The sequence below is a fragment of the Urtica dioica genome, chromosome 5 (assembly GCF_054948205.1).
Source record: "Urtica dioica subsp. dioica isolate 48M chromosome 5, U.dioica_male_clone48M_v1_H2, whole genome shotgun sequence".
Classification (NCBI taxonomy): Eukaryota; Viridiplantae; Streptophyta; class Magnoliopsida; order Rosales; family Urticaceae; genus Urtica; species Urtica dioica.
This window is the reverse complement of record NC_142760.1, coordinates 33323692-33395780: the sequence shown is the minus strand read 5'-3', so window position 1 is coordinate 33395780 and position 72089 is coordinate 33323692. Positions and strand designations below refer to the sequence as shown.

The window sequence follows — 72089 nt, the reverse complement described above, 5'->3', positions numbered from 1 at the left end:
ACCTGCAAAGAGACCGAGTGAGATGACGATAAAGGTGAGAGAGAGAGAGAGAGAGATGTACCGGGGAGCAGCGGGCGGCGGTGGCTGGACGTGGGGCAGGGACGGCGGGGCTGGACGTGGGGCAATGGCGGCGGGGCTGGACGTGGGGCAGGGGCTGGTCACGGCGGCGGGGCGACGGGCTAGTCACGGCGGGCTGGTCGGAAATGGAGAGAGATGAGTGATCGAAAGAGAGAAGGGGAGAGAGAGAGAAAGACATACCTTGGACGTGGGTCACGGCGGCGGTGGCTGGACGTGCGGCAGCGGGCGGCGGTGGCTGGACGTGCGGCAGCGGGCGGCGGTGGCTGGACGTGGGTCACGGCGGCGGGGGAGGTCACGGCGGCGGGGGAGATCACGGCGGAGGAAGATGAACGAACGTTGGAGAGAGAGACAGTTAGATAGAGAGAAAGAAAGGCTGTGGGCGAGGAAGAAGACGCTCGGGTATTTAAAATACCCTAAAACTATTAGGTGCGACAATGTCGCACCTAAAAACATATTCGGTGCGACATGTCGCACCCAATGTCGCACCGAATATGTTTTTAGGAAACCAAAAATATTCGGGGAGAATTTCTGACCGTTTCAATTTTTAAACTCATTAGGTGCGACAGGTGTCACACCCAATAGTATCCGGTGCGACAGATTTGTATTAGGTGCGACAAAGTCGTACCTGATAGCACTAATCATCAACGAAATTTTTAGTTGCTTGGAGGACTATCTGGTGCGACATGTCGCACCTAATATGTGGTTAGGTGCGACTTTTAGGTGCGACATGTCGCACCTAATACCCTTCCGCACCCAATATGTTAAATTGTAGTAGTGATAGTTATTGAATATTTTTTAGTATCCTAGTAATTATTGTTTATGTTAAAGATCAGCAATTGTTCGTGTATTCTTCTATTCTGCACTAGTAAACTTATTGTAAGGGTTAAAAGATTGGTTACCCAATAAGAAGTATTGAAACAATTGTTCGTGTTCAATCAATACTAAAAAAAAGAGTTTTAGAAGCGACGCTTGGAATTAGAAGTGACATTTGTGAATTAGAATCGACTAGTCGCTTTTAACCTATTCCATGGAAAGACAAAGATTTTGCCTTGAAAAAGTCATACTTATGAGATTAGAAGCGACTTGTCGCTTCTAATATTTTCCCGCCGATTAGAAGCGACATGTCGCTTCTAATATAGAAGAAAGCTTCTAATATCTCAAAATTTTAATTTTCTTCTTGTCTCCGCCAAAAATTTCATATGTTAACAAAAACGACGATGTTTTGTGGTATGCTAACAATTAGAAGCGACTTGTCACCTCTAAATGTCGCTTCTAATGTACTGAAATTTTTGGCTTGTTGTTTTCTCCGCCAATATTTTTAAGTTATTCACAAAACGACGTCGTTTTATCTTACCTAGACATTAGAAGCGACTAGTCGCTTCTAATCTAGGTCAGATGTAATAAATCGCGCGTTGCTTATTCTTCTAAAATTTCTCTCTCTCTCAGACTTTCTTCTATATTTCTCCGACCACGCATCACCACGCCTTCCACCGCCATCACGCCACCGAAGACCACGCCGACCACCGCGACCAACGACCGCACGTGACCACCCGCCGCCCGACGTGCCCCATCCGACCACCGCGAGAGCCAACTCGGCAGAAGCTCCACCCGCCGACCGACCACAGCGACTCCGCATACCGACCACCACGACCTAACTCGGCCCGCCACCGCCCGACGAGCCCGATTCTGTCCCCGACCCCAGCATTGTCGACGCCCGACGTACCCCCTCTATCCCTCCATACCCGACCCCAGCCCCTCCGCCTCCACCGGCACCACCAGATTCCACATCGTCGCCGCCCCGCCTCTCCTGGCACCGTCGACGCCTCCAGGTACGCTAGTGAGCTCTGCAGTCGCCGCCAGCGCAGCCCTCGGCCGTGTCGAGTTCCACGTCCCTGTCGTCGACCTCGCATTATCAGTACCGAGTGAAAACTCTTTATAGTTATTAATTTCAAATTATATGTTCATGCACTTTATCTAGGTAGTAAAATCGTTTTACGTGTTTAAAAGAAATTTTTTATATTCCGCCGCTTGCTAGAAGCGATAAATTATTCTTAATCCTAGATCTATTCCAACATGCAAGAGGGTCAAGAAGGGCGAGAAGATTGACACGTTTGCCAACAGTTGGGGGGGTCTGGTACGAGTGCATATTTCTCACGCCACTCTATCGTGGAATGATGTTACGCCGCAACAATAAACGGCGATTTTGTCTGGTCTTCACGTAGAGTTCGACTTTGTGTCTGAGGACATGGAGATTGGGGAGCTTCGACCAGCTGATTGCCATCGCGCTCTCATCAATAAGACTATCGTCCACGACGCGAAGAAGCGTTTTCGTGACGGAAAGGCAAAATAAAATTCCCGATTCAAGAATTTGTGTGGCGTTGGCTAACAAGCCGAAGGCGTTGACTGTCGATGAGTAGACGGCTTGCATTGATAGGATGGAGACCGAGGACTTCAAGGTAACAAAATAATATTATTATAAGCTAGAAAACTGACTAAGTGGAGGTATGCGCTTGGATTTCTCGGATGCTCTTGCTCAATATACACGTCTTTGATAAAAAAAAAAGTCTTATCAAAGACGTGTCATATTGACTATAGAGGATCCGAGAAATCCAAGCGCATACCTCCACTTGGTCAGTTTCTAACTTGTAATAATATTATTTTGCAAAAAAAGTCTCGACAAAACAGAGCCAACCAAGCAAAAAAGACCACACAAAGTCGACAAGGGAAAATATCATTTGCTCACTATCGATGGATGAACGTAAATTTTAATTAATGTATAACTCATTCAACTTATTTAACAAGTATACTACTTCATTATCTACTTTAGCAGAGGCATGCTAATGGTTTGATGCTCGGTCCGCTCGTTGCGTGGGAGAGACTCCATCAAACCACTCACGGGGAATAGACGACGCATGTTGCTGGACAACACTACGTAAGTTTAATTTAATTTTCAGTAATGCTTCATATTTTCAATTAATGTAATTAATTAATTTTGTAAACATTGTATGCAAGCCCAGATCGTAGGTCAAGTAGCTGATATACGACGACAAGTTTAGGCGCCAGGGGAATCTCCGAGCCAAGACGCTATTGAGGAGGGTGCCATGGCTATTGTTCTTAGCACGTGACGTGATTGGGCTACAGGGATAGGTCCATTGATCCCTCGTTCGGATCTGCTAAAAGCCCAGGCTCATGATATCAAGGGTGGACCTTCATCAACTCAAGTCCAGTGGGAAGAGATGTCTATGCTCCGGAAAGTAGTGAGAGACTTAGCTGGTGCATATGACGCATTGTCTAGAGGAGCGTTCGACCCAGAGATTGCTTCAAGGATGAGTCAGATTGCGAGCCGTTACAGGTCGCCGGCATGGAGCTCCCCGCGTACATCCGAGCGCACCCCAGAGGTACGACATCGAGGATCACCTGAGGATCCTCCATTGTCATCAGCTCGAGCAAGTAGAGGAAGTCATGGCCCTGACCCTGATGAGCCCGGATATGGACCAGGTGGTAGACGCGCCTTAGGCGGACGACGTTGAGCGCATTTATTTTTTATTTAGACATTTTATAATGTTCAGACTATTTTTTATTTCGTTTTTATTTTTTTAAAACTTTTAATTAGTTATATTACTACGTATTTTGGTGTAAATGAAACTTTTAATTTTATGTTTCTAAAAATAAAATTAAATTAAATTAAATTAAAATAAAATAAAAAGCACTTTTAGAAGCGACAATACGCTTCTAAATATTTCACGTGAAATGGTGGGAAAGATTTAGAAGTGACAATCCGCTTCAAATGTCGCTTCTAAACGCTTCCCGTCATTTCGAGGGAGCCATTTCCGACGCCAATTTTTGTTTTAGAAGCGGCTTTAAAGGCGATATGTCGCTTCTAAAAGTATCGCTTCTAATTTTTAGAAGCAACTTTAGAAGCGACTGACCCTTAGAAGCGATTTTTTTATCTTTAGAAGCGACAAAAGTCGCTTCTAAAGTCTTTTTTGTAGTAGTGAATACATGAGAACCGTAATTAACCCTAAGAAAGTAATTTACCCATCAAATGACAACGGAGCGATCGTTCGTGTCTGATACAAACAACCTTCATTTTCCCAACAATTGGTATTGGAGCGATTGTTCGTGTCCGTCACCAACTTGTGACTTTCCAATAATGGCTATTAGAGCGATTGCTCGTGTCTGATACCACCTTATTTCTGAACACCATGGACTTTGGTAGTTTGTCTTTGAATAGGTGATCAAGCATGCAAGATCAGGAGCTATCAAGCTTCCCATTGGCTATCCATCTCTTCTTTGTGGTATGATCCTTCATTAGCATCCCAAGGCAGTAAAAGAAGAGGAGCTAAAGTCATCTCCCATTGCTCCTGAAAATATCTCTTTTAGCTACAAGCTCTTTCAGCCTCATCATGATGCTGACATCATCAAGCCCGCTTCAGTTCATATGCCTCAGTCCTTTGCCATGTTCACAGAGGCTCCTAAAGTTCCTTCTATGTCTGCTGAGCTCAGGTCTTGTGCTGCTTGGACCTTGATCAGTGAGCTGAAGCATCTAGGATCCTCATACAGAAAAAGTGAGATTGAGGATGTTTTGAAAATGATGGTTCCTACTTCCTATGCTTCACGTACAACTGTTGTACGTGACGATGTCCATTAGGATCCTGCCACCACCTACTGAAGTCTAAGTTATTTCTCCTTTATTACCTTATGAACAATATTATATTTTATTGTTCTTAATATTTTCTTTAGCTTCTCTATAAGTTTTAGTTTGAGACTTACCTTTTAGTTTGGTACTACAATGTTGTTTTTCTCTCCCTAGCTTTACTTTGTTTTTCTTGAGGCAAATAGGAGGAGTAATTTGCGGTGTATGAAACTCTCTATATCTTTTGTTGATGAAGACTTTTATGAGTGCATCTCTGCCTTTGCTTCCCTCTCTGTCAGTCACTGTTACTCGAGCCATTGTCTGTGGATGCGCATCTTCTTGTGAAAATCTGCTTGTATGTTTGCTGTGGTCTTTGTCAGTCAATGTGACATGAAGATCAAGTTGGGATTTCTTAAGTTTTCTTCAGGTATGCTTCTGGTTGATTGGTGAGTTTCAGTGCTCATTGGCCTTGGTGTGTTTTGCCTACAAAAGCCAAGGAGGGAGTTTGTTTTTTCTTTGGTGTTGCTTGTTTTTGTCATGGAAAAACTGGTGTTCTCTCTGATGTTGGAAACATCTTCCTAAAACATGAGGTGTATGCTTTACATGTCAGCTCAATGACGTGAATTTTTGCAGACAGACTTTTTGTTTTATACGTTTTCGCGCTATTTTCAATCGTCCAATGAGCGTTCTCCAAGTGCATTGGAAAACCCTAGCCAAGGACACTCAGCTATGTTGTGTCATATATAAATGAATGTTTCCTCTCTTGGTAGGGTTACGCATATAGGTTTTTTTTTTTGCAATCATCACCAGCGCCGAAATAATGTCTTAGATGTGCATTTAAACTCTGTGAGATTGACAACCATTGTTTGAACTTTGTCACATAGTTTTGTTTGGTTTTTGTTCAGTTTATTGTAAAAAGATATTGTAATAAACGTTGTTTAAACATTGGAAGAGTGAGTGGAAAGTGAGGGGAGGTCAAATACAAGGGGAGCCTGGGTTAGAATTCTCTAGGGTAGTTTGAAGTTTAGAAAACCAAAGAATGTGATCATTCATGGTTGTTCAACGTTGTACTTACTCGACCGTTTAGTGAAGTTATTTTTCATCGAGAGTATCATCTCTGCAGAAGTAGGCACGATTGGTCAAACTAGATTACCAACTCTTATGTTTTGTTACTTTCAGTTTATTTGCTTTTGATAAATTACTAAATTGATAAATTGTCTCGTCACGTGTTAGAACATCTTTAGTAACATCACGATAAACGGTAGATCTACTTTTTCACTGTTTAAATTTTTATTATAGCTGATGATGTATTGTATAATGCAACATTATAAATATTTAAAATAAAAAGTCCACCAGTGTGGTATGCAACTTTTTTTCACCCTTAAGTATACTAGCAATCATATTAAAAATTATGCACAAATTATGAGAAATTAACTCTAAGCCTTATTATACAATAATATTTATATTTCGTAAGGGTTTAATCATTGCCTTCACGTAGAAAATTACTCTTACAGGCATTACAGGAACTGAAGGTCTTGCTACATGGGTAATCCATTAGGGGTTACAAGCTACAACGTGTAATTAATATATCGTTGTACAAATAAACATTAAAAAGCGATAAGTTTATAGAAACACATGATTCAAAAAATCAACGCCACTCAATTGATCAAATGAGAGGCAGTGGTAGGTTTGATTTTATTGGTGGCAAAAGTTGTGGGCAACAAGTCGATAGCTGACTAAGATTTTGATAGAGCGGACACGGATTCTATGGTGATTTTATTCCATATCTCTCACTAATTTATGTTCTATACCCATCCAAGCATTAGTTGTCCTCACATTTCATAGACATAAACTAAAGAGCTGATAATAGATATAGATATAATGAATGTCTACATCTCAGAGTATAAACAGACTGTCTCTATCGGTCTCTTATATATGTATCTATAGCAAAAGAGTTTAGGGTTTGGTAGTACTGTAATCATGCCTTTCTCTCTTTTCTCTTCAAACTTTGTTCATCCTGAACTCAAGCCTATTGTGGCCAGAATGAATCTTCTCGACACATTTTTGTTCTATGTAAGCTCTTTCTCTCTCTCGAAACTCACTCACTCTCTTGATCATAATTCATTAGGTTTTTTTTGGTATATATGAAAAGGTTGTGCACTTTTTGGACAAGTTGGGGATGTGGCACAGACTGCCGGTAATATTAGGGGCGGCGTATTTGGGGATGAGGAGACACCTCCACCAGCGTTACAACTTATTGCACGTCGGAGTAGTCAACGGAGAAAAATACGATCACAAAGAGTTTTGGTATCGTACGGCCGATGGAAAGTGTAATCATCCTCACAACGACGTCATTGGCAGCCAAGGCACCTTTTTCGGCCGCAATATGCCACCATCCACATCGGATTATGGGGTAACACATACTCATTTGTATTTTAATATAATTCAATTTTTGCTTTATCTCTTCATTTTGGGGGCTACAATATTTACTTGTTATACTCATTATTGTTATTCTATTGAATACACCCTTATTTCAGTTATTCTTTTGATGATATTATTATTATTATTATTATTATATTGTAATTAAAAATGCTAAAACTAGTTTAAGGGATTTTATTTTAGTTATATAGGTGTTATTAGAGGGATTTGGTGCTTGTATGGGTTTTTTTATATTTTTTTTTACTAATAATTTAATTAGAAATTTATTAATAGCTCATAAATTATTATTAAAAATCTTTTCAATTTGAATACTGTTACGATTACTCCTTAATTTTAAAATTCAAAATTATTATTATTATAGTATTTGAGGAATTGTATTATAGTATACTAGTAAGAAAAATACTTTGATACCAACAAGTCTAAAATTTAATGATAAAAATAAATAGTTAAAATAAATTAAATAATAATTTATCCAATAAGTAAATAACTTATTGAGTTGCCGTAAAAAAAATCCTTTTAAAATGAGTAAGAAATTTCAAAGTAACGACAACTCACAAACTGTACGAGTTGACCAAAATAAACACAGATTCTTGTCTATTCTCAATTTATTACGTGTTACAAATACTTAAAAATAAAATGCTCATAGAAAATTAATAAAAATAAAGGAGTTATATACCACTATGACTATTAAACTTTTTTTATTATTAAAATTCGTAAATTGTTTCTAATTCTAAAGCTTGGACCAAGTTGTCAATAAAATACATACTTGTTAATATGTTTGTAGAAATGTTTGTCTATACAGTTTTGAACTATATATATAGGACCAAGTTGTCAATAAAATACATATTTTGTTAATATGTTTTTAGAAATGTTTGTCTATACAATTTTGTACTATATATATATATATATATATATATATATATATATATATATATATATATATATATATATATATATATATGAGAAAGGACTTATATTATATATATTTATATACACGTATTACAGTTGCTAGAGCCTCATCCAATGATCGTGGCCTCCAAACTGTTAGAAAGGAAAACGTACATAGATTGTGGAAAGCAATTCAACATGATAGCTTGCTCATGGATTCAGTTCATGATTCATGACTGGGTTGACCATTTAGAAGACACAGAGCAGGTATGATAATAACTCATGTTTATGTGTAAACACGAATTGTGTACAAATATAATACTTTATTTTCCTTGAGTAATAAAATAAAACTGATTTAGCCGCGACATCCAAGCTTCATCAGTCGCAACGAATGTCAAGCTGAAACCATAATTTGTTCTAGTGAATACACTAGCTAGCTACTACAATTACTAACCATGCATTAACATATGGTTGATTTACGACAAAGTGGGATAGCTCACGTGCATTTTCACCCACACTATGTTAAGGTCGTAGATTTTAGTCACAATTGGACAAAGTCTCCTAAAAATAACCCCATGCTCATTGAAACTCTTTCCAAAAAATAAAATAAAATAATGAAAAAATAAAAGATTAGTGGCATTATATATAGTTAATCTAAGTCGTTTAAGAATTCTATTGTATAAGTCCAATATTAAAATTATAGATCATCTATAATTAATTTTGCTCCTTAATGACATGTATAGCTCACCATTACTTTTCTTTTCAGTACTTATAATGCTTACGTATACAGGTGGAAATTATTAGTGCTCCTGAAGAAATTGCTAGTGGGTGTCCTTTGAAGACATTCAAGTTTTTGAAGACCAAGACATCTCCCACACCTTCACCTCACATAAAATCTGGGTCTTTGAACACAAGAACACCTTGGTGGTAATAATTACTTAATGCAAAAAAAAAAAAATAAATAAATAAAAAATTGTAAATTACACATTAATACCCTCACATTTTATTTTTTTTGCATAATAATATCCTCACTTTTCGATTGTGCTAAATAATACGCTGACATATAAAGTGAACTAGAATAAGGTATAAATTTATAGTATTAATTGTCATATAATAAATTAGAATAGGGTGTAAATTTTCATAAATTTAAAAAGTGGGAGTAAAATTTGTAGAATTGAAACGTGAGGATATTATTTGCAGAAAAATGAAGTATCGCTACTGCAAAACTGGGATTTTACAATGGTACAGAACCGTTGTAGAAGCTTCTAAAAAATCAAGATAAAGTCAACTTTCTACAACAGTTATCCGTTGTATAATCCACAGTTTGTAGTAGTGTGGGAGGGTATTAATGTGTAGGTTACTCTAAAAAAACTTGTCGTCAATTGATAATAATTTATTTAGTGACATCATTGGGCAGGGATGGGAGTGTTATCTATGGGAATGACAAGGATGGTATGGGAAGAATAAGGGAGTTCAGAGACGGGAAAGTAAAGATATCGGAGGACATGCTTCTCCAACACAACGAGAGAGGCGTCCCCGTCTCTGGCGACGTTCGCAATTGCTGGGCCGGCTTTTCTCTCCTTCAAGCCTTGTTCGTCAAGGAACACAACGCTGTTTGTGACATGCTCAAAGTACCTACAACTATAATCTTTCCCTTTATTTCTTTCCACTTCCTACATATTAGTTTTTTTTTTTTTTTTTTTTTTTTTTTTTTTTTTTTGGGTAATGATAATAATGAGTTTCGTTTTGCAGGAAAAGTATCCTGATTTTGATGATGAGAAGCTGTTTAGGCACGCGAGACTAGTGACGTCAGCTGTGATTGCTAAAATCCACACGATAGATTGGACTTTGGAGCTCTTGAAAACGGACACTCTTGTCGCCGGAATGAGGATCAATTGGTAAGAATATGTACTGTATGTTTTTTCATTTCACGTTACAACTTTTTCAATTTTTGTTTGTGTTTTGGTCCCTTCAATTTATTTTCTGTAAATATTTAATTTATTTGAGCAGGTATGGGTTACTGGGGAAGAGATTTAAGGACATGTTTGGGTGTATTTTGGGACCAGTTCTGAGTGGATTGGCTGGGCTTAAGAAACCCAGAGACCATGGAGTTCCGTTTTCACTCACTGAAGAGTTTGTGAGTGTTTATAGAATGCACGCTCTTCTACCCGATAATTTCATCCTCCGAGACATCAGATCTCCTCCTTCAAACGACAAATCTCCCCCAATACTAACTGAGTAAGCCTTCTTTTAATTTCCTATTCTCGTGATCTTCATAACCTATCTAATTAATTTGCTCTCATGTTGTCTTTGACCACAGAATTCCGATGCAAGAAATGATTGGGAAAGACGGAGAGATTCGGTTATCGAGGATCGGAATGGAACAAATGCTTGTATCGATGGGCCATCAATCTTGTGGAGCGCTCTCGCTGTGGAATTACCCTTCGTGGATGAGGAATCTCGTCGCCCACGACATCGATGGTGATGATCGACCAGACCCCATTGACATGGCTGCCTTGGAAAGTAAGTTATTTAACTCCCATGGGAATACTCAAATCGGCTACTCATTTTCCGAAAACTTGCTGCTAGCTATAGTTAACATTGTGAGTTGGATTGCATAGCTCGACGCGATTTGCATGGCATTAGCATGCAGTGAAATTTTTCATAAAATTGTTACGTGATTCAAATTTTACTATAAGAACATATCATATCAAGGATTCATTAGGTAAATAGTCACATTTACATTTTGACATTGTTAAATAGTCAACGTTTCGTAAATTTTAGGTAAATAGCTACTTCCATTTATTTACAGACGTAAATCTTAGGTAAATAGTCACTTTCATTTATATGATCACGTCGTTTTTATGACTATTTACTTAAGATTTACGAAACGTTGAGTATATAGCAATTTCAAATGTTTTAATTGGCTATTTATCTAAATTTTTGTTATATCAAATATAGGTAAAATTTAATCTCTCCATGATTAACAATGCAACCCTATACATTTAGTTTACAGGGATAGAGAGAGAGGAGTTGCACGATACAATGAGTTTAGAAGAAATTTGCTAATGATTCCCATCACCAAGTGGGAAGATCTGACGAGCGACGAGGAAGTTGTGAGCACTCTTCGCGACGTGTATGGAGACGATGTTGAGAAACTTGATTTGATCGTCGGATTACACGCAGAAGAGAAGATCAAGGGCTTTGCCATCAGTGAAACGGCTTTCTTTATCTTTTTGCTTATTGCATCAAGGTACCCCTCTATATATTTTCCTTCTCAAATTTAAAATGTATTAATTTTTTAGTATTAATTTTTATATATCTATAATTTTATACAAATTTTAATATTTTTGGCTAAAATGTATGTGATATTTTCGAACATGTCATTCTTAAATTTGTTTTCTTACACACCCCCCTAAAAAATTAGTTTTTTGTTTTATATTTTATCTTTTTAATTATACATGCCCACCCTAAATTAAATTTATATATGATTTCTTAGGAGGTTAGAAGCGGATCGTTTCTTCACCACCAACTTTAATGCAAAATCATATACCGAAGAAGGGTTTAAATGGGTGAACACAACAGAGAGCTTGAAGGATGTGATTGATAGGCATTTTCCTGATATGACAAGTAAATGGATGAGATGTTCAAGCGCCTTCTCGGTGTGGGACTCCGAACCAAATCCTTCACACTTCTTGCCATTATATCTCCGTCCAGCTACTACCTGAGTTGAACATGTTTGATTTATTTGCTTTTATCTTTTCGGGGACAATAAATTGTGTGTGGTTACATATGTTTAACTTATTACTACCCACGTATGATAATGGCGAAGAGAAAAAAGTTTGAATGAATGGAATGCAAATGAGAACAACGTTTTGAGTACGTATGTACGTTAACTATTTAGCAACGTACAATGTGTAATGTGTAGATAGAGAATGTGTCTGACAATATATAATGTTACCAATATATTATTGTTATGCGTGAGAGAAAGTAAAAATTTTGAAGAAAATAAGCAGATTTTATGATATTCAAAGTAGAAATATATATCTTAAAACCCTTATTCCCGTTTTTTTTTTTCTTTTTGGACATAGCTAATTTACCTTCGTTAAGGCCAGTTGGGACATGGTCATGCAGACTTTTCTCGCATGCACCACGTACTACTGGAAAAGGTCGGTTTCCTGGCGATCCTACATTTGGGCGAGAGGATTCTCGCAACTCCTAGGTCAACGCTCGCTACATGCGGTAGAAGGTAGCGTTTTACTAGGAGATCACTGGCACAAAACCATACCGTCGTGGGGAGGGTTTAGCTGGCCAAGACTCTGAGGTAAGGGAAGGAGCCAGAGAAGGTCACAAGGGGGGACTACTTAAAAAAAAAATCTGGGGGAGCTAATTTGTAAATTTTCATGATAAAAAAATGTAAATATTATAAAAAAAATGACCAGAAGTGTAACAAAAAATTTTGAGGGGGGCTTGAGCCCTCCCCTCGTCCTACTGTAGCTCCGTATGCATGCGTGGAGGGAAGCGATCGGGCGCAGGTTTTGAGACGAGCTCCACAAAATGCCAAAAACACACAGTTTTTGAAAGTCATGGTGTGACGACGTCTACTACTTTGGTCTTCGTGGTTTCCGGAAATGGCAATGAAAGGGCTGGCGACGTTTTGAAGGATGTTATGGCTGGTGCTCCAAGTGCCGATTTGGGTAGGCAAAAATTGGATTATATATGTATACCAAGGAGAATAAATGTCCTTTAATTTGAGGATATAAGTTTAAACAGCTATGCTGGAACTAGGAAAGAGTCTAGAGGTGTAAGAGTTTCTATAGGGATTGGGCAGGTTCAAAAGCCCAATTTAAAATTGCCTTCACTGCAAGAGTCTGGGCCAAACCAGGATGGGCCTTGCTTTTGGTGGCTATGAGCCTAGGTGTGAACAACGTACATGCTGAATTTTTGAGATTTTTTTCATGTTCTAAAGCACTCGCTCGACTCCTTTTGTGGTTAGGAATTCAAAGTCCACCCCCCATAGGAAGAGAAAGAAGACTTCACAAGGCAATAGACGTGTCTCGACAAGAGATCACGGTGGATATATCATCGAGACATGGACATATAGGAGAAGTTTGACCGTGATCTATTCTAGGCCATGGACGGTCAAATTGTAGTGGTTAGGTTTTGGTATGCAAATAATGATGTTGGCTCGGCGCTGGTTTTTTCTTTGAAAGGAGATGTCACACTGACAATTAAAAACAAAAGTTTTTTGGCACCCTCTTTAGAGAAAAAAATACTACAACACCGGTACTTGATTTGATAAAGATTCAAAAGATGAAGACAATGACAACAATTTTCTGATTTTCACTCCCCATAATTTTCAAGACAATCTCAAGCCTTATTCATGTTGGAGTTATTGAGATGTCATATATATATGGAATTCATAAACAAGATTACTAAAATACAATGTACATCACCTCATGATAAATCAACTAGACCTAGCATTCATTGATTGATGTCATTGAATCAAGAATTTTGACATATGTTAGCTACATCTTTCTAAGAATGTTTGTGCTTATTCACAAACAACAAAAGAGTTTAAGGAAATAATAACTAGAAGGGTAAAATTGTAATTTTATAATTTTCACTTTGTTAATGATATTCATGAAGCGTAAACATCGAAATATTTTCTATGGATCCAATCTATAAAAGAAGTATTCATATAGTACAAAACTTAGAGCATATGATTGAGAGATTTGCAATGTTGATTTTTTAGTGGAGTCAATTGACATTAGGGATGAAGGTTGAAAATGTTATCGAACTTTTGAGTCCAATGCGTCAGTCTTAAGGAATTTTTTCATAAGGCCACTCCATCTAAACAAGGAGTTAGGATAAGTTGAATTAGATAAATTGGAATAAAAGTCAAAATGTTGAAGATAATTTTTTATTATTATTTAGAAATCATATTAGAAAGGTAACTTAGTGCAAAAACTAATTTTTCTCTAAAATTGACAAAATAAAAAATACGATTTTGAGTTACTCCTTCACTAACTAATCTTTTAAATCTAAAAATGGATATATGGTTTAACTCTGGTGCGACAATAAAGAGAAAGTTCATTCATCACACAATGTTTAACCTATCAACAACATTTATGGAGTTATAAACGATATTATTTTGTAATGTAATTGAATAAACACCATCATATAATTTACCATAACCAATAATTTCATATTTATTATATAATTTAAAATCATTATCCAAAACCAAAGGTCACAATTCTTGTCAATGAAATTAGATTCCAAGAAAAACTGCGAACATAAAAAGCATTTTCCAAATGCAAAATAAATCCACCACTTGACACGAGTCTAGAAGAACCAATAGCCTCCACATGCGAGCTCATCCCCACTCTTGAATACGACTATTGCTCACTCCCCACTGGTTTTCTAATATTTTACATACACTGTAAGGTATTTAAGACATAAATTGTAATCAATCTATCAAGTACTATGACCAACATGTGTTTGATTAGATCATAATTTACAAACTAAAGTTCAATATATATTTTTTTTTCAAATCCAATTTTTGAATGTAGAGCATTCTTTCTTCATGTGTCATTTCTTCTAAAAAAAAACACCTTGACTCTTTCTTAATGTCGGATTTGACAGGTATCTTTCTTTTTCTTTAGCACGATCTTTCTTCTTTGTCTCAGAAAAAAATCAAATACACTTTCTCACCCTCTTCCATATTTCGTTTTTTCCCACTTCTTGAACATAGTTCCTTAATCTTCCATTTATCCTCATGTGTGTTATAAAAAAAATCTTATATAAGCCATATTGCTAGGGCAGAGTGAACTAAATAGAGTGAATCAAAAGGGTTCTGACATATCAACTTCCAAGGCCTTCCATTGAGCCACGCGGTCTCTCATGCGTATGATATGATCACGCAACACCTCCTACCCTGATGAACTGCATGGATGAAAATTGCATAATAAGGATACTTTCCAAAGCCTCATATGAAGTGACGAATTGTTACGTTGGTCTTTATGAACATAAAGCAGAGGCGATTACATCGCTCCCATTTTTCATAAATATTAATCTGATATGGGGTACTCACTTCATATGACAAGTGGTTCTGGCTTTGTGATGGCATACTCATTGTCTATCCATCCAAAATGAAGAGAACTCTCTCCTTCTATACCTTAAAATTACCACTCTTGAGTCAACGAACATCATACTTCATATCCAAAAAACTAACACATTGACTAAATGCAATATATATATATAATAAAATAAAATAATTAAACACGCTTATTAAATTTTTCTTCGAAGATAATAACTATATCATGTTTTACTAATGTAAAATCATGCTTTAATTTATGAATTCAGGGAAATAAAACTCGCTTGTGGACTAAAATTCTAATTCCAGTACACTCACAATAAAATGATAAAACTATCAAAGTATGCTCATTTTCCTATTAAATGTGGGTTAGTAGGACATAGGATATAGAATTTAATATTTTATCCTAATTAAACATACAAATATTACGAAATTAATATGGGTAGATTTCATAATATTTCATATGACTAAAGTCAACTATTATTTTATTTGATCTTATTTCCGAACATATAATCAAAATTAATTATTGATGTTGTGGTTACGATCAATAATTAAATAAGATTATATAGATCACTAAACCTCAAATAATTAAGTTTAGTTCTCAATTATTCTAGTAAAGGTCTAAACAATATAATCATTTCTTAATTTTTTTTGTTTAGTTATTGTAACTATTCTACTAAATGTTATATGTAAATTAGTAATAGAAAAATAATAACAATTCTATATATAAGTTATACATCACTATAACACAATAAAGTTTGCATAAAATATCAATAATGTAAAAAATATGCATTAATAATTATTCAACTTTTTTATCAATTAATAATTGTTTGTCGATGAAAATCGGACAACGTCGAAGACTTCGGGCGGTTCGACACAACGCCAGATCAAGTGGCAGTTCGACACAACGCCAGATCAAGTGACCGCGCCCGAGCTAAGTTTGTAGAAATTCGAAAGTAACGAGTTCACTCCCCTAGCTCAAGAACATTCTTCGTTCGTCGCGGAGACCTGAGAGTAAGAAGAAGAAGAAGAAAATAAGCTTAGAGAGGCGCACAAGCGGTCGTTCTAGCGCGCACTTCGACTCTCAATGTTAGTCTGATTGCTTGAATGAGGTCGGGCTACCGTTATTCTTTGTGAATATTTGAGAGAATCGGCCTTGATCAGAGTGAAATCTAGTGCCGAGAGAGTCTTAGGCAACGTTTCACGACTATGGAATCGAGTGATTGTGTTGAGAGAGAATTGTATACTTTGCCCTCTTCGAGAAGGCGTATTTATAATGCTTGGGAGACTAGAGGAAAGCCTCTGATCGTTTGGCATGGAGTGCGCGGCGTGAATCGGCTAGCGTGGGCACAGAAGGCTGCGCGTGCGCCTGTGCACTGGCGCGTCTCGCCAGGTGATGGATGTGACACGCCGAGGTAAGTCTGCGTGGTGTGTTTTTGGAGGACCACGTGAGGGGTAGTCCTCAGTGCACTTGGCAGAGCTTGTTGAAGGGATGGCGTGTCGCGCCAAAGCCATTGCACGCCGCACACCTCTTTGCGCGGTGCGCGCATGCGCTCTGATGGGCTTGAGCTTGGTCTTTGGGCTGTTTTTAGTGAGCTTTGGCTCTTTTTGTGGGCTTTTTACTGGCCCGGTCGATTGAGCTTTGACATAAAATTTCTCGTAAGTTACAAATAATTAAATATTTTCGAAAACGACCTATAACAATAATTATTTAATCAATAAACGCAAACCAACATACATTGAAAAAAGTTTGAAAAGGGATAAGCTGAAAAAAGTCTTTGTAAAAATGGTTTAATTTGTCAGTATTTTGATAATGTTAGATATTTAGGCCTCTATATACTTTCTTCTGTCTCATTTAAAATAGTATGGATTTGGAAACAAACTTGAAATATGAAAAAGAATGACAACATTGTCGATTTCTCAAAAAAAAAAAAAAATTGTCCATTAGGTATATAGCCAACTTAAACGTTTGCTTTTGCAAAATAGCCAACGTTTCATAAATCTTAGCTAAATAGTCACTGCATTTTATTTACAAGCGTATATTTACAAAAATACTCATAAATACCCAAAAACAAATTGAACTTATTTACGGATATTTTTTTGTAAAAATACACTTGTAAATAAAATGCAATGACTATATATCTAAGATTTACGAAACGTTAACTATTTTGCTAAACCTAAATGTTAAGTTGGCTATTTTGCTATTTTTTTCCTTCCCATAAACGTCAATCATTTAGCTGCTTATAAAAACCATAGAGCAAAACTACATGTCGTTTTCTTATTGTCTGTCCTCAACAACTAATATTCGTTTACAAGTGTATTTTTATGGTCCTTATGTATTTGACCTTGGTTTTCAATGTCATAAACGTCAATCATTTAGCTGCTTGTAAAAAGCATAGAGCAAAACTATATGTCGTTTTCTAGTTGTCTGTCCTCAACAACTAATATGCGTTAAAAAGTTAGTCGCAGACCCAACAACAGTAAAAAGAAAACTAATATGGTTCCTTACTATATATTTGACCTTGGTTTTCCATATCTCAAAAAGACCTAAGGGATAGAAATTTTTTTTCATGAATATACATAGTCTCCCACTTCTTATATATATATATATATATATATATATATATATATATATATATATATATATATATAGATATTTTAAATAAATAGTGGGAAAATAAAAATGTCTTAAGCACATGAACAAAATAACGTTGTGTATAATATGAAGTAAGGGATAGAAAAACAATTTCATGAATATACATATATGTATTTGTGCTTTTAAACTTCTTCTATGTATATAGATATGCTAAAAAATAATAAACTTGAGAATTCATGAACAACTCCTATATATATATATATGAAAACTCAAATTTTACATATAACCAAATTTTAGTAAATTTTAAGTAAATAATCACAAGATTTACTAACAAATCCAAAATGATATTAGTAATTGTAAATATTCGTTAATAATTGTAATTAATCATCAAAAAGAATATGTAGTCCGGAATCATACCTGTTATCAATGGCACAAATAGAATGTTAATAACGTTCAAACAATGTCATATCACCATAATGACTATTTATTTAAAATTTACGAAAATTTAATTATTTAACAAATTTTAAATTTTGGTGTACGAGATTTGTGATAGTGCGATGTGCAAGCTCTTTTGCTGAGATTATAGCAGCAACTATTTTGGAAAACACTGCTTTTCGTACAACGCGTTACTTGTGTTGTAAACGTGTTGTTTGTAAAACGGTCATGTTTCTTGGAGTTTAGAATTAGACATATCACCGTTATGACTTGTGAATATTATCTTCATAAACAATCACACGTTCTATGAGATTAATTATATATCCTAGTAAAAGCGCGCATATATATTCGCACTCCCGCTACCTCTAAAATATAAACTCAAAACAATCATTTGACCAAGGAGTTCAAAATGCCCTAAGAGCTAAAATATAATAGTCCGATGAGAAAGGTACCAAAAAATTTATGATCTCAAAGTATTTTGATTACAAGATGGCTATGAATAATCCATTATGATGTTTGAGTGTGAGTGTGTGTAGCCAATAGTGCTTTGTGAACGAACTGCGAGAGCTAGAGCAAAAAGTGTTTTCATAGGAGCATTAGTGACAATTTATTTGTGAATATTTTTAGGGCACTTACAAATGTCGTTCATATTGAGTTGTGACTCTTGATCGTGTATTCTAATAAATAAACTATATATATATATATATATAAATATATCCCTTAATGTAATAAATATGGACTATGATTTTTACTATAATTTTTTTTTTTGAACCTGCAGAGAACAATCTTTCATTACTGTAAGCAATTTAGCTGCTATTTGATGATATATACAAGGAGAAGGAGTGGGGCTAATTCCTTTTTTTGGACTTTTTAAAATTTAGTTATAAGTATTACCTTAATTGTTGATGAAATTGCAAGAATAGTGGGATTTTAAAATTATATTACAAGAATAGTGTATTTAAAGTTTTTATCACGGAAATAATGTATATTAAGGTGTAAATAATAATTTTTTTAGTGTTTACAGATTTATATATATATATATATATATATATATATATATATATATATATATATTATATATATATATATATATATTATATATATATATATATATATTGTAATTTTGGGCTGTATTCAATTTTGTTATTGTTTACGCTTTTGTTTGTAAGGAAAATGGTCTCAGATAACTGTTAAATAGTTAGTGGCTATTTTAAATTCTTTCAAAAATAATATTTTTTCTAATCGTAACAGTTATTTTTTTCTCATACATAAAATGGAAAGACTATAATAATCTCAAAACAATTAAGAAAAACGACGGTTTACAATTCAAGAAACGTTAGTTTTGCAATATAAACATTAAACAAGTTATTCTTGAGATAAAGTAAAACAAACAGCTACAACAAGAAGTACTAACGACTTTGCTATTCTAACCAGCCCATGCCTATTTATCATTCGGGGTATGCCAACATAAAATGGGCGTCCATTTTCTTTACTAAAACAGCACAAGCCAACCCGTTTCTTACGGTTTTAACTTTGAAACCTTTGTGTCAATTTCAAAGGGTATGACAAAACAAATAGCCTTTTTTTTAATTATTTTAATAATTTATTATATTTAACTTATCTCTTTTATATCCAATCATATTATTGTATCTTATACTCCTTTAACATGAATTTAAAATAATTAGTAGACTCTCAAATAAACGTGAACTCATATTAAATATTTGTTTAAATAAGCATACATTATATATAATATTCAAATACTGCATGTACAAATTATAAAATACGATACTAACATCTAGTACATATCCCAACAAAAACAACATATTACATAGAATAATAAAAATGTAATCCTGATGACACAAAATCAACTTCAAATGATTAAAATAATTTTAAAAGTATGAAGATTATTTTGTTATTAATAATTTAATTCGAGATAAAAATGTATAATTTAATATAATTTTGAGTTATTTGAAATTAATAAACTGATACAGTATTATAAATTGTTAACTCTATTATAGAATTTTGTAAACAATAGAACTTTATATTTGGAGTTCCAATATTCACTTACTTTTATATAAAGAGAGAAATACATTTGATTAGAGACAATTTAACTTTAATTTTTCAATCTCACTCTACTATAGAGTTTGTTGTTAGTTTTTATAATTTGGCAAATTTGCACCCAAGATGTCCCTTCATCGTGTTCTTAACATCTTTGTGTGGCACTTGTTGTTTGGAAAAGATCGCGTCAGATATAGCGCAAGTCTGTTTAATTGTTTGATCACTTTTGATTTTCTCTCCACCGAATCAAAACAATGCGATCATAGGTTTAGACTCGTACAAAAGATAAAGTCTGCTTTTAGGAGTTTGGTCACATACTTTGAGTTTTTGTGAGACTAATTGAGCGAAAACGCTATTGTTGTATGTATGTTTAATTATGTCTTGTTCGTGCAATCAACATAATTGAGTTTAGATTCGTTGTATAGTAGATTTAAATACATAAATGTGGAGTGAATGTAGGAAAGTAATTATTTTTCATACTAGATATTATGTGTATATATATGCTATCTTTTTTTAATTATATAATCAATTATTAATTTTTATAGTCCATTAAAGGAAAATTGCCAAAAGTATGACTAAATTAAGACTCATTTCCAATTTCCTACTATTTTCAAAGATTTACCAAACTAGGACTAGTAAAAAAAAGTCAAATGAGAGATACACAAAATTCTACGTATTATACCCTCATACTAATTATCAACTTACCATCTTCCCCAATAAAATCTCTTCTTTTTTCTCTTTCTTTCTCTTTTTCCCGCTCAGCCCATCAAGTAAAATAATTTTTTTTTTACTAGTCCTAGTTTGGTAAATTTTTAGAAAAAGTAGGAAATCGGAAATGAGTCTTAATTTAGTCCTTAATAGTCAATCAACACCAGCCACATCATCAGTTACACTAAGGGAGCTCTCAGCCAATGAGCAAGGAGAAACAAGTGACACGTTGGCGCAATAGAGAGTCGGTTTAGTGAGCTGTTGATGAGCTGGAATTCTGTTAGAGCTGTTAGGTAGTTAGAGATCTGTTGAAGATTCTGGAATGTATTTATATATACCAAACTCTGTAATACTGAATCAATCAATGAAAACAGACGAGAAGAGCTTTATCTCTCTCGATCACCAAATCTCTTTGTGTCTCATCTTCTCCAAACTTATCTTGGTATCAGAGCACTTCAATGGCGAATGAAGGTCTTTCTTCTCCGTCATCATGTCAGATCAACAGCGATTTGAGACCTGTGATCAATCCGCATTTCACAGGAACGCTCAACAACGCCGTCATTGTGAAGCTCGATCGCGAGAACTACTCTGTTTGGAGGTCTCAAGTTCTTCCTGCGATTCTAGGTCACAACCTTCAAGGTCTGATCTATGGAACCAGAGCTCAACCACCTCAATTCATTTAGTCAGTCGACGAGCGAGGAGCGAAAGTTTCAGTTCCGAGTGTTGAGTTTGAGATCTGGACTCGTGAAGATCAACTTCTCCTGAGTTGGATGTTGTCTTCGCTATCAACAATAATCCTACGATCCGTCACAAGGATCAGAACAGCTCAAGCTTTGTGGATCGCACTAGAGCAGCGATTTGCTGTTAACTTGAGAGCTCGAGTGATGCCATTGAAACTGCAGTTACAGACCACAAAGAAAGGCTCGCTTTCTATCTCCGACTATTTTTCAAAAATGGAAGGCATTGCAGATTCTCTTTTTCTTGCTGAATATGAGATCTCTGATGGTGAACTGGTCTTAGCTATTCTGATGAGATTGCCAAGTGAATATGATGTTCTTGTGGCTATGATCAACGAAAAATTGCATAATCAAGAACTCAGCGGTGTTGAGATTTCTGTACAGGAAGTCTTAGCTATGGCGATTTCTCAGGAGTCGAGGATCGAACACCTTGCAAGCAGCATTGATAATCAGATCCACACAGCAATGGACAACTATGTTGAGGTTCGAGGAAGAGGACGTGGCCGTAGCAGAGGTGGACGAGGAAGGTTCTCCGGTGCTAGAGGTTCGAACAACTTAAGACCGACGTGCCAAATCTGCAACAAGCAGGAACACATTGCGACAGCGTGCTGGTACAGACTCGATGAATCTTACTAGGCCACTCATCCCACCACTGCTCAACCACAGTCAGCTCCTCAGGCACAAAAAGATCCAAAAACCGCCATGTCAGCGTTCTTTGCAGGACCTGATACTGTCTTTGATCCGACCTGGTATGCAGACTCTGGTGCGACAAATCATGTCACATCGGAAATGGAAAATCTGCAAGTGAGTACCAACTACAAGGGAAAAGAGAAGATCATGGTGGGAAATGGTAAATTCCTGACTATTACTCACCTTGGACAGTCAAATCTTGTTGATAAGAATATGAGAAATACTGAAAATAGAGGAGTAAAGTTGAGAAATATTTTGAGAGTTCCAGACATAAAGAAAAACTTAATAAGTGTTTCTCAATTGACATCAGAGAATGATGTTTTTCTTGAATTTCATGCTGATTATTGTGTTGTAAAGGACAAGAGAACAGGGAAAGTTCTTCTTCGAGGAACAACTGAGAATGGCTTGTATTCGCTCGGAAGTTCTACAACAAGCTGAAGACCGAAGTCATCCCATCTCAGTCTAAATGTGTCACTCCCTATAGCGTTGGATCAGTCAGTACAAGCTCACGGCGCTGCACAAAACTCTCAATCATCCTCTGTACATGAGAATAGTCAAAATGGCTTTCTCCACAAGTCTAGTGGTCTGTTGAACACTTGTTTCACAGCTTGTAATAGTAGTGATCAATGGAAATTATGGCACAATAGACTTGGCCATGCTACAAAAAAAATTGTACACGATATTCTGAATAAGTGCAAAGTGACTTGTCCAAAGAAAACTGTACAGGATTTTTGTTCTGCTTGTCAATATGGGAAAAGCCATTCATTACCTTTTACCCTGTCACAAACAAAGTCCACGCGTATTTTGCAGCTCATCCATACAGACTTATGGGGACCATCGCCCATAGTCTCGAGTCAAGGCTATCGGTACTATATCCACTTTATCGACGAATTTACAAGGTTCACGTGGATTTATCCATTGAGAGTGAAGTCTGAGACACTTGGCGTCTTCAAGAGTTTCAAAAAGTTTATTGAGAAGTCTCTAAATACACATATATGTGGTGTTCAATGCGACTGGGGTGGAGAATATCGACCGCTAGCTCCCTTTCTTGCTGACCAAGGCATTGCAATGAGGCATCCATGTCCACATGTCCATGGCCAGAACGGGCGAGCTGAAAGAAAACATCGCCATATCGTCGAGTTGGGACTGGCCATGTTAGCTCAAGCACAAATACCTCTACACTATTGGTGGGATTCTTTTACCTCTGCTGTGTTTACAATCAATGTTTTACCCACACAAGTCTTAGATGGTCTTAGCCCGTTTCAAAAGATGTACAATAGATTGCCAGATTATACCTTCCTTAGGGTGTTTGGATGTAGTGTTTATCCACACCTCAGACCTTATAATAACCACAAAATAGAGGTCATGTCTTCAAAATGCGTCTTTTTAGGTTATAGCCCTATACACAAAGGTTACAAGTTTCTTCATCCTTCGGGTAGAGTGTACATCACTAGGAATTCTGTGTTCAATGGGTTTGAATTTCCCTATCCTACCCTTTTCCCTGATGAAACTCAACCAGTTTATGAATCTGTACCAATTGTTCTTCCATCACCCCAATTTTTTGTGTACCCTGAGTCAGAAACAGCTAATAGACCACAAATAATCCCAATTCCCACACCAGTATGTGGTCCCACTAACAATGTTCCCACAAATGTCCCAACCCCTCAGTCAGATATAGCTAGTATACCACAAATACAACAAAATAACACACCATTATGTGGTCACAACTCACCAACCAGTCTCAACCCTGCATGTTGTGATATGACAGACCAAGCTATAAAATCAGCCATCTCAATCTGCCTGTACCGAGTGGTCCCACATCACCCTTATTACCTGCTGAGTGAGTACTATAGCTATGCCAAATACCTGCCAAAATATGCCGGGTGATAGTGAGTTGGCCCCAGTGGTTTTACAATCGCAGCAAGGTCTGGTCAGTACAAATTACATGCACACAAGGTCAAAATATGGGATATATAAACCTAAGGTCTTCACTGTGGCGCGACACCCTATTGCTGTTAAGCCAGGACCGACTGAACCAAGTTTAGTGAAACATGCTCTTGCTGATAGTGATTGGACTGCGGCTATGAAGGCTGAATTGCTTGCTCTCTCACAAAATGAAACTTGGTCCCTTGTACCTGCATCACCATCTCAGAAGGTCATTGGGAATAAATGGGTTTTCAAGGTGAAATACCTCCCATCAGGTGATGTTCAACGCTACAAGGCACGATTAGTAGCAAAAGGATTTTCTCAAACCCCAGGAGTTGATTTTTCAGAAACATACAGCCCTGTGGTCAAGCCATGTACCATCCGCCTTGTGCTCACTCTGGCAGTGTTCAAGAATTGGGATGTAAAGCAATTAGATGTGAATAATGCTTTTCTCAATGGTATTCTAACTGATGAAGTCTACATGGCACAACCTGATGGTTTTGTGGACAACAAATTTCCTAACCACGTGTGTAAACTCCATAAAGCCTTGTATGGCTTAAAACAAGAACCGAGAGCATGGTTTGACCGTCTTTGCCAAGCTTTACTTCATTGGGGTTTTACTGAGTCAAAGGCTGACATTTCCTTGTTTGTTTTGGCGACTGATGGGATCTATATTCTCCTGCTTGTGTACGTAGATGACATTCTAGTCACCGGCAATAATGACAAGGCAATCGCTCAGCTCACCACTGATCTTCATTCTCAATTTCCTCTCAAACAGCTCGGCTCGATTCATTATTTCCTTGGAATTGAAGTAATCAGGGACGAGACCTGTCTATACCTCTCCCAGTCAAAGTATGTGGTTGACCTTCTTCAACGACTCAACATGACAGGTGTAAAGCCATGCTCGAGCCCAGCTGCCCCTGGAGAGTCACTATCCAAGTTCACCGGTGAGCCCATAGAGGATCCTTTTATCTACAGGAGCACAATTGGAGCTCTACAATATGTGGCAATGACACGCCCTGACATCGCTCATGCCGTCAATCGTCTGAGTCAGTTTCTACAAGCTCCGACAAATGCTCATTGGCTGGCCTGTAAGCGCGTACTTCGCTACCTTAAAGGCACAATTACGCACGGTCTAGCGTTCAAGCCAAATCATTCTCTCCATCTCACAAGCTTCGCCGACGCGAACTGGGCGTGTAATCCTGATGATCGACGTTCTACAAGCGCCTACTGTGTCTTCTTTGCTGGGTGCCTGGTGTCTTGGAGTTCACGCAAACAAGAGGTTGTTGCTCGTTCATCCACTGAAGTTGAATATCGTGCTCTGGCTCATGTTTCAGCTGAAGTTGCTTGGCTCCGATCGCTTCTTCGTGAGTTACACATCCCTCTCTCAAGGACTCCGATCGTTTGGTGCGACAACATTGGAGCTGCTGCGATGGCTGCCAATCCAGTATTTCATGCTCGCACGAAACATGTGGAAATTGATCTCCATTTTGTTCGTGACATGGTGCTGCGTAATGAGCTCGAAATCCGGTATGTGCCTACAGCTGATCAAACAGCTGATCTACTCACGAAGACCCTCTCCGCCACTCGCTTCTTGAAGCTAAAAGACAAACTCCACGTCAAGGAATCTCCGTACAGTTTGAGGGGGAGGGGGGGAATTTGTAAGTTTCGTCTATGATTATAATATTGCCTTAGGAATAGTGCATTGAGGTGAAGGTAAAAACCTACTTAATAACATCAATTAATCTCTCAAGACAAAGCCAAGAAGTGCATCTGGGAAACTGAAAATTAATTAAATTTATAATGATATAATTTTTTTTAAACTAGATAATTTTCTAGATTGAAGGTTATTTTAATTGACGGGACATTTTCTTATGTAGGACAGTAAGTTTGGAGAAGATGAGACACAAAGAGATTTGGTGATCGAGAGAGATAAAGCTCTTCTCGTCTGTTTTCATTGATTGATTCAGTATTACAGAGTTTGGTATATATAAATACATTCCAGAATCTTCAACAGATCTCTAACTACCTAACAGCTCTAACAGAATTCCAGCTCATCAACAGCTCACTAAACCGACTCTCTATTGCGCCAACGTGACTTGCTTCTCCTTGCTCATCAACAGCTCACTAAACCGACTCTCTATTGCGCCAATGATATAATTTTTTTTAAACTAGATAATTTTCTAGATTGAAGGTTATTTTAATTGACGGGACATTTTCTTATGTAGGACAGTAAGTTTGGAGAAGATGAGACACAAAGAGATTTGGTGATCGAGAGAGATAAAGCTCTCCTCGTCTGTTTTCATTGATTGATTCAGTATTACAGAGTTTGGTATATATAAATACATTCCAGAATCTTCAACAGATCTCTAACTACCTAACAGCTCTAACAGAATTCCAGCTCATCAACAGCTCACTAAACCGACTCTCTATTGCGCCAACGTGTCACTTGCTTCTCCTTGCTCATCAACAGCTCACTAAACCGACTCTCTATTGCGCCAATGATATAATTTTTTTTAAACTAGATAATTTTCTAGATTGAAGGTTATTTTAATTGACGGGACATTTTCTTATGTAGGACAGTAAGTTTGGAGAAGATGAGACACAAAGAGATTTGGTGATCGAGAGAGATAAAGCTCTTCTCGTCTGTTTTCATTGATTGATTCAGTATTACAGAGTTTGGTATATATAAATACATTCCAGAATCTTCAACAGATCTCTAACTACCTAACAGCTCTAACAGAATTCCAGCTCATCAACAGCTCACTAAACCGACTCTCTATTGCGCCAACGTGTCACTTGCTTTTCCTTGCTCATTGGCTGAGAGTTCCCCCCCCCCCCCCCCCCCTAATATATATATATATATATATATATATATATATATATATATATATATATATATATATATATATCACGATTAGAGCTTCTTTACGTTTCTTATATTTTTCGCGTACTTACTAGCGAACTACAACCAAACCAACGTCCCCACTATTATATTAAATCTACAAAATGTTTCGAAAAGTAGTTATCAAACTCATTTTTCAGCAAAAGTCAAGAAATATTCATAGAGGAGAAAAAAACAAGTCGGTGTTGAGAAGTCCGAACAAGATTTCGACGGTGTTGCAGAAGACAAAAAGCAATGGAAAAGCGTCCAAATTAGTCGTCTCTGTATTAACAAACTCTCCTCTTATATATTTATTTATTTTTGAAAACCCTAGCTATTATTTTGGACCATGTATACTTGATAATGTGATTAGGTTGGGTAGCGCAGCAAAAATGTTTCATTTATTAGTACATTAATTGTACAGAACTACAGACTGATTAGACCAAGTCATATACATAGCTCAAACTGCACATCGAAAATTATATATCGCTACAACTAATGACTAGTTGAAGAAATAAATAAAGACAGGCCACTAAGTGAGAGTCTTCTCTTTGGTCACCAGTTTAGGTTTAGCTTCTGCGTTAGTTGGAGATAGCCAAGTATAATGAATAACAAAAGATAGAGATCTTTTTCCAACAATAATTTGAAACCTTTTATCGACCGTCTACATTTTGTTATATTATTTAAAGTGACATTTTATTTAATTTTTTATTAACAGATAATTTCAAATGATTTCCTGGAATTAAATTAAGATAATTATACTGATAATATAAGATAAAGCATATCTAAAAATGAAGAAAAATATATATATATATATATATATATATATATATATATATATATATATATCCATACATAAAACGGAATTTAAGAAAATAAATAGCAAATGACAATTTAACGGATTGATTTTTTTTTCTTATATATCAATATGTTTATTCAAAAGATATAAATAAATTGTCATTTTAGACTAAGTGTTTAGCAAAATAGTTACTATTTGAGAAATTTTAAAACATTTTCAAACTAGCTGATTACTAAAATATTTAAGTATTGAGTTTTAATTAAGTATTATTTAGTTATTTAAGGAATTAATGAATAAAATAAAAATAACTCATACACACACACACACACGTATTATTTAGTTATTTAAGGAATTAATGAATAAAATAAAAATAACTAACACACACACACACACACACACACACACACACACACACACACACACACACACACACACACACACACACACACACACACACACACACATATATAATGGAATATTGTAATGTATGAGTTTAAAATTAAACTATTAATATATTATATCTGACATTATATCACGAAAAAACACTGATGTTGATACTTTATACTGAATATATTATTGAATAAATACTATTGTTTTGAATTAACAATAACATGCACCCTCTCGCTGTTTTATATTGAATATAAGTTTTTAATTCATCATAACATGAGCAATAAAACTAATAGATGATGCCGTTTATATTGAAACTATTATATGTGATACGATTTCCGAATTGAAAATGAGTTAAATGAAACACATAATTTAAAATTAAATACGAGCGTCCGAGAGAGAAATCAAGAGGGAAAAAAGATTTTAACCAAAAATTAAGAGGAATCTATTCTTCTCTTTTATAGGATAGGATTCTTCTTCATTCTTCTCCTTGGAATTTCAGAAGAAATAAATAAAATGGTATGAAGTATTTTTTGGGTTTGTCGGTTTCTTGAAGTTGTCGCAGTGAATCGGTGAAGGAGAAAAAGAGACAAAAACCGTGTGTTTAGGGTTACAACCCGAAAAAGAAAATCTGGAAATTGCTCGTTGATTTTGTTATGAAATTGCACTCCACCAAGTTGAAACGAAAGGAAACGTCGATTTTCGCCGGATTCTTCGTCGTCCTCGTCACTGCAATTTGAACGCCGAAAGTCGCCGAATGCCCATGATTATGTTTGCATTTTGTTCATTTTACTGACTGAAACTAGCGGTCGTTTTCGGCTCAAACGACACGTCGTTTTCTCGGAAATCGAACGACATGACATGGAAAAAACGACTTCACTGACTTCATCGGCCGTTTTCATGTCGGAAACGGCGCCGCTGGTGAATTTTCCCGACTTACGGGGAAATCTAAAACCCTGGTTAAAACTAATAGATATTTTTTAAAATAAGTTATAATAAGTTAAAACTAGCTAATAGATATTTTAATAAGTTATAATAAGATGTAAACTGATATTTTCCGGTATAAAATAGATGTTATAAACCTGACATTTCTCCTTACAAAGCAAAGCATGCACATTTGTTAATTTAAGTAAATATAACTATATTGTTCTTCTTCTGATAAAGTCAGAGTTATATGAACCTTGGAGGAGTACTCCCCATAAATAACACAAATACAAATATGTTTGTAAAATGTAATGATTTATATTTCCCTTACATTTTGTTTAAAACTTTGTGGTATACATATGTTCCCAAAAGAAAATTGTGTAATAATAGGTATTGATTGAAACTAACCATTCTTCTTCCATATATATATATATATATATATATATATATATATATATATTTGTGGCAACTTAATTGTGTTATCTATTATTTAACTCTACAATATTACCTCAATATTACGAAGATATTTTTTTACAGCGGTTGTAATTAACTCACAACCGTCACACTTTGTAATGTTTGAATTATACTCCAATTTGATTTATGTATTCACTTTTCATCATTATCGATAATAATACAAATTTCGTTCTTAAAAAAACAATATCCCCGAAGTAGTATTTAATATTGGAGGTCCACACTACTGAAATAATACGACAAATTAGTGAGGGAACCAGAATTCATAAAGCGATTTCATTAGAAAATTTAAGACGAATAATTGCATCAAACCTGCAAACACCATTTGGAGCATAATTAACCAACTATATATATATATATATATATATACACACACACACGCGCGCGTATACATGTACTCAGTAACTATTCTATCTATTGAAGTTCAGTTCGTTTTCCCAACTCGACTCTTTTTCAGTTCGTCTTCCCCACTAATTGGAATAGACTGACACGATCTCGGAATCATCATTGACATTAGAACTATAATATCGAAAATTGTTTATCATTTTGTCTTTTTCGATGTAATTTGTTGAGAATGTTCCCATTATATTTCTTGTTTTCTATAACTCTCTCTCTCTCTCTCTCTCTCTCTCTCTATATATATATATATATATATATATATATTTTAATTCATTATATATTATCAGAATCGAAACTCTTTCTTTCCTTCTCAAATTCTACATGGTATCAAAGCTTAGAAACACAATCACGATGTACACTTTCGAAAACTTATTCGCCCGCAACACCACTTCATCGGTCTCTCAAACAGTGCCCACTCATATCCATTAAATGTTTAATCTTACTTCTGGGGAGAAGCAGCTCTCACAGCCACTTAACTCATAAATCGAATGTCGTCTTGCTTCCTTAACTTCGAAATTCCAGCTCATGTTCTTCTTGACAAATACTCTCAAACACGACTCATATCCACTATCCTGCCAAAAGTGTTCGATTGTTCGATATTTAGTCACACATATAATCAACGTAAACTAGAGCCAAAATCAATGAAGTCTATCCTCCTCGACTGCTCGGGAACTCAGAAGGGATACAAGTGCTATGAACCCATATCCAAAAAATTCATAGTATCAATGGATGTCACCTTCCACGAGCTGAGTCTTTGCTTCGCTACTTCTGGTCGTCAGGGGGAGAGTAACAACAATGACTCACCGAATTGGTTGATCAACAATCTAGACTTAAGCTCGGCTTCAAGCTCACCTCAAACACTCACGAACCCTCCAAACACTACTCCCGTGTCCAGCCTTCCGAGCTCACCTCAAACACTGCCGGTCCTTCCAAACATTGCTCCTGTGTCCAAGCCTCCTAACTCAGAACACTCAAACTATAGCTTGGAAGTCCTTTATGGTACAAACCTCACCCAAAGTCTGGCACAACTCATAAAAACAGTGGACAAGGTAACATCTCATCTCCCTTAGACTTACCTATTGCCTTGAGAAAACCTACTTGGTCATGTGGACTATACGTGATTGAAGATTATTTGTACTACAGAAATCTCTCAGCGATCTATCAAGCCTACGTGGCGATAATAGACCAAGAAAAGCTCCATAAGAAAAGGTCTCCAAATTCTAGCTTGGCAAGCTACAACTCATGCAGAAATTCAAGCCCTCGATCAAATTGACACTTGGGAGATCACCGAGCTACCACCGGAAAATAAACTTTCGGATGTACATGGCTGTTTACTATCGAACACAATCCAGATGGCACTGTTTAGAGGTTCAAAGCTCGTCTCATCGTGAAGGGATGCACTTAGACTTATGGCATTGATTATCAGAAAAGGTTGCACCAGTGGCAAAATTCAACACCATCAAAATTCTTCTCTCTTTGGCGGCCAACTTAGATTATCCACTTCTCCAGCTTGATGTTAAGAATGCTTTCCTAAATGGTCAATTGGAAGAAGAACTTTACATGCAAATTCCACTAGGCTTCAAAAACAATCAAGCCGCCAACGAAGTCTGCAAAGGCAAGAAGTTCACTCACGTGCTCAAACAATGCAACCACTCACAAAGCCAACAGATCATACGCTCTTATCAAAAGCCTCAGCCCAATGTAAACATTACATCCTCAATGTATATGTGGACGACATAGTCATAATAGTAGACGATCTCGAGGAAATCGCGAGATTAAAGCAAATCCTGTCATCCGAGTTTGACATCAAGGATCTTGGAAATTTACGATACTTTCTAGGTATGGAGGTCGCTCGGTCTGAGAAAGGCATCTTTGTACTTCAACAAAAATACACATTGGATCTCCTCAAAGAAACATGCATGCTCGATTGCAAGCAAGCTGACACTCCGATGGATCCAAATGTGAAGCTCACAGCTCGCACAACTGAAGTCACCACCGACAAAGAAAGATTCTAGTTGTTCATCAGGAACTCGTCTATCTCACTCATACCAGACCCGACATCGGATTCTCAGTGAGTATGGTTAGCAGGTTTATGAGTAACCCATCAAAAGCCCACATGGAAGCCGTCATGAGAATTCTCCAATACCTCAAATCTGCCCTAGGAACATGTCTGTGGTTCAAGAAAAGACGTAGTCGAGGAATTGAAGTTTTCACAGACGTAGACTGGGCAGGATATGTCTAAGATCGAAGATCTACATTTGTCATGTGCACCTATGTTTAGGGTAATATTGTCACATGGGAAGCAAGAAACAAGCCGTAGTTGCTCAAAGCAGTACAGAACCCGAACTAATTAAGGTCTTTAGCAAGCGGAGTATGTGAAAGATTGCGGTTGAAGCAGATAATGAGCAACCTCAAGATCAAGTTTCGAAGGTCCTATAAGTTCATGTGTGACAACCAAACTGCCCTAAGCATTGCAAAGAACCCAGTTCATCATGAACGGACTAATCATATCGAGATCAATCGACATTCATTAATGAGAAGATGGAGTCAAAGATTATTGAAATGGAGTACATTCTGACCCGACATCAAGTGGCAGATATTCTTACCAAGTCTCTCTATTTAGCTAGTTTCTCCGAGCTGTGTAACAAACTTGATCTTCTCAATACTTACCATCAAACTTGAGGGGGATTGTTAAAGTTCAACTCGTCTTCCTAGCTCGACTTCTCTTCAATTAGTCTTCCCAACCAGTTGAAACAGACTAGCATGATCTCAGAATCACCATATCAACATTAAGACTATAATATCGGAAGTTGTATATATTTATAATAGTCTTTTCCAGTATAGTTAATCAAGAATATTCCTATTTTATTCTTTATTTTCTATAACTCTATATATACTTATATATTCATTATTCTTAATAACAAGTAAAATATATTATCATAATCATCAAAACTCTCTTTTTCGAATTCTCTCTCAAATTCTACACTATCCTTGGTCGATGTCTCGTTTTAACGCCTACTATATAGGCATATTGAATTATTTATGGGACTCGCATTTAGTTTGCACCACAGATTAATGTCAGACAATTTTGTCAGAGAATAGTCCCATTTTTTTTCATGTGGCAACACCGATAACGACTCATGCATAATGCATGACTTAAACATATCGTTGACTATGGACGCTATATAGTTTCTAGATTAGATGCTAAATTAATATTTCTGTTGGTGACCAATTCAATTCATCATCTCACATCACATGTGTACATTAAATGCATAATAGTTACGCGCTACAATTAGAATTTGAACTGATAGACCAGCTGATTGGGGAAGAAATAATTACGTGAAAATATTACTAGGATTTGCAATACCTTCTCAGATATGTCATTCCAATAACTAAATTACTTTTTAAAGGCACAGCTATATTTCGTGTAACGCGTGAATATTTATATTTAGTTGTGCTCATGTTGATAATTTTTAGTATTGAAAAATATATTCTTACCATTTAATTTACACATGTATATTTAAATATGGAACTGATCGTCTTAAATTGAGTTCTGTCATCGACACGTGACTACTTATTGAACGCGTATTTATTATACAGCCAAATTAATATTACAATTTAGGGTTGAGTCTCTGAATGATAAGTCGAGTAAATTAGAAGCGATCTACTTCAGATTTTAAATTTATTTTTTTAAATGATAAAGTTTGCATATAAATGGTTTAAAATCTAATACCAAAAAATTGTTAAGAAAAAAAAAAAAAATTCATAAAATTATATATATATATATATATATATATATAAATTTTCCCTCAATATATATATATATATATATATATATATAATTTTCTAAAGTTTCTCTTTATTACGCTAATTTACATAAACTGCGATCAGAACAGCATAAAAATTTGATCAATAAATATTTACATAAATATCAACTATTATCATATTCAATAATATTTGTTTTTTCCCCGTAGGTAAATACATTTGCATTGTACATTTAACGTAACACAATTATACCAGTATCATAAAAAAGTTACATTTTTTTATTACCATGCATGGCATTTATATAACATTCTACGTAGTAGTGCTAATTGTATCGTAGTTACATATATAGTACGTTACGTATGACTTTTCTAATTTTTCACCACTATATATATATATATATATATATATATATATATATATATATATATTATATTTAAGTAATTAGCAGAAGCTCTTCAATCATCTGCCGTGCAACCCTATCCTCCTGATCATCATCAACTAATTCATCTCCACCACCGTTGGATTTCGCCGGAAAATCGCGACGCAAATCAGAGATCTGACAATCTTGCCCTTGGCCGCCGCCGGACTTTTTCCAGATGCCGATGTGACAGGTGTCGGTGTCGAGGCGGAGACACGTCACCGGGCGCGTGGACGGGACTTTCCCGCACTTGCTGAGCTTCGCCCGAAGAATCTCGGACAGGCCGGCCTTGTGGGCCCCGTCGGAAGCGGTCGGGAAATTGGTTTTCGCGTTCCGACCGCTCATCACGATCGCCGCCTCGTCGTAGGCCTGCGCCGCCGCCTCCGCCGTCTCAAATGTTCCAAGCCACACTCTTTTCTTCCTATATATAGAAAATTTAAGAAATTGTAAATACTTTGATTTTATTTACATACTGCTCTACTGTTTGAATGAATGGTTTTAAATTCTGAATAATGCAACAAAAGGTGGGGTTTAATTCCTTAAAATATCACCGTGAATGGTGAAAAAAAAATTACGATTTTTAGGCTCAGCAATTTTTTATTATCTATTTTGCATAGTACTGTTGGAATGAATAGATTTAAATGATGAGAAATAACAAACAAACAAAAAAAATTATAAATTAAATGATGGAAGAATTAGGGTTTGCAAGCTCAGCAGTTTTGTATTATTTATTTGCATAGTGCTGTTTGAATGAATAGATTTAAATGATAAGTAATGCAAAAAAAGTACAAATCAATAGTGCGTGGTTTAATTTCCTGAAAATATCTCTGTGAATGATGGAAGAATTATAATTTGCAAGCTCAGCAATTTTGTATTATTTATTTGTATTATTAAAAAGCATGGGTGTCCCCGCTAGTCGAAAATAGAGTAATTATAGCTGGACATTTATAGTTATAATTAAAAGATGTTTATTAGGTATCACCAAATATAAACAATTCCACCTTTTATCATTTTAATATATTTGTTCTAAAAATATATATTTTAAAATAAGTTACACAATATATATTTTTTTCCCAAAAAAAAAGAAGAGGGAAATAGTTATTAACAGGAAAAAGAGAGGTATATTTTATATGCATGTGAAACTAACTAAATTATATACCCCTTAAAAAAGGAAACTAAGTTATATTGATATATAGTTGTAATGTGCATAATTGTAGTGGCATTTACTTACAATAAAGGGTGTCTGATTTCTGAAACCCAAGACCCCCAATGGCGTTGCCTAACTCCTCTGAACTTCTTTGTTTGCTCAATTCTTCTCATCTTCGGTTTGAGAGAGAGAGAGAGAGAGAGAGAGAGAGAGAGAGAGAGAGAGAGAGAGAGAGAGAGAGAGAGAGAGAGAGAGAGAGAGAGAATTTCTACTCTCTATATCTGTGCAAGCATAGAGAAAGAAAGAGACATACAAATTACAGCTTATATCTCACTTTATATATATGTAGTAGTGTGGCTCTCTGTCGGCCAAACGAGAACCCTTAAAGTCTTTTGAGTCAGAAATTAATAGGTTTAGTGGAGTCTAACTAGACAAATAGTGATGGCCCATATAAATGCAACCTTTAGCCTTTCCTTTTAGAATGGCCCAAATTTTTTATCCCAAATACTTATGGCACTTTCGTACACAATTTAATGGAAAAATTTAAGACACAATATTGATTCATTTTTTTTTTTAGTTTACTTAAAAACAGAATATTAATTCAGTTCTTTTTATTTTTATATATTTGGCTTAAAAACACGATTTGATTCAATAAATCATACACACACATACATATATATACATACGATCTTAATTATTTTTAATGGAAATTTTTAAATGCCGTGACCCGTATCAATTGTGTACGGACATTTGGCGACAGACACCAACATCAATGGAAGTTAAAACTTAAGGGTTAGAGCCTTAACTCCACTATCTAGTGTTTTGTTTTCATCAGTTTTTTTTTTTAAGGCAGTTTTGCTGCAGTGGGGATTGAACCCACGACCTCCACACAGGAGTTGGTGTGGAATTACCACTAAGCTATCTTAGGTACCATTGTTTTCATCAGTTTTTTGTGGACGATGTTTCGTAATAGGATAGGCATTAAGATATTATCTGCACATATTAATTAATGCAATGCAATATGTCGTATAGATGTACTTGTATTCGCCTGTATTCAGATTTCTCTTAGTTTATATAAGCTCTTTTTTTTGGATCTGAAGAAAAGAGTGCACATACATTATATAGGAAGCTGTATATATATATATATGTATATATATACATATATATATATATATATATATATATATGAATTTTGTTCAATATATTTGTCGGTTAATTTCACGTGATGGTGGTTTTACTTCCAAATCAAGCATTTAATGCAATTTTGTACCAAATTCATATAATATATATATATATATATATATATATATATATATATATATAAAATTTTGGGAAGAGTAATTAGTTGTGCATGTCTCCAGTATAATCAAAAGATTGAAAATTGACAAGTCGTAGTTATCACCATTGATTGCTAAATAATCGGTTGCCTTTTTTTTCATTTGGCGCTGAAGAAATAGCGGATCTTGTTGGCTTGATTTTTGAGCGGCAATAAATATGTATCAATATAATATGATATATATAAAGTTATCAGATAAATGAAAATAAAAATCGTTTTTTTTAACTGGCTAAAATATCGTTATATAGCGCCTAATACTTAGCACATTGTATGTATATATATAAGGATCGGATTAGCATTTCTTGTTATAAATTTACAACTGGCGAAATGCATAACAATGTTTCATAGTGACCGAACAGCAAGGAGTTTAGACAAATTGTACAAAGAATCGTAAGACAAATATTTAATAGGCACTTCACTCTTTTCAATAGTCTGAAATCGAGTCCCGACCAGCACGGATGGTATTATGCTCACGTTCATCAGGAGTCCGAGAAAATAGTGAAGCACTTTCCTAGCAGTCAAAGGAACTGGAAGGACTATTTCTTCTCGGAGATGGGGTTTATGGTTTTGACAGTTGCTCGATTGCCTCCAAATATTATGAACTTGGTGTGCCCTGAGATTTATTTTCGCTTTGAACGTTTTATATTGGCATTTATATATACTCCGATTTTTTTATCGCAGGTTCTCTACCTCACTACGACGAGCAAGATGTCCCAGATCTCTCCGAGATTCTTGATTTGTCGGAGGAGGAGCGTTCCACTTTTACATTATCGGACCCTGATTTCCTTCACGACTACTACCTCTACCCTTATTCCAGTAAGTGTTATTTGATTGTGATTTTTCCCTTATGTTCCTTGAAATTTAGGGTAATTTAGCAACGTAGCCAATTTCAAACATGGTTTTAAGGATGTAGCCAACGTTTGGTAAATTTTGTAATCTAGCAATTTACATAAATAAACGGTTATAAAATATCGGAAATACCCTTATGTAATATAAATCATAGAAATCAAATACTAGCCAACGTTTCAGTCGCCGAAGTTTATCGCGCGTAAAATAAACGGAAATTAACTGAAATTAATTCAAGAAAACTTGATACCCTTATGTAACATAAATCATAGAAACCAACTACTAACCAACGTCTCAGCCAGCCAAAACTTATCGGATGTAAAATAAACGAAAATTAACTGAAATTAACCAAAGCCGATTTTAATAAAGGTCCATGACCGTAATTTGTCAAATGACTAATAAAGCCATGTCATCATTTGTGGCTACATTTGAAACTTAAATGAAACGTTGGCTAGATTGCAATACCAACGTTTCAAGTGGCTTAGTCCGTGTAATTTGTGTGAAATTTATTAGCATTGTCGACCTAATGTGGATTTTTCTAGATGACTTGTAGAAATGACAAAGAAAATATCTGCTCTTGCCGTGGTTCCGAGAAATCCCAAGCGCCAACTCCCATCTAAGTCTGCGGCTCTGACTCCGACCAAGTCTTCTCGTGGAAAGAAGGTTTCCGAGCCGTCCGGAGTCAAGGAGCACTTGGTTTTTACCTGAACGTTCTTGAATGATCATCTGTCTGCTGAGGACATTGAGGTGATTCATTCCAAGGCGCTCGTCGATCGCTTGGTTGCTACTGCCGAGACTTCGGATTTGGTAATTCTTTTTTCTCCTTTTCATTGTATTTTGTTGTAATCTTATCATCCTCGTACTTGTTTTGGTGTATAGGTCTTGTCCAACTTGGTGAGCATGACTACCACCGTGGGTACCGAGCTTAACTCGCTGCAGAGCAGGAATGACCGCTATCTCAAGGAGCGGGATGCTGCTCGGACCTCGAGGCTAAGCATCAGACTGACCTTCTACCTACTCGGGCTGCTATCGTGGAGGAATACCAAGCCCCCGATGAATCTTGCAACATGCGTGACGATCTCTTCACGACGGGGATCAATGAGACGGTCAGGCTCTTGGGACCGAAGAATCCTAACTTGGATACATAGGACCTCGATGATGAGTCTGACTCTACGGAGGAGGCGCCGAAGAAATAACCTAAGATGGCGTCGGAATGAAATCTTGGAGAAAGTTTTAGTAATTTTTTTTATTTGAGCCGAAATGGTTTTGAACAATTGGTCTGTGGTCGAGTTTATCACATTTGATCTATTGGCCGGATCCTTATTTTTTCGGTGTTTAACTTTATAACTGAGCTTTTGCTTTTCAAGTTTATTTTGATGACTCTTATTTTGGTCGAAAGTTCCGTAGAGTCTTATCTTATTCTCAGAGAAAATTTTGGGAAATAAACCACTTTAAAAGGGTAATTCATAATGAACGTAATGTACTTAGAAAAAAGCAATTTAAAATTCTAAATGATATCAAGCGGGTTAAACGAGTTATAAATTTTCAATAAAATTCTAAATGACAACAAGTAGGTTAAACGAGTTACAAATTTTTAATAACAAGATCAGAGATTCCGATGTATAATCTTCACCCTCCTTCTTTTATTAATTTTTCCTGGAAGCAAGATAGTAAAACAATCTTGAAATTAAAGGTCTTAGTGAAAATTATCTTGAACGAAAAGAACGCACGTACTATGAAGTAATATAATAGCTTCTATTTCATTACGATCTTTAAACAAGGTTCTAATAAGAAATTAAACAAAACTATGTCCAAGTCGCTTTTTAGAGTTTCTAAATACTATGCTGCGGCCATACCACTTTTTAATTTAAAGAACATAATTAAGCATAAAATCGGATGGGGTACTTGGAATTCCATGGATTATCTCCATTTCTCTGCTCAAAGATTAAATTCGGTATGCTCCATTTCCAAAATCTTATTTGATCATGTAAGGCAATTCCCCGTTAGCATCGAGCACTCTATCTTGGGGGAATCTAGGTGAAGGAAGACATTTCGGTCCCAAAATGGATGTGTAATAAACCCATTAACATCCTTTATCCTTACACTCTGCCCTTACATGTTTTTCCTCATCTTTCTTGAAGTATATGTCGTTGCCTTCTCGAATAGTATATTCTCTTATTGCTTCCTTGAAGATTTTAGGATTAGGGAAAGATAACCCTAATTTAAAGGTGACATGTCTCATATCAGATTCCGATCTGAACTCCTGAAACCGTGGCAACTTTTTCTTGGGGTTTCTATTGTTCTTATACTTATCATCTTCTGTTTCATCTCCATCGTCTGTTTTCGTGTCAAATCCTCCAACGTCAGCATTGATATCATAGTCTTCATCACTACCATCTTCAAAATCGTCATCACTGAGAACACGCTTTCCTTTATCATATAGCCCTGCAAGCAAAACATCAACAGCTTGATCGTCCACATTGATGCCTCATCACTCAACTTGAACCTAAATTATTCCTCAGTTGGTTGGCTCTGGTACGCTGCCCATGTATCCTCTGTTGGAATAGATCTAGGGTTAAAAAAATATTTATCGCTTTTAGCAAGCGGCGGAATATAAAAAATTTCTTTAAAACACGTAAAACGTTTTTACAACATAGACAAAGCGCATGAACATATAATTTAAAATTTTAAAACTACATTTAGTTTTTACTCGGTACCAACCTCGAATGGAGCTTGAACGTTGAGAAGCCTTTGGAAGGTTGAAACGTTCGTCTCCCCACGCAGCACGCCTCTCCCACTAGTCTTCTTGAACCTGTGAGCAACCACGAAAATTTCTACCACTAGAGTCTTAAGAGAATGGTTGGATTTAGTGTGTGGGTACTTTTAAACATGATGACTCGAGAACAAGTCTTTGAGCCAAAGAGCTAAAACAAATGTTAGGTCTAATGATGAGGACCTAGGTTCCAAAATAAAGAACAAGAAGGGATTCTAGAGAGGGGGGGACGACCACAAAGTAGAGAGAGAGAGAGGCTCTCAATCTCAAAATTGTGTGTTGTGAATTGTGAATGAGGTGGGGTATTTATAGGATGATGATTACCTTCAAAAGGTAGTTTCCTCGTCCCTATTGAATATCACATATTCATGAGCAAATATTTGGTTTCCTCTTTTCCCTTTGCACGTCCAAGGCATGCCCTCATTTCTACATGGATTTGTTTCCTCTTTTGCTTGCTCCCTCCTTGGCCACCCAAAACAATTCCTTCTAGAGGAAATTTGTTTCCTCTTTTTCTTTTGGCAAGTATCTTCATACATCAATGCACAAAATAATCTCTCTTTCTCTATTATGTTAGGCGTGTTAGGAATATTACCCATTGAAGATAAATGATTATTGAATTCAATAAGAAGAACATTGTAGCATTTATGATTAGTGGGTTGAATTCTGATATTAATATATAGAATCAATAACAACTATCCCCATAGCTTCCGTATGAAACTGGATTACATGCTGGGCATCTAAGTTCAGACGGTATGCTAAAACATGGTCGATGATTGATACTCGCCTGGGAAGCTGTATCTAAAATCATATATGTGGAACACTAAGTGAAGGCTAATCACTTAGTGGGAGCATTCTACACTTTTGGTAAGTGTACGACCTGGACAGACTTTGCCTGAGATGTGACGTTTAAGCACCGTTACGACACACTAGCCGAGGTCACTATGATGGTCACAGTGAGACTTGATCTAAATCCTGAAGTGTGCATGGACTTCTAGGTCTTGTTACTTAGTTCTTTGATTCATCACGTTAAATGCCAATTGAGGTTGCATAAACAGATGTTTTGGGAACTCGGGACTTGATCGTAGAAGGGAGGTGTTTCACAGATACAGAATCCACCCTTCCTGAAAGAAGGTAAATGTTTTCTCACCTAAGGGTTGTTTCCAGAACCGATAGATTGCCGGCACTCTCGAAGTAAGTAAGGTTCGGGAGAATCTTTCGCTGGGGAAGCAACAATGCTTAGGGCTTATATGTATGAGAAAGGTATAACATAATAATTGACCTTTTCTCGACACGGGTTAAACCTGGAGGATCTTTGATCACGTACGGACTATATCAGGGACACTCGTCACGATGAGTAAATATAATTCTAGTATTAAAGGAGAGTTCAGTCTTAGCTTACACGGTGGAGTATTGACTAAGTTTAGACGAATCGATCGAAAAAGAGAAAGGACTTTTTTCATCTTTTTGATCGGATTTGTTAAGCTTCAAATACTAGGTCCATAGCCCCGATTCGGCTTCGATAAAGACGAATAGAAACTTTCTAATAATAATGTTTTTATTATAATCTCACATGTTGTAATATGATTAGCAACATACATTCGAAAATTTGTTTATTTGTCGAATTAACTATTTATAGTGGAATTAATTATTTGTTGTTGGATCAAGTAAATAATTAATTGAATTTTGAATTTGACCTTATGGGCATTGCGAAATTCAAAATTCCTTGGCCCATGGAGAAGCAATTAATTTGTCCATACCCACAGTGGGTATATTGGGAAAACGCCCAAAACGAAATCATTTTCTCATGGGCACATGAAACTCGAAATACCCATAGTGGGTATATTGGGAAAATGCCCAATTTTTCTCTTTCATGATTTAAATAAAGAGAGAATGATATTTAAAAGGAAATAAGATATTTGCCTTTATTCTCTCTATATTTAAATTCCTAATATCTTGGAGATAATATTATATTTGATAATATTTCACTATTTATAAGGGAATAAGATATTACATTTTTAAATAGATTCCTTATTTAAAGGAAGATATTATGGAATAATATATCCTAGATTATGATCTAAGGGTTGAGAGAGAAAGTAGGAATTTAAATAAAGATCTAACTGTTGATCTTTAATTGGAGACTAGGGTTTCCTAAAACATCTTCACTCTACCACTATAAATAAGGGGTCTATGGTTGAACAAAGATCATCTAAAAATTGAAGGACAAAATTTCGTCACTCCCTCCCTGGCAGTGGACGAAAATTTTCTCGCTCTCCATTTCCTCATAATTCCGTGATTCCAATCCCATAAACACGGTGAGATCCGAAACACCATTGTTTTGAGATCGAAGTGAGATACAAGAAAGCTGCCCACTCAGTTGTCCTATTTGTCTCGGAGATAACGTTTCGGAAGACTACGATGTCATCATCGACGACTCGAAGCTGATCTGGAAGTCCTCTTTATCGATGAACGTTCAAGAACGAATACGGATCTGCCAAGGCTTGAAGAATTCGGTTCGTGAGCCCAACCCGTAAGTCTCCTCGAACCTTTATTCTTATCGGTTGCTTGATTGCTTCTCCAACTTTATAGTACAAACTTGTAAAACTAGTCTTGTTTTAAATATAATCAATATTAATTAGCTTATGATCGCGTAATTAATTCTTCCGCATGATTATATATAGGGGTTTAATTCCCGACAGAATGAATTTAAGGGCTTCTAGAACATGCTTCTAGATGTTTTTTTATTTGTTCATGACAACATAAGAAAAACCCTTTAAGAATTTTCACATAAAATTCCATGAAATGAAATTCAATCATCAAGGCCCAGTTCCGTAATTATGGCCGAGTGATATAGAATTCATGGTCATCATATGAAAATGTAAAAAAACTTATTTATTGACATTCATATCATCCTATGTCAAAAAGACAAAAATACCATTTAGACAATTTTCGTAAAACTTGTCTAGTTCTTGTTTTGATTTAGCTTCTAGTTTAAGTAATCCTACTCTAATGACTTGTGGTAGTGATCTCATGGATCCAAATGAACAAAGCTTGAGCTAGCATACTTGGACTCAAAAGTTCACATATCTTTTCAAAGTTATAGCTTAATGTCAACTGGCTCCACTAAAGAGTTGACACTGAAATCTCTCGGTTCAAATGAATATATTTTTTACTCAATAATTCTACTTAATTGTAATGAGTGAATTCATTGAATATTATCTATGTTTACCCTTCATGACTATCATCAACTAGATGGGATTTACAAAATTACCATTTTACCCTTCTAGTTGTTATTTCCTCAACTCCTTTGTCGCTTGTGAATAAGTTAGAAACAATGTATTGACGAGGAGCTAACAAGTCACATTGATTCATCCAAAAGAGTCATGACTCAATTTGGACACTCGCCAATTATTCAGCAGTTATAGAGACTACTACTCTTCTTGTAGGCACCATTGACAACATCCTCATCCATGGCTGAAGCAGTATGCTCATTATCACATACATAATGATCATGCTTCTCTTGTTGCTCAGTCGCAACTTCATCGGGCTCTGCGTGGTCAGTCGCATCTTTGTTGGCCTCTGCGCGCTCACTGACAGCTTTATCAGGCTCATCTTGCTCAGGTAGTGGTTGATTCTTGTCTTCCTCAACAAGAATGATGTGTCGTGCATTCATCTTGTTTCAGCTGTGGTTCACCAATCGGATGCTCACAGTACATGTGTACCTCCCAGTTCGTCTTCAAAATCCCAGAGATGTTTTCAATTAAACCCACGTCACTTTGAACAAACGAAAGTCTCAATGGGCCAATACACAACTTCAAGAAGTAGGCAGAAGCAGTTGAATAACCCAAATAGTTTGTCATCACCTTGTTCAACACCACAATAGACAACTTGTCGACATCGGCAAACTCAACAACACTAACAGTATCGCCAACGTAGTTGACTCCACCGTTCTCGAATACCATCACCCCTCCATGGTACACATTCGGTTTGAAACAATTCAGCAATTCCTCTGAAAAAAAGGGACAAAACACATTAAACTCACTTACAACCACCATCCCAGAACCATCAATAAACATAGAGACCCCACATTTTCTTTGTAGGGGAGAACAACTAAACACGAGACCGCTAACATTAACACTATCCTCGACCAAAAAATCAGTGGTCCCATATCCTGACAGACTTTTATTCTTTCTCCGATTCTTTAATCTATTCGTAAAAAAAAACATTAAAAAACTTACCATAACCCCCATTTTGCATCGAGGTTCGATTTCGTTTAAGAGGAGATGTCTCTCTTGGGGACGATTTCGACGAGCGTCCCACCGATGGACTTGACTTCGACGGCGTCTTCTTCGCCGGCGATTTACCCTTCTCTCTCGCCATTACAAAATTAGGGTTTCAGACAGAGTTTGAGTCTATCATGTGTCGATACCAATTCTTCGAGGTTTGAATTGTTTCATTGACTATTTGCTCATTTCTTTTAATTTTTCTCAATTATTTTAAGAATTTCTCATGTTTTATTTCAACATTATTTTTTATTTATTTATAGCTTTATACATCATTAGCATTTTACCCAATTAATGGCCAATTCGTGACATGTACGTGGTCAAATACCGGTATTTTTGACGACCCAATTAACTAAAGGGCTAGATGAGTAATCGTGACTATCACGAATAGGTGATTCTGTAATTTCTTTTTCTTTAGGGATCAAACTGTTAAATGTCACATAGTCAAGAGATCAAAAATGTCATTTTTCCTATATATTTACGGTAACTTCATATGGGCAATAAATGAGGAATATTTGTAGCAAGAAAAAAAAAAGGCCAATCAAAATGAAAAAAGAATATACAAACAGAATCATTTTTTTTCCTGCGTGTTGACTGATTCCAATGAACATTTATGAGATTCGTCGTTCGGATTTTAATTTATTTGTAGGTAAGAGCTTGTGCTGTCACATTAAATACTGCTCTCGGACAGGACAACTATAAACAGAATCATATTTTTTTTAATAATCGAAACATAAAATTCAGCCTGAAAACTTGGGAGTGGGAGCATCTGCCTTCTTATTTAGTTTACAAAATGTTCTTTAGGGGTTTGATTCCCTTGCATACATTACTTAATGTATTTTGGAATTAATATGATATGTTTGGCAAAATAATTATCAACAAACATTGATTTTATAAACTATATGACGTTTGATTAATTTTATAACATAACCATTAATAAAAATGAACGAGTCAACAAAGTCCACAATACTTTTATAGTTACTATTACACTTTTTTCAAAATAATTCAGTAAAAAAAAAGACTTACAAAACAAAAATTTGGTGTCAAAAGGGTTAGGCTGGCCCGGACCCGGGCACGACTCAAATTCTTTAATTAGAGGGTCTAAGAAATATGAATTTAAGCTTTAATCAGGACCAAGCTATCCACCCTCGAGGTCGAGGGCCGGGTCCAGACTTAAAAATGGACTAAATTGAACCTCAAAAAGCCCAAATTATCATGAAAACAAATATGAAAATATTTTTTAAAATAAAAAAAAAAATTAATGAAAAAAACAAAGAGATTTGTAACTAACTAGGCCACTTTAAACATGTGATTTTGGATCTATCCTATATTTGACAATTTTTATGGCTATAGCCAAATGGCTTATTTGACAATAATTAAGGTCAGATTTGCCCTTATTCTTATTTATTAACAAATTCGTCACTTTCTATTTCCTATTTTTTTTCAAATAATTTTTTTTGCATCAAAACTTCAAAAATTCGTATATTTCTCATACGAACTCGAAATTGAGTGATTTCAGATCCTACAAATTCGTGGCGTCGAGATCTTCAAAAATAGACCTATTGTGTTTGATGAAAAATTATATTTATGTCGATAATTTCAAAAAATTTCAGTTATTTCCATATTTAAGGTATTAACGTGATTTTTCTACATCTATGGTATTAATCATGATTTTTCATCAAACATAATGGATCTATTTTTGAAGATCTCGGCGTCACGCATCCGTAGAATTTGGAATCACTCAATTTTTTGAGTTCATATGAGATAAATATGGTTTTTTTGAAGTTTTTATGTAAAAAAAGTATTGGAAAAAAGTAGGAGAGAGAAAACGAAGAATTTGTTAATAAATAATGGTAAATCAGACCTTAATGATTGCCACATAAACCTGTTGGCTATTTCCCTAAAAGTTGTGAAACGTATGCTAAATACAAATTTCATAATTTCATTTTGGTTATTTTGCTATACTGCCCTAAAACAAATATGTTAGTAAAAAAAACATTAATATCATTAATATAAAATTAAATTTATGTGTCAAAAATAGTTTTTTATACATAAAAAAACATATATTTGAAACATAAATATAATATTATTTTATTGAAATAGGGTTGGGCACGAACTGGACCTAATTAGGGTCCAAACCGAATTCGCGTTGGACTTTTTTGAGGGCCCGGTCAAGCCGGGCTCGAGGGTTTATACGTTAGGCTCATCCCATACCCTTCATAAATCCCGATTCTGCCCAACTTTTTTATTCGATAAAGGCTGGACCGACCCAAAACCTCTAAAAAAGATGACTGGCCCGATTAGCCCATGGGCGACCCGGCCCAATGAAGGGATTGCAACGGCTCAATGAATCAACTTTTAAACTGTCAAGTATATTCTTAAAAAACTAAAAATAAAAAAAAAAAATAAAAAAAGTCAAGACAGTTGGTATAGAAATATTTTAAATTATCCAAATGCTGGCTATTGAGTCATTTTTTTTTTCCAAAATCATAACTAAGAATATTAGTGTAAATATTTATTGATAAAGAAAATTACACATGTAAACTATTCTTTATATATATACATATATATACATAGAGCAACTCAAACGTTATAAGTTGTCAAATTAGTATGATTTCTCATATAATTTAGTAATTGTAAATCACGGACTCACATTTGAACCATGCTCTCTTCATCTCGTACGCCATGATTACGAGGCCTTAAGCTAGATGTGTACTATAACAGAAACTGTAAATTGTAAGCTCAAGTTTCTTACATATTCCCCAATTTTTTTTATTAACTTGTATTTTTCTAAAATTATTTTTGACATCAGTGTGTTTCTAAATTAAGTAGCTAATTATCAAAACTTCAGCGTATCCGATACATTGTTTTCTAAATGCTTTTCTGTTTTTTACTTCTTTTTTATTTACTGGAGAAGGATTTATTTCAATACACTGCTAACATACTTCATTGCAAAAACTATTGCTCATTCTCTATCAATAATAAATGTTGTCGATGGAGTTCGTAATATCCGAGACATACGTCAGTTGATCTTATTTCAATCACCAGGCTGGTTCCAACTTTGTTTGAAGGTCGAGCTCCAGGATTGATTTTTCAACATTTCAATTTCGATGCTCTATTCTTCTTTCCATCATAACCAACTTGATAATGATATATATATATATATATATATATATATATATATATATATATATATATATTATATACACTCATTTTGTTCAATCAGGTCAGGTCATTATATATATATATATATTATATACACTCATTTTGTTCAATCAGGTCAGGTCATTTGGTAGGTTTAACAATTAAGACACATACGGAAAAGGGGCGAACCAAAAAAAAAAAAAAAAAAAAACACGATGTGCCATCTGTTAAAAAGAAGTTGAAGATAAAAATTATAATAAAATTTAGGGCAATGAAGTATTACAGCCTTTTTAAGTTTGACTTATTGTGAAATAGCCATAGTTTGCTAATATTTTAAGAACTAGCCGCTGAGCTTATTAATAGTATGTGTGATGACAAATTTGTCCCTTTGTTATAATATTTAATCATTTATATCAAGAAAAATTTACAAATCAAGTCAATCGCTAGCTTTTAGCACAATTAATCTTGATTGAGATTTGACCCATTCTTTTCACTTGACGTGGGTAGATTTTAGTAGGCAACAAAAAATACTTTGATATAATTGATATATGCCTCTCTCTCTCTCTCTCTCTCTCTCTCTCTCTCTCTCTCTCTCTCTCTCTCTCTCTCTCTCTCTCTCTCTCTCTCTCTCTTCTCTCTCTCATATTATCGAAACTAAAAGATGAAAGAATACGAAACCAGGAAAACGTTAGACTGTTGTGAGTCAAATTTAACAAAAAAAAAAAAAATTAAATTTTTTATTTATTTATTTATAAATCAATAAATAATCGGAAAAATTATTAAATAACTTCCATACATTGATATGTTGATTGTTGAGTTATAAATAGATATAAGTGTTACGATCCGCATTCGATCTCAAAACAGGAGCTTTGTATATCTTTCACCGAATTTAGTTTCCCTTCTTTCGAGAGAGACTAAACTTTTGATGATTGATTATTGACTGCATTTTTCATTAACTTAAAATCTTATAAATAGACCTAAGTTTACAATCTAATGGGTCTAGCCCAAAATCATAACCTTAGTTACATAAATAAACCTAATTAATTACTCTAAATTTGAAATAATTAATAGGCAGAATTTAAAAACTAATTACAGAATATAAAACCCTAATTCCGTAATTGAAAATTCCTAATTTCCTAAACTAATAACTCTAGATACTAAATACATACCATAATAGTTTATTAATAGATGAAAAACATGGTTTATTTGGTTTGTTTATTTATAATTGGTATTGGTCTTTAAAAAGACTCTGTACTTAGGTTACGATAGTTCAAACTTCAAAGTTGTTTGTCTGGTTTTATAAAAAACTTTAATGATAGATTTATTTTAACAACTAGTGTTTATGATATGATAAACCTTGATACATAGTTTGCTTGTAAATTTATAAACGAAATTATTATATGTTTGTTGGTGAATTGTTACACAACAAATTGTTTATTACTCATATTGCACCTCGAAAAGATATGCATAATCAGGTGTGAAAAAAAAACGTTCATGTAAATTATAATTGTGAGCTTACATAAAGGAAAGCTAATTAATGCGGGATTTGTAAAAGAAACATAATTCAAGTATAGTTCTAAATTAAAACAAGAAATCTATCAATTAGTCACACTTAAAAAATAATGAATTATTTAAAAAAATCTTATAGATTTTTCGTTCTTTGAAGAAACTGTTTTTCCCAAAGAAATAAATTTGTAACTAAAAATTAGGAATAGAATATTAAACATCAACCTAAATTAAAAGTACCAAAATTTTAAAAAGGTAAATCGATCGATTTTTAATTTCTTAATAAAATAATAAAGGATAAAATAGTAAACGGAAAAAATAATTTTGCCTAAAAAAGTGACAGTGGCTTTTTATCCAAAGAAATTAAACCCTTGGATATTTTTTAATTGAATTATTTTCAAGTGACATTTATTGAATAATTTCTCTAAAATTGAAGTGAGGCTAAAAAAATTATTTTTGAAATAAATTCACAGATGTGGAGATTTCGTAATTGAGCCATTGTTTAAGGGGCATTCAAAAATTTTAACTTAGAGCATCTCGAGCCCACTCCATACTCAAGTGAGATATGACAAAATAAAATTAGATTTGTTCAAATCCAATTTCATTCATAACTCCCTTATGGAGTGAATATAAATAATAAACTCCAAATATGAAATTTCACTACCTATCAAACTCCATTTTAAAGTTAGATTTTAATAATATGAAACTCGTTTACCTAATTACGAGTCAACCATATTACTCCATCACGGGAAAGGGGCTCAACCAGGAAATATACATCCAGTGCCAATTGCTAAATATAAGTTAAAGATAAAAATTATAATACTATTTAAATGGGCACAAAATAAATTATTTTAAAATAAGTTTTTAGACGTATCGAAATTTCGTAATTGGGCCATTTTTTAAGGGGGAGTTAAAATAATCAAGGTTTAACTTAGAGCATCTCAAGCCCACTCCGTATTCGAGTGAGATGTGTCAAACCAGCTCAATTATGAACTCCATTTATCACTCATTTATGGAATGAATGAATGAATAATGAAATTCCAAATATGAAATTTCACTATTCATTAAACACTATTTTAAAGTGCGATTATAATAATATAAAATTTATTTATCTAATAAAAAATCAACCACGATACGTTATTATATTTATATATTTTATGTAAAATTGTATTGATTTATCACAAACCTACATATGAAGTTAGTTTAGTCTGTTCTAATTTGATATGATAATTAATTTTGATATGTAAAAGAGAGTAATTACACTAGAAAAAAACTTTTAAAATACTAATTTTCATTGAAAACAAATTAGAAAATAACTAACATGACGTACACATTATAAATAAATAATATCAGTAGTATTATTGCATAGTGTTACTTTATAAATTTTTCCAAATATATAATGTGTATTGTTACATGTTAAATATATATATATGTAATGTGTAATGTATGTAAATTTTATAAAAATAAAAAATAAAAAAAACATATATAACATTGGATACAAAAGATAGAGGTTAAATATATATAGGCTATAGTGTAATAATTGAAAACTTGTTAAAATTATTGAAATAATGAAAAAATATGAAAAATATATACATTTTATTGTTGGAAATGGAGTATTGAGATTGAGATACTTGACATAAATTGTATTTTGAAGTGCAAGAAGTTGCATTCTGGAAGTTTTGGTCGTAGATGATTTAATGTTAAATGTATACGTAAATTATCCTTGAGTACCTAAAATACCATTACAATTAATTTTTGAAACAAATCTATAGATCTCTTTTTCATATGTTCAACGGTCAAAATGTAATTTGTGGATTCGTAACCACATATTTGGGTCATGATGTTATACTCATTTTGTTCAATCAGGCCATTGGGCAGGTTTTATAATCATATAATGGAATTTTTATTTTTGCCTTGACAAGAATGGATTTTTTGTCATGCTTTTCTAGAGAAAATACCCTTCAGACTGATATATTATTTGAAACAAATTTTCTCATTATCTCACATCTCTATCTTATTCTTATCTCTACCTCTTATTAGTGCAGTCTTCACTCCCTGACTATCTCCAATGAGAATAGACGAACTCGCCCAAAATCAAAAAAAGAATTTTAATTTGAATCCTATCATCAAAGAATGTATTATGCATTATCTAAATTAATCAAAATTAATCGTATTTAATTGAAATAGAGGCAACAACTCTTTTTAGAGCTGCCCCAAAAAGAGTCGGTGTTGTCCTAAATTCTAATTTATTGGGAGTTATTTGTGATTGTTTACGATTATTTGCGATGAAATTCAATCTTTGTGATAATTTATGCTTATTTGTGATACAATTCTTCAATAAATAGAGTAAAAAATGAAAAGAAAAAAAAATTCTTAAAATCTATTTTACGCGTGTTTGTCGGAGATCGTCGGATATCACCGGAAATCATCGGGTATCGTCGGAGGTCGTCGAAAGAGTGAGAATGAAGAGAGTTAGAGAGATAAGATATGTGAAAATTGTTGAAGAAGTATTTATTTTTCTTCAAAAAATGAGACAAAAGTCCAGTTTCAGAAATTGGTTACGTAAGCCACCTAAACTATAGGAATTGTAAATTAGCCAACTTTTGGTAAATACTTTGTAAATAGCCGACTTGCATACGTGACAGCCTATTAACTACTTTTTTTTTACATGTTTGGCTGGATTAAATAAGTCTTTTATTAATCTGTTAATAAGTTAACTTGGCTATTTACAAGAAATTAACGAAAAGTGGGTTATATCTCAATTCACTGTAACCGTGTGGCTATATAACTTAATAACCCGCTAGACTTATCTTTTTATTTTGGGCGGTGTTGATACGTTATTTGTTGGCTTTATTTTTTAGTGCAAGTTGTGTGGAAAGATGTCGGTCGTTATATTTCTACTTCTGGTGTGACATCTTTCCTCCTGTGTGAAGACTTTATTTCAGGCAAGTTGCCAGTTCTGACAGATTGTCTCGCTGGTGACTTGATTAAGAAATATTGCCTCGCTGTATCTACTCGCTGATGTCTTCATTATAAGATATCTACTCGCTGATGTCTTCATTACACGATATTTGCCTCGCTGGTGACTTAACTATGTGATATTCGTTTGAGGCCGGGTAAGAGATTCTCTTCCAGGATTGTGAAGCTGCTATAAAAGCCATGCGTTCCCCCTTAGCAGCCTTAACGCTTTTGATAAATCACTCAGAGCTCTTAGACGTGCAAGACCGGCGGACTGGGAGGCTGGGTGTTTTGTTGATAGCGGTGTATTCTCTTAAACACTATTCTACAAAGATTGAGTGTCTGTGAGAGTTGGATTTTGTGTTCTCGTGATTGAAGACTCACGAACTGCTGAAGACTAAAGGTCATCCGAGCCAGGCGGTTGCTCGAAGGGTGGAATTGAGATGGAGCTCAAATTCAGGGGGAGTCCCTGACTAGGTGATCACTGGTGGTAATAGTCTCTAGGTTTTATTGATTTGTTGATTGTAATCATATATAAACCTTGTGTGTACTATTGACTACAAGATAGTGAAATCCTTTCCACTGGCAGCGTGCCATCAGACGTAGGTGTATTTCACCGAACTGGGTAACCATATCGTGTGTATTTCTTTTACTGCACTGTTTGTTGTTTATCCATAATCTGCGTTCAAGCAAGTTGTCGGACACATTGTCAACACATTGTGTGCGACATCTTGTCTTTGCGACTAATCGGAATTTCAGGCGGGATTAATACCCATGACCTTTTGTATGTCACCCTTTTTTTTCTTGTTAACCTCCTTTTTTCCTCTCAATCTATTTTACCCATACGTTTTGTATTTCTTTCACCTCCAAGAGCTCCATAATCATATTTAAAATATATTTTCCATCTTTGGAAATATTTTGTTTTTTATTCGTTCTTTCGGATGATTTTTTATGTATGTTGGAGTGTTTATTAAAGAACACAATGAAATTTGCCATATTTTGTAATGATTAAATCTGATGAAAATAGAAAAAGTGAAATCACGATATTCTCTGACTTTTTTAGATAAATCAGTTAATTATTTATATTTTCCATTATCTTCTTCAATAATATGTATACATCCATGAATATATTTGAAAACATGATGAAATAATTTATTTTTAAGGTATAAAACTTCACTTGGTAGTTCTAAATAGATTTTGAATATGATTACTAGAACTTTTTTTTTTTTTTTTTGAGAAGTGGTATTATTGGCTAAGATTTTTTTTTTTTTTTAAGGAAATTAGATGATTTCATTAATCAAATGAGGTCTTGAGAAATCAGAGACCTAATACCAGGGGGAACATCACCCTCGTAGAATACACGATCAGGGAAGGAACATGACGCTCTAGCAAGAGAGTGAGCGACAACATTCGCAGACCGTTTGATGACAAAAACAATAACAACATTTGGTAAAGAAAACATTAAGCTTTTACAATCCTCAATAACTTGACCAAAATGAGAAAGAAATCTCCCTTGCTGAAGTAGCGCGTGGACCGCTCGCTGGCAGTCTGATTCCAGGATAACTTCTCCCCAGTTATGGCGTTTAATCCAGCTCAGGGTCTCCCGGATTCCAATCGCTTCAGCAACCACCCCAGGGTAACTCCCGCAGCCCGCCCGGATCATCCTCCCTTGGCAATCCCTTACCACAAAACCATACCCCGAGGTATGTATGAGATTACCATGAACCTCTCAACCGAGGTATGTATGAGATTACCACTAGACCAAACTAGTTACCACATGATTACTAGACTTTTGAAAGTGAAAAAAGATAAAAGAAAGAGATGTAAGTGATTGACTTTCAAGGGTAAAAAATGAGGCCAAGAAAAAATGTGGTATTGAAGATCAATGATACCTTCATCTAAAATTGAAAGGTAAGTCTAGTTTAAATATTATGACATTATTAAGTCTATTTTTATATTTTGATACATTAATTAATCTAATTTGAAATTTTGTTTAGTCAAAGACAAGATGTTGCACACAATATAGAGTCAATGCATGCGATAATATATTCTGATGCAATAGATGAAAAATATAAAGCAATGCGTCGAAGTAAATAACACAAAAAATGGTAACAGTTCGGTGCAACGTTACATACTCTCTGGGGGACCGTTTGCCCAGTGAAAAAGAAATTCACTATATGAAAAGTAGTCAATAGTACACAATTGTCTTATATGAACAATCCCCGCCTCAAGGTTATTTTTCTATTACTACCCATGAATTTCAAGTCAGGCGCCCATGAATCTGAGCTCCCCTCACTTCCACTCTCAAAGACTTTCCCAATTGTTTTGTTATCTTCGATGTCAATGCTCATAAATGCTCAATCACAAAATCACGAAACTCAAACAGTACTCCAACGCTTTATGAGACATATGGATAGCATCTAGAGAGTCACACCACACAACTCGTTTCTCAATCTGTCGATCTAGCACATGTAAGAACCCTAATTATGTGAATGAACGTATCAAGAGACCATTAAGGACATTACCTTTTCTTTTATAGTGGTCAACACTTCTGAAAGTCGAAATAGGCTTTCTTTACTCATTGTACGTGGATAAAATATATGTAAAAGGTCTTCCACGTATCATTATGACGAAACAAGAAATTTACGAGAAATACAAATTTTGCATACATTGGCCAAGATGTCTCAATATATTTTGGTGCAAGACATCTTGCCGAGACAAACTTGCCATATAAATAAGCAACAACACACGTAACAACATAGTTAATGAAAATTTCTAGGAAAAATACATTTGGAAACAAAGCACGCACTCCATTAAAAAAAATTGAAGAGTACTCAGAGAATGTATTAAAATGCTAACAAATTTTAATTAAGTGGGGTAGACGCCAATAAACTAATTTTCATTACGTCAAATAACATGACGATCGTAATTTGTGTCGTAGGTGTGAAAGTTGTGTTTCGTCATCATAACACGTCAGCAACAAACTCAAGAGCTCGGGCTGGAGAGTTAGTTAGTATCTGCACATGGTTTTTTAGGCAAGTTATAACTAGGGTAGTGTTATATAAATACTAGCTTGTGTAATTTCTTGTGATCGATTCATTCATTGTGTTTAGATAAGTAAAATCTGAGAGAGAGTGTTAGAGATCAAGAATAGGGTCTTGATCTCACGGGAAACATGAGAGATAAATTGCTATGAGGCTGTTTGGGTTTTCTGGGTTGAAGCTTGAAGCCAAGATCAAGGGTTTGATCGGATTTGTACTTGTACTATGTTGAAGATAGTGGATCATCGAAATAGAACTCTCTCGAGGCCTGACTGGACTAGGATTCAGAACCGAACGAAGATAAATCAACGTGTTTTCTTCTTCTTCCTCCTCTCATTCTTCGTGTGTTTTGCTTCGCGCAAATAACTTACAATAGAAGTTATCGTTGTTTTTATGTTTTGATATGTTTTTCTATTTGAAATCTTCTAAAATTGTGTTTTTCCGCGTTCAATTCTTAACCGTAGGTGTTAAGAACAACACATGTAAATTATAAATGACTTAGTATGAGTGATAGTATCTTCTGAGTGATAGTTCAATTCCCATAGAATGTAGAAATTCTTACTTGTTTGAATCTCGAATGAAATTCCTCTAAAATTTGTGATTAAATGTGCAATGTAAGTGATGTGTATAGTGTTAGATTGAAAATATTTATATATATATATATATATATATATATATATATATATATATATTTAACTTCATAGCCATTAGTTCCCGCCTATATAGCGTTCAAAATACTTAAAAAATAACACTGAGCAGAGAATAGCCAACCTACCATTCAACAGTTAATAACTACCTTTCAAGTTTCAACAGTTAACAACTACCATTCTTATCCTTCTACAGAAAATAGCCAAACTTAGACCACTATACCAAACCCACCATTTACATTTCATTTTTCGTCTCAATTTCACCCAAAAAAATTAAAAAATAAATAAATAAACTCTGTATAGCAGATCCGACCATGCTCAAAGGCAAGATCAAGTTTCCGGACCGACTCGGGAGTTTCGTCACTGGACCCGAAGGGGAAGAGATTGTGGGGTCCGATCCGGTTTTCGAGTCCGGAGAAGAGCTCGAGACTTTCAGGCCCAATGTCGGGTTTCACGATGCCAAGGAAGACCGAGGTGAATCGGGCCCACAGGCCAAGCCCGATCAGAAAGACTCTGTGTCGAAAGCCATTGCTGTGGATGAGAAGAGGTCTAATCTTGAGTACGAGGTGAGAAATAAATTGAGATTAATTGGTAAAAATATATAAAATATTTCAAAAAAATTTATTCTCTCTTGGAAAATAATTTTTTGATATAAAGTTTTCGGTTTATGGTTAGCTTTCTCAGGGAGAGATTAATTTGGAGAAGCTACAAAGAGTAGCAAGTTCAGGGCTTCCTTACGAAGGAGGTTTACGTGCAACAACTTGGAAGGTACTTAGAAATGATTTTTCACTTCTAACTGCTTTTTATTTTTGCTATTATGATCACTTTCTTTTCTAAAATTTCGGATTTTTGTTTTTGTAATAATATGTGTAGTTACTGCTGGGATATTTACCTCCTTCGCGCGATTTGTGGGAAAAAGAGCTCTCTGAAAACAGGTCGAAATACGCTAAGCTCAGAGAAGAGCTTCTCTCGAGTCCTGTAAGTAAGTACGACTGAGAAGGAAGTTTATTATGGATCAGAAGAGAATCCACTTTCTCTTCCGTTCAAATATCCCATGTTTACTCTACATATTTTGATTGTGTCTTTGATTACTGATCGAAATATCGAATCTAGACAGTCAGAGTTCAGAAGAAGAAAAGACCAAACTACCGATATTGACGTCGGCGTCGAGGGACAGCTGGCGAGAGAGAATGTTTCCCAGGAAGATCATCCTTTGAGCCTTGGAAAATCTAGTGCTTGGAAACAGTACTTTGAGGTTTTTATTTTTATTTTATTAAATTATTATTTCGTTACCCATCTTTTAATCAACCATGGCTTATCAATTTTTTTTTTTTTTTGAAGCATCATGAGATCACGGATCAGATAGATCGCGATCTCCAACGTACTCATCCCGACCTCAGATTCTTCTCTGGAGGCTCATCTTCCAGTAAGAAAAATAGGGTATCTTCATATTCTTCTTTTCCTTTTCCTTTTCCAAACCTCGGCAACATGTTACTTGTACCCCAAGTTTTCCTTTTCTTCCATTTCAGCAAGCAATGAGGAACATTCTCCTACTTTTCTCAAAGCTCAACCCAGCGATACGCTATGTTCAGGGAATGAACGAGGTCTTAGCACCGATATTCTACTTGTTCAGCACCGATACAAATGAGCAAAATGTGGTAAAATCAATAAACAAAGAAAAATAAGTACTTAACTTGCAGCACAAGTAAACTCATGAAGTACTAAATTTCGGAATGTGATGTTTGTTTTGTTGAAAGGAAAACGCGGAGGCAGATAGTTTTGCGTGTTTCGTTCGGCTCTTGGGTGACTCGGTGGACCATTTTTGTGAGCAGTTGGACAACAGTGCGGTCGGGATTCTCTCCACTCTCGCTCGCTTGAGCGATTTGTTAAAAGCGAATGACGAAGAGCTCTGGACGCATCTCGAGCTCTCTTCCAAGGTCTTTTTTTTTTTCCCCAAAATCTATCCCCGTATTCTTATCATTTGTATGTATGTTTTTGGTTGCTTAGCGTAATAGTCCCCGAACTATTATGTGACAGACATTTTGGTCCCTAATAAATTCTTAAAAATTAGTAACTTAATTCTTAAAAATGTATCATTGAAATAAAATATTACTCTAAAATTTCAGAATTATTTTAACTTTTATTCAGTGGTTTTGATGGTCAGAATATAGTCCTTAATTTGTTTCTTGTCTTAAAATTAACAAGTTTCTTGAGTTTGTATGTGTTTTAATAGCAGTTAAGATGGAAAATTCATAGAAATTGTTTTTTTTTAAGTAAATAATTAAAATGCTGCCAAATTTATAGTTTCATAATTATTTTGCTTAAAAAAACAAGTTACTGTTTATCTGATGAACAGGTTAAACCACAATACTACGCATTTCGGTGGATCACTTTGCTATTGACTCAGGAGTTCAGTTTCCAGTCTATAATGAGGATTTGGGACACTCTCTTGGGAAACCCTTTTGGGGTTCAGGTCTCTCTCTCTCTCTCTCTCTCTCTCTCTCTCTCTCTCTCTCTCTCTCTCTCTCTCTCTCTCTCTCTCTCTCTCTCTCTCTCTCTCTCTCTCTCTCTCCCACACACACACACACGATTCATAGAGCAAAGAAGCAGTGTTTTCTTCTTCTTATTCTTAATGCAGGATATGCTATTGAGAGTGTGTTGTTCGATGCTTCTCTGCGTGAAGAGCCGATTGATGAGCGGTGATTTCGTGGCCAACTTGAAGCTGTTACAGAACTATCCGGACATCAACATTGAACACCTTCTTCAAGTGGCTCGAGATCTCAGTCCCGACACTTCTTCCTATCGCTTGTCACCGTAATCCGCCATTAATTTTGTCATGCCAAACTATAGAATTTGATTTTTTTTTTTATTATTATTGGCTATAGTCAAATTCAAAGTGTATTTCATAGTCAATCTAATTAAGAATAAAAAAAATACTCAGTCATGGACAAAGGCATACAAATTTCATAATAGATTAGAGGGAAAACATTGTCAAATGAATTGATGAAATAGTAAGCTTTGGGATGTACCAAAGTTTCAAAGCTGAAAGTGTAGAAATAATGATAACAAATTGAGAAGATAAATAAGTAGCTATGAAAATTCTAATAATAAGCAAACACCAAGTCAACCTAATTTATGGTCTGCAATAGTTTGATTTATGTTCATGCTCTAAAAAAGTCATAATTTATGGAATTCATATATATTATATGTAATTTTTTTTTACATATACAAGGATATATAATTATATGATCAAACTGCATATTGATAATACCTTCGTACATTCCATTTTTCTGCAAAAGAACACCCTCACTTTATAATTATGCAAAATATTACATAACATTCTAAATTTCTGCAAAATAATACCCTCACTATTTAACTGTGCAATTTTTTACCCCCACTTTTTAAATTTATACCCTATTCTAATTTATTATATGACAATCAATACTATAAATTTATACCCTATCTAGGTCAATTTATTTTCAAATTTGCATACCAACAAAATAGACTTATTAGCTAAATAATACCCTCACATACCCAATTATTATAGTATTAATTGTCATATACTAGCTAAATTAGAATAGGGTATAATTTGGAGAAATTTAAAAAGTTGGGTTAAATTTGCACAATTAAGGGTATTATTTTGCAGAAATTTAAAATGTTAGGCCATTATTTTTCACAATTGAAAAGTGAGGGTATTATTTTGCACAAAAATGAAACATGAGGGTTTTAATATATACTTTAATTATATAGAGACTAGGCTCCATATACATCATCAATTGCTATTCAGTGCCTTGGGAATCGTATTACACACGAGATTTCATAATTAGTAACTAATAATAATAATAATAAAAAAATAAAAAAAAAACAAACAAACTACGTGTTGCATTGGCGTATGTTTTATGACCGTATATATTCTTTAAAAACTGTATTATTTATATACTGGTGTCCATTAATTACTATTACTTTAGGCATTTGAATTTTTGTGTTTAATGATTTTTTTTTTTATCGTGGATAATTGTGACTGCCTTTCTATTAATTAAATTCCCTTTCTCAGCCGCCGTCGCCGACATAAAAAATCCAACAAGGAGTGTATTATAAATTTCCGAGTAAAATAATCAGTAAAGAGGGTCAAGTGTCAAAGTTTGAGAACTAAGACGCTCCGGTGCAAAAACAAACAATATGAATACTAAAGTGCAATTATCTGAGAATTCGAAGACTACCAACGGAAACAAAACTTAAAATAACTAGTTTTTGGCACTAATAACATGTTTCCACGACTTGGTAGTCAGCACGCAATGCTTGAAGAAAAAAAAAAGTCCTCTTGCACACTTTTTCCATACCATAGAATTCAATTACAAAATTTTCCAACCAAACAATACTGGAATAATATTCCTCGACGAAAAAAATAGTATGACTTCATTGACCTAGATATATAAAAAATCAAGAGAAACTACCATGCAAAGAAATCTCAACATATCAAACGTAGTCTCTTATATAGTTATTTAGTAATTCTTCCAAGGTTTTCCTAGCTTTTTTTCGTTGTCATTTTACTACTTTAGCAAATATGGTCACCAATCTTTTTTCTTCACACATCACATGTTTCTAAAAATATAAATTTAGAGTATGGTCCTTATTTACCTAATTTGTTATCATGATATCTCGTCGTAACTTATTTGTCTTCTTCTCCGCCCATATATCTCGACCGGTTCTTATATATCTCTGGACCGAACCTTATTTTGTAGTAATATAAAACAAAGAAAATATAAAATTCCGAATAGTGAAATAATAGTACTCGTTTTATTCCGTACTCTGGCAATAAATAATATAAAATAAAAACAAAACAAAACGAAGTTGTTTGGGGGGTTTTTGCTCTTAACTTATAAACACTAGATAATTATATTGATATATCTTAATATATATAGCAATGCATTTTATTTTTCAGCTACCATTCAACGTCACAAAATTAGACTCACACTTCCTTGTATCTTACGCGTTAGTTGCCTAAACCCACGAAATAGTTCGGAAAGAAATAACCAACTTGGTCCCAATTTTTTTCTGTTTGGACCAGTCTATGTGGTCCATTGTCTTTGTCTTATATTTTATAGTCAGCATAATGAATAGTCTCTTCTCGTCCTTGCTTTGTGAGAGTATATAAGAGAGATAAGCAAAATCCAGTTTCATATATTGGTTTTACGCCATAGAGTTAAAATGGCACAAGTGCTTTTGCATGGGATCCTAGAGGCGACGATCTTCGAGATTGATAGGTTTTCCAACAGTCGAAGTTGTTGCATTTTTTCCTGCAAGGTAAGTAAAGACTTCATAATTTCCTTGTATATACCCATTAATAAATCATGTCATTGAACACACTTTTGTAGTAATGTTGCTCATAATTTTTTATCGTCCTTTTTCTTTAGAATGATATTTTCATCTTTTTTCCCTAATACATTTATACATACTTGAATGTTATTTTCCCTCCGTTTTTTTTTTTTTTTGCCGACGAATGTTTTTGTTAGTGCAGCTTCTCGACAAAGTCGAAGAGGTAGCCGGGTTTGAAGAAGCTAATTCAAAGCTCTATGTGGCGATAGGATTGGACAATGCTAGAGTAGGAAGAACTAAGCCGGTGAAAAATGACACATCCATGAGCCCGCAATGGCACGAGTCCTTTCGGCTCTACTGCGCTCACGACGCTTCCGACGTCATTTTCACCGTCAAACTAGAGAATCCCCTCCACACGATAGACATTGGAAGAGCTCGTTTCCCGGCTAGAAATCTTCTCAACGGAGAAGAAGTTGACCAATGGATAACCCTAATGCACCATCACAAGCACAAGCCTATTCGCAACCGTTCCAAAATCCACGTCAAGTTGCGCTTCTTCGACGTTTCTAGGGACAAAGAGTGGTCCAAAGGAATCACAAATCCTAAGTACTCAGGAGTCCCAAACACATTCTTTCCTCCGAGGAATGGCTGTAGGGTTACTCTTTACCAAGATGCTCACGTCCCGGACGGGTTTTTGCCTGAGAAACTTCTATCCAAGGGTAAGCTGTTTAGCCCTAATAGGTGTTGGGAAGATGTGTTTGATGCTATTTTTAATGCAAAGCATTTGATTTATATCGCTGGCTGGTCTGTTTTCACTAAGATTACTTTGATAAGGGACGTTAAGATGAAGAAAAAGGGGAGTGATTTGACCCTTGGAGAGCTTCTTATAAAGAAGGCCAGAGAAGGAGTCAAAGTACTAATGCTTGTTTGGGATGATAGGACATCCGTGAAGTTGCTCAAGGAAGACGGAGTCATGGCCACCCATGATGAGAACACCGAGAATTACTTCAAAAACACAGGTGTTTGTTGTGTTTTGTGCCCTAGGGACCCAGACAAAGGCCAAAGCATTGTTCGTGATTTTGAGGTCTCTTTGATGTTCACCCATCACCAAAAGATTATTGTTGTTGACGATGGATTTGGCGGAGGATTTTCAAACAAGAGGAGGATCGTAAGCTTTATGGGAGGTATCGATCTTTGCAATGGGAGATATGACACGCCATCACACTCGATTTTTAGGACACTCGGCTCAACCCACTGCGACGATTTTCATCAACCTAATTTCAAAGGTGCATCGATTGATAAGGGCGGGCCGAGAGAGCCTTGGCATGACATTCATTGCAAGTTGGAAGGGCCAATCGCTTGGGACGTCTTGCTCAATTTTGAGCAAAGGTGGGAGAAGCAAGCTCGCAAGGAGTCGCAACTCGTGTCAAAAAACATTTTTGTCCCTCAATCATCGGATAATTTTTCTGATCACGACGCTTGGAATGCCCAATTGTTTCGATCGATTGATGGAGGGGCTGCCCGGATAAATCATGCCCCTACAAAATATCGGGTTGTTGAGCGAAGCATTCAAGACGCGTACATCAATGCAATTAGGCGAGCAAAGAGCTTTATCTACATCGAGAATCAATATTTTATAGGAAGCTCTTTCGGGTGGAAGACAAACAAACCAAAAAAGCGTGACGAATTCGGAGCCTCGCACCTTATTCCAAAGGAACTCTCTTTGAAGATTGTCAGCAAGATCGAGGCTGGTGAGAGGTTCACGGTCTACATCGTGATTCCAATGTGGCCGGAAGGCATCCCGAGCAGCGACTCAGTCCAAGCGATACTAAGCTGGCAAAGGATGACAATGGAAATGATGTACAAGGACATAGCCCAAGCACTAAGAGCCAAAGGGATAACTGAGGCAAACCCTAGAGACTACTTGACTTTCTTTTGCCTAGGCAACCGCGAGACTAAAAAGGACGATGAAGGCGAACCCAAGGAGAAGCCAGACCGTAATTCGGATTACATGAGAGCTCAGCAATCAAGAAGGTTCATGATCTATGTTCATGCAAAGATGATGATAGGTAAAAACCTAACCCTCCTAATTCTATTCTATATATATGTTAGATGATATGTTTTGTACAAGTGAAATGTTTCATCTTTTTTTTTTGGCTATAGTTGATGATGAATACATAATCGTCGGATCCGCGAACATCAACCAGCGATCGATGGACGGCGCTCGGGACACGGAGATCGCAGTGGGAGCGTACCAACCGCGTCACCTCTCATCAAGCACGGGCTCGGCCAAGGGACGAGTCCACGGCCACAGATTGGCTTTGTGGTATGAACACATGGGATTCCTCGACGACGTGTTTCTCCGGCCAGAGAGCCTCAAATGTGTTAGAAAAGTGAATGAAGTCGCCGAACATTACTGGAGCCAATACTCAAGCGATACGCTTGAGCGCGACTTGACGGGTCACTTGCTAAGATACCCCATCCAAGTCGCGGAAAATGGTGACGTGGCGACTCGCCCGGGGGAAGATTTCTTTCCCGATACTAAAGCTCGAATCCTCGGCTCGAGTTCCGGGCTGCCCGCGGTCCTCACTACTTGAATTTTTTTGTTAAAATATTTATTTGTTTTGTTGTATATGATGGATGTGGAAATCGTGATTTTTGGTCCATAGTATGACTTTGGAAAAATTGAGTTTCAAATGTTAAATTGTTATCCAAAGTTTTTTATGGCCTAAGTTAGCTAAGCGATTATATTAAAACAACACTTAAGTTAAATCAAAAGTTTACCAATAGAGCTGTTGTCAAAGGCATTGCTTTCAGAAAACAAAAACATGCCAAGCAAAGAGTTTTTATACAATCAGGCAAGGAAAATAAAGTCAAATATGGACGGTTCTGTATAATAACTATGCTGGTAGATTGCTTGAACAAGCAACAGTATGCAGACAAGTATACAAGACAAACAAAAAGTCTTTGTTTTAGCTAAATGAATTCATTTAAACACGTCTTTTTCAATCATAAAATGATCATAGAAACAATCGTAATGCATTTATGATTCGTGTGAGCTATATATTTATATATATATATATATATATATATATATATATATATATATATATGTAATGCCCGCGCGCGTGTGGAAATTGGAAAATATTGGTAGACTAATTTTCTATTTGTATTTGAAGGAATAGGAATTACACCTATTTATACTAATTACATGAGATATAAAGTCATAAATATGAGACATTATCACCTACGTACTTACATAGGAACTATAAAACTAATAAATACGGAAACATTCAAAGGGGGGAAATATTCCCATGACAAATAGTACTGACGGCAGCTTGATTAATGAATTAAGTAGCGCATGGAATGAGCTGAGAATTGTTGTGATGAGCTAACTGCTGATATGGAGTGGCAATTTTACCCGTTATGCGACCCGATACTCGGTTTAAATGGGCTGAGTAAGACCCATTATTATTGGGTAAACGGGTAACGAAAAAAGTGGACTCAGACCTGTCTACCTGTCACCGACCCATTAACAATTGAACATTAAAAAGTTATTTTTATTAGGAATTGATTCTTTGTCTATTAAGTTGTTTTAAGCTTTTATTACCATTTGACTAACAATCTAAGTTGTTGCTACAGTATTTTTTAATATGTTTATAATTTAAAAAAATTAATTATATAAACAAAATTAATTAGCTAACTAATTCACTACAGTCTGCACTACACGACAAGGCCAAAAAAAAAACTATAGAACCATTTGTATAATGTTGTATTATAAGGTGTGCTGTGTTACAAATAGGTATTTTCCTTGATTGATTATATACTCTGTAAGTGTAGTATTACATCATGTTTATAGTATTAAAAAGAATAATATTATATATTATTATTAGTATAATTTATAATATTGTCTTGTGATAAATTTTGTTCTATTGTCACAAATTACTTTTAATTGTTTGAATGGCATTATGATCGGTGATTTTTTATTAAGATTTTTTTTTATTAATAAGATTGTTAGTTTTTTTTTATTTGAATGGGTAAACTGATCTACCGGGCCTACCCGACCCAGTACCCAAAATATTTAAACAGATAAATGGGTAACGGGTCCGGCGCGCACTTCTCTAAAAACCAAGTAAAGGGTTATTTTAAACTGGATCAGGATAACGAAATAAGTGAACCCGACCGAACCCATAATCGTTGCCATTTCTACTGATATGTAATTAGTAGCTCACTGCTGATTTTTTCTACGTACACTCCCCCCTCAAGCTTAATTAGTAGACGTTGAGAAAATCAAGATTGCTACATATTTCATAGAAGCTTGTCTTTGGAAAGGTTTGGTGAAGATGTCGGTCACTTACTATTGATTTGAGACTTTTTGAATTTCAATTATTTTTTACTCAGTCTTCTCACTTATGTAGTCACGATATATCTTAATGTTAGTTCAATTTTGATGGACAACATTCTTGGATGTGCTTAATGTCGCTTTATTTTCACATAACAGTTTGATGGGACTGTTGACCTTGATGTGAAGGTCGTCCACTAACCATAGTTGTTTACAAATTTTGTTAGCAATTTACCTCAACTCGGCTTCGGTATAGCTCCGTGCTACCACAACATGCTTCTTGTTTCACTAGGTCACTAGGTTTCCCTAGACATATGAGCACATAACCTCAATTTCAATCTTCCAAATGCTAATTCTGAATCATTGAATACTTCAATTTCTCAGATGTGTAGTTTCTAAAATAGAAGACATGTACTTAGACATTACAACAAATACTGGCAACATCTACAATTTTTTAGTCGAGAATAGCCGCGACAAGTCGCGGGCTGTCTTTCCCACTTATTATTTGGGGATTTATTTTATAGTTGCGATAATAGGATATCAAATATTTATTTCACTTCATCATTTGATATAACCCTCTCTTTCTCTTTCACTGCTCTCTATTTGTGTCCAGATTTCAACCGACCCAAAATAACCAGATTGACCACCACCCAGACTCCATCTCACTCTGATCACCCTCAAACCACCACCACCATAACCATCACCCTCAAATTCCGTCTTGAATATCTAGATTTCTCAATATCCCAAAATCCCTAACCCCTAAATCCCTAGATTTTTATCGCTCCCAAATCCCTCAAAGCACTCCGACCACCACTAAGGTTAGCATTCAAACTCGACGCCACATGCCCACCGTCCTTTAACTAGTGAGTATTTGTTTCCATCTTACTCTATCTCTCAATCTCTATCTCTTAACCGATGATTATTTGTTTGTGTTTAAAGTTTTGTGTATCTCTCCAACGTTCTCTGGCGAGCCACATCAACGAGTCCAATCTTCACTGAATTCCGATAAGTCTCTTTTCTATAAGTGTCTTTGTCTATGTATGTATGTGTGTGCATGTGTGGGTGTGTGTTTGTTTGTTTGTGTATGAATGCGTGAGTTCGCGAGTGAGTGAGTGGCTATGTGTAAAGGGTTTCGGGTTTCATGTTCGTGTTCATGATTTACGAGTTGAATCCAAAAATAGATTTTTATTTTTAAATGGTTTTTGGTGTTTTTTTTTCTTCTTCTGAAATTGAGGTATTTTTGTTGGAGTTGCATTTTGATTGAATTTCTTTGATGTTATGACACGATTTGTGATATTCTCATTACCATACCAGTGAATCCGAAGCCTTTCTTGAACAATTTGACTGGGAAGACCGTCATTGTGAAACTCAAGTGGGGAATGGAATACAAAGGTGTGTGAGTGGCGTTTTTCTAAGTAATGTTAAGCTGTTAATTCCGTTTTATTTAGCTCTTATTCCAATTTGGTTGTGTTCGGGTTTTGTCGTCTCAGTGGACTCATATCAAGATTCTGATTCTTTTTTACTGATTAAACTTTAGATACTGTTAGTTGATTTTTTTTTCAATTGTTTGAATCTGTGTATATGTGTTGTGTGTGTGTGTGTGTGTTTTTTTTTTGTGTATTTGTATACGTGTCTCTATGTGTGTAGATTGTTATATGTGTGCATGTTTGAGTGTGTGTGTGATCATTTCTATTTTATGCATTATCTTTGAATCTGGTATGTGTATGTGAGTCTTATATGTGTGTGTATGTTTGAATCTGTGTATATGTGTTTGAGTGTGTGTTTTGTGTGTGAGTGTTATGCGTCTGTATATTTGTATGTGTGTGTGTCTCTGTATGTGTAGATTGTAATGTGTTTGCATGTTTGTGTGTGTGTTTGAATATGTGTGTGCATGTGTGTTTCATTTATTTCATACTCTTAGAGTGCGTCTGTAATCTGTTTTTATATGTGTGTGCGAGTGTGTTTCATTTATTTCATATTATTAGTGTGCGTGTGTGTTTCATTTATCTAGTTCTAATTCTAAACAATCAGGCATGTTATCTTGGTCTCCTTCAGTTTCTGATTATAGTTCAAGTGAAGCGAGTTTCAAACGTCTAAGTGAGCTCATTCCCTTAAGGTGAAAAGTACAGCTGGGCTTAAAGAACAGATGATGACCGAAATCTAAAATTCAAAGCTCGCCCCGTGAACAAAGAAGATACATTGTTGAATCCACAATTATTTGGCCAAAATCTGAAGTTTAAAGCTCCTTCTGTTCTGTTTGATTTAAGCTCGATCCCTACTGATTTTACATATTATTGTTATTATATCATGATAGGGATTTTATTTTTGCAAGTAGTCCTACATTGGCATGGCATTTTAAGGTGTGGACTATAAAAATCTTGCGCCAGAATTTGACAAGTTTGGTGTGTGTATGTCCCCTAGTGTTCAATTGAGATATATATGTTTCTTTGATCGTCACCTTGTTATGCACATATTACTTCCTTATTGTTTTCAAGCTTGTTCTGTATTTATGCCGACTTGCTGGTACGACTTGTTGGTAAATCTTAGTTGTTTTAGTGTGTTTTTAGTTTTATATATATGATGCAAATTAAAAAAATATATATATCACAGCCATAAGTCGGAGCAGTCTCCCGCCAATTTTTTTTATTATATATTTATTTTAGTCGCGACAAGATGAGCAACACCCACGACTTTTTGCGTGGCTGATGTGGCAACAGCCACGACTTTTCTCGCGGCTGTTGCCAATATTTGTTGTAGTGAGAGTTGCTTTGAGGTATTGAAGAATCCTCATGTCCATATGGATTTCTGACAGATTTTCATAAATCGGCGACCATTCTCACCGAAAAACTTATATTTGGTCAGATATGAGCAATATATTGGTCTTCGAATGAGTTATTGTTATCTACTTTATTTGTTTTAAGTACGGTAGTGCGAGCTTGGAGTTTAATATTTGAATTCATAGGATTGTCCATTGGTTTGCATTCGAACATGTTAGTTTCTTTGAGTAAGTTAATGGTGTATTTTGTTTGAGATATTGTGATACCTTTTTTAGATCGCATAACTTTACTTCCAAAGAAGTATCTGAGACTTTTGAGGTATTTGAATTTGAACCCTAGACAAAGAATCTTCTTTAACACTGTCATCTCTTTCAAATTGTCTGTCTCCATTAATGACAATATTATCCACGTATACACTCAAGGTGTGTATTCCTCTTGTTAAGAGTTTGGAAATTAAATAGCGGTTTTTTGTCTTACTCTCCATATATTGTCAGAGCATGAATACTCATGTAAACTTCTCGAACCATGGTCGAGAAGATTGTTTGATTCCTCAAAGTGACTTCTTGAGCATGTATACTTTATTGTAGGACTCTTTATTTTTTTAATCCTAACAGAATTTTGTGTAAACATCTTCTTTGAGTTCACCATTAGAAATGAGTTCTTTATGTTGAGTAGAAATAGTAGCCACTCGAGGTTAGCAGCTAAAGAGTAGAACTCCTATGGTGTTGAACTTTGCACGTTAGAAAAAATTTCATGATAATCAACTCCATAAAGTTGAGTACATCTTTTGGCTATTAGTCGAGATTTCAATCTCTTTATTGTTTTGTCATGATTGTGTTTGATAGTGAAAAACCAGCTGCATGCAAAAGTTCATCTTCTTGGTGGGAGTTTGGTGAGTTCCTAAGTATCATTCTCCTTGAAAGTGTTGCGAATTTTCTCGCACACGCAAGTGCACGTGGTCGCAATAGTAATAAATCGTAAGAACGAGTCGATCCCACGAGGACTAGCTAAATTGAAGATTCAAGATTCACAAGTTTGAATGAGAACCCAAAAACAATGATAGAAAGTTTGTCACAAAATTATCTAGCAAGTAAATAAAATAAACAACAAAACTAAAGAACGGTTTTACAATTATGAAGACGGAGGACTATGGTTTCACGAGTTCAATCTACGGTTCGGATTCACGGAAATTACACACGATTATTGTTGTTCATATATTACTACTCGTACTCAAGCTAATCGTATCACTAAACCTCTCTCGAGCATCTAGCAACCTAAACTCAATGCCGGAGTTTTATCTCTCGATCCCAACTCCTAAAAAGCACGGCAAGCATTCACAACAAGAGTACACACGAGTCTAAAACAGCCTAGCTATCTCTAGCCTAGGAATGTATTTTAGTAATCCAAAACAAAAGCACAACAACCTAATCTTTCTCAAGCATTAGATCGAACACATATCATGCATAAGGTAGCTAATCTCATACAAGGCATTAAACATGGAATTGAACTAAGCAACATGACAAGAACAACAACAATAAAATCAATCTATTTAGGAATCCATAACCGTCAAGAACTCGCTACACCATAGCCCAATGGAGGCTTAGTTCATGGTGATACAAAGAACAAAGCAAACATAAATCAAGAACAATGAAACCAACATAATCTTCATAAATAAATGGAGTTCAAGAGATAGAGGAAGAGGATAAAACTATGGTGGTGATGGCTGGACGAATTCCGGCGAGATGGCACTCCGACCTCCTTCTTCTCCAAAGCAAAACCAAGAAACTCTAAGAAAACATGAAGAGAAAAGAAAATTACTCTCTCTCAAAGATGAGAGATCCTCCTCAAACCCTAGCATTTGTGTTTTTAAGGCTGAATGGGGTTATTTTCGGAGCCATCTGGACCTTTCATTTTGATCCAATGGCCAAAATTCGCTCAGAAACGCAACATTGGAAAAAGCTGATTTTTGGACCGCGCGGCGCGCCCTTTTGTCTGCGCGGCGCGCAGACCATTTTTTCGGCTTCGCGCGGTCCGCGCGTACGACTCTGGAGGCGAAAACAGCGAAATTTTCGTCCGCGCGGCGCGCGCTTTTTTCCGCGCGCCGCGCGCTTCCCGGTTCACTGCACACCGTTTTTTAAACAGTCGTAACTCCTAGCTCCGATGTCCGATTTCTGCAAATAAACATGCGTTGGAAAGCTAAGAGGGAGCTCTATCCAATTCTGGAAGTGGATCATCCAGAATCATCATTTAAAAATCCCAAAATCCTGCCGAAGAGGACGTCGTTCCTTGTTTCGCTCCAAGTTGTCTAAATGTGTATGAATCTCCTTGAAATTGTTCGGAATCGTCACATGATGCGCTAATAACCTCCTCAAGACCCAATTGACCTTTTAAACCTGAAAATCACTCACAAACATACAAAAGCTATCAAAAACACTTGAGGACTCGTTAGTTTTTAGTCCGGGAAATAGGAGTTTTACGCGTAATAAACGCACCTATCAAATCCCCCCAAACTTAAACCGTTACTTGTCCTCAAGTAACAAAAAGAACAAAAGCACACAAAAGAAGTTATCTAAATAAAACGGGTAAAACTTAGCACTTGCAATACTCAACCAACTCGTGTTTGCCTCAATTAAAATCTATAGACTTACATAAACCCGAAAACCCACAATTTTAATGTTCAAACCAACTACCAAATGAGATAGAAATCATATGAGCTCATGTTACCTTAGACCGTTTGCAATGCTTACCCGTCTCGTGAGCTTTCGGGCACCAAGTCTCCTAGCCTTTCCAACCTCCATCGAGAGAACATAAAAATCGAAAATGAATAGGAATTTGTTTCAATTTGACACACCCATATGCCCCCTCTTCTCCCTTGATCTCCACTAATGTGCACACATCATATCTAGCTCGTCAATGAGGTCTTAAAAGGCTTGTAATGTTCAAGGTAAGGTCAAAGGTATGGAAAGAAAATTTTAGTGGCTCAAACATCAACTTTAGCGACTCAAATCTCACCCAAAAATACAACCCTCACATGAAGTTCACTCACTCACCCATCCCTACGTTCTTGGCATCAAATTTCGGCCAACGAGAACGTTTTACTTAGTGTTTTTATTTCCCGTGCTTTGCCCCCAAACTTCGACTCAACAACAAGCGACAAGTCTCTAAAACAAAAACATAGAACACCACGCCAAAATAAGAATATATGACACAAATAAACACTTTTTTTTTTCTTTTCTTTTCTTCTTTTTTTTTTCAGATTTTTTTTTTCTTTTTTTTTCGGTACATAACAATAAGATTAAAAATAAATAATCACCGGCGTGGTGTCTAATGGATTATAAAACACGTAGAGACTAGTCGGAGAACATGTCATAAAATAGAAAAATACACTCATGTCACTCAAAAGTCGCTAAAGTCAATGAGGTTCTTTGTGGGATTTTCAAATCATCGGCTCGGCTTTTTCTGACTAAGTATCGAGAATGGATAGTGTTTGGCCTTTTGTGAGTGGGTTCTAAAAGATAAACAATTATGGGTTGGCTTTTTTTTGGCTTGACAGGCTATACCTAATGCCTAAATCATCCTCGCTAGATCAATGTGCACTTAATTTCGCTTCGATTAGAGATCGGAGAGGGTTCTAGTGTGTTC

At 35.4% G+C, this 72089-nt stretch overlaps 5 protein-coding genes across 5 annotated transcripts in view; 4 read left to right on the top strand and 1 right to left on the bottom strand.

The window, feature by feature from the left end:
- LOC149397987 (uncharacterized) overlaps window positions 1–217 on the top strand; it is a 12202-nt gene extending 11985 nt beyond the window's left edge. The window contains exon 4 of the mRNA XM_089614418.1: window positions 1–217. This exon is cut by the window's left edge and continues 102 nt beyond it. Within this exon, the coding sequence (XP_089470544.1) occupies window positions 1–217 (217 nt within the window).
- Window positions 218–8160: 7943 nt separating this feature from the next.
- On the top strand, window positions 8161–11990 carry LOC149397986 (alpha-dioxygenase 2-like). Its single transcript, XM_089615244.1, has 8 exons — window positions 8161–8308; window positions 8832–8968; window positions 9459–9672; window positions 9794–9939; window positions 10052–10279; window positions 10362–10564; window positions 11051–11294; window positions 11541–11990. The coding sequence occupies exons 1-8, from the start codon at window positions 8177–8179 to the stop codon at window positions 11767–11769; spliced, it is 1533 nt and encodes a 510-aa protein (XP_089471370.1). The 5' UTR covers window positions 8161–8176; the 3' UTR covers window positions 11770–11990.
- A 22062-nt stretch (window positions 11991–34052) lies between these two features.
- LOC149397985 (ethylene-responsive transcription factor WIN1-like) lies at window positions 34053–35818 on the bottom strand. The gene is made up of 2 exons (XM_089615170.1): window positions 35566–35818; window positions 34053–34755 (listed from the first exon to the last, which is right to left on the bottom strand). Exons 1-2 carry the CDS (start codon window positions 35652–35654, stop codon window positions 34350–34352), a joined length of 495 nt encoding a protein of 164 aa, XP_089471296.1. The 5' UTR covers window positions 35655–35818; the 3' UTR covers window positions 34053–34349.
- Window positions 35819–56122: 20304 nt separating this feature from the next.
- Window positions 56123–58989, top strand: LOC149397984 (uncharacterized). Its single transcript, XM_089615372.1, has 9 exons — window positions 56123–56578; window positions 56688–56780; window positions 56886–56990; window positions 57130–57267; window positions 57354–57452; window positions 57542–57670; window positions 57770–57949; window positions 58369–58485; window positions 58651–58989. Exons 1-9 carry the CDS (start codon window positions 56327–56329, stop codon window positions 58828–58830), a joined length of 1293 nt encoding a protein of 430 aa, XP_089471498.1. The 5' UTR covers window positions 56123–56326; the 3' UTR covers window positions 58831–58989.
- A 2210-nt stretch (window positions 58990–61199) lies between these two features.
- Window positions 61200–63964, top strand: LOC149397983 (phospholipase D alpha 1-like). The gene is made up of 3 exons (XM_089615063.1): window positions 61200–61316; window positions 61531–63397; window positions 63492–63964. The coding sequence occupies exons 1-3, from the start codon at window positions 61221–61223 to the stop codon at window positions 63923–63925; spliced, it is 2397 nt and encodes a 798-aa protein (XP_089471189.1). The 5' UTR covers window positions 61200–61220; the 3' UTR covers window positions 63926–63964.
- Window positions 63965–72089: the final 8125 nt, after the last annotated feature.

Excerpts from the sequence above, each read along its gene's own strand:
- LOC149397986 (XM_089615244.1), top strand. The coding sequence starts at position 8,177 with ATGATCGTGGCCTCCAAACTGTTAGAAAGGAAAACGTACATAGATTGT. Across the intron at positions 8,309-8,831 it reads ATTTAGAAGACACAGAGCAG|GTGGAAATTATTAGTGCTCC; the intron begins GTATGATAATAA and ends TTACGTATACAG. Across the intron at positions 11,295-11,540 it reads TTTTTGCTTATTGCATCAAG|GAGGTTAGAAGCGGATCGTT; the intron begins GTACCCCTCTAT and ends ATGATTTCTTAG.
- LOC149397985 (XM_089615170.1), bottom strand. The coding sequence starts at position 35,654 with ATGAGAAGAATTGAGCAAACAAAGAAGTTCAGAGGAGTTAGGCAACGC. Across the intron at positions 34,756-35,565 it reads GAAATCAGACACCCTTTATT|GAAGAAAAGAGTGTGGCTTG; the intron begins GTAAGTAAATGC and ends TTCTATATATAG.
- LOC149397984 (XM_089615372.1), top strand. The coding sequence starts at position 56,327 with ATGCTCAAAGGCAAGATCAAGTTTCCGGACCGACTCGGGAGTTTCGTC. Across the intron at positions 57,950-58,368 it reads ATCTCGAGCTCTCTTCCAAG|GTTAAACCACAATACTACGC; the intron begins GTCTTTTTTTTT and ends TCTGATGAACAG. Across the intron at positions 58,486-58,650 it reads GAAACCCTTTTGGGGTTCAG|GATATGCTATTGAGAGTGTG; the intron begins GTCTCTCTCTCT and ends TTCTTAATGCAG.
- LOC149397983 (XM_089615063.1), top strand. The coding sequence starts at position 61,221 with ATGGCACAAGTGCTTTTGCATGGGATCCTAGAGGCGACGATCTTCGAG. Across the intron at positions 61,317-61,530 it reads GTTGCATTTTTTCCTGCAAG|CTTCTCGACAAAGTCGAAGA; the intron begins GTAAGTAAAGAC and ends TTGTTAGTGCAG. Across the intron at positions 63,398-63,491 it reads TCATGCAAAGATGATGATAG|TTGATGATGAATACATAATC; the intron begins GTAAAAACCTAA and ends TTTTGGCTATAG.